The sequence below is a fragment of the Acipenser ruthenus genome, chromosome 2, assembly GCF_902713425.1.
Source record: "Acipenser ruthenus chromosome 2, fAciRut3.2 maternal haplotype, whole genome shotgun sequence".
NCBI lineage: Eukaryota > Metazoa > Chordata > Actinopteri > Acipenseriformes > Acipenseridae > Acipenser > Acipenser ruthenus.
The window spans coordinates 69,423,055-69,487,933 of NC_081190.1; the positions used below are offsets into that span (position 1 = coordinate 69,423,055).

At 39.7% G+C, this 64,879-nt stretch overlaps 1 protein-coding gene across 5 annotated transcripts; it reads left to right on the forward strand.

Moving 5' to 3' along the window:
• The first annotated feature begins 2,315 nt into the window (after positions 1-2,315).
• On the forward strand, positions 2,316-56,749 carry LOC117409498 (FH2 domain-containing protein 1-like). Of its 5 annotated transcripts, none has more exons than XM_034015650.3 (14): positions 2,316-2,754; positions 30,925-31,056; positions 31,276-31,480; positions 34,186-34,832; positions 41,414-41,475; positions 45,362-45,464; positions 46,246-46,331; positions 46,418-46,518; positions 46,951-47,021; positions 47,108-47,215; positions 48,944-49,014; positions 49,604-49,721; positions 50,320-50,484; positions 52,764-56,749. In XM_034015650.3, exons 4-14 carry the CDS (start codon positions 34,365-34,367, stop codon positions 54,921-54,923), a joined length of 3,513 nt encoding a protein of 1,170 aa, XP_033871541.3. In that variant the 5' UTR covers positions 2,316-2,754; positions 30,925-31,056; positions 31,276-31,480; positions 34,186-34,364; the 3' UTR covers positions 54,924-56,749. The 5 variants fall into 5 exon arrangements, with proteins under 5 accessions (XP_033871541.3, XP_033871544.3, XP_033871543.3 ...); XM_058999827.1 differs by lacking the exon at positions 2,316-2,754 and adding an exon at positions 28,801-30,093; XM_034015653.3 differs by lacking the exon at positions 31,276-31,480.
• Positions 56,750-64,879: the final 8,130 nt, after the last annotated feature.

Below are 64,879 nucleotides of genomic sequence, written 5' to 3' on the forward strand. Positions count from 1 at the left end.
ATAAATTAGCAATTTATACACCGAAGAAATTAAAGGGGTTAGAATGTGTATTGCGCAGGTTCATTTTAAAGTATTGGAATTTTATACCTGTTATGTCACAATTCAATTTCATTCCTTTCTGCAGTTCATCCTTTCTGCAGTACTTGACAACTGTAAATTGAGATTAATATTATTATTATTATTGTCTGGGACGAATTGTTGTGCACCCATTGCTTACCTGAACATTAGGTAAATCCTAGAATTCTTTGCTGCCAATTTTGACAGCTCTTCCTTCTTTCTTTTTAAACGTTTTGATAATGACACTGCCAGTGAATACGTGTGATTGAAAATTCCTGGGAGCCCGGTCATATTGAGCTCAGTCTAACATAACTCCCTCTGTTTGCCTGTCATTAACCAATGATACAGTACGTCTTTATCGTGGCTTAGTGCCGGGAGGGGAACAGTAAAAACAATGGCAACAATAATACATTATGATAATGACTCATTTTCTCGCAGGATGAGATTAGACAGAATTAAATTAAATTGGGACAGAACGGGCCAGCTGACGCTGAGCAAGTTTGAGATGGGATGTAGATCACGATGTGCTGGTGCTGAGGGACACTGGGAGCAATGACGGGTGGGCTTACAGGCAACTTTTGCCATAAGTTTTTTAAAATTTGGGAGGCATTGCGGCAAGCAGCTTGGGCACTTTGGCAATTGCTGCCGGTGCTGTCGGTTATTTCGCGCCCTGTTAATTGTAATCATATCAGTCCGCTTTTATGAATCAGTCGCTTATATGAATCAAATCATCCGGGACGGATATGATTCTTATAAACAGAGTAAATTGTATTTGATTAAGACATTTCAATTGTATCTTTCTACTGCTATTTCAAGTATGTGAATGTTATTTTGTTGTAATACCTTATCATTTTCAAATTATTAGCTTAGTTTACAATGTAGAATCTTTTTCCATTTAAAATGTAATATTTAGTAAATGGGAACTGATGTACAGCTGTTGTACTTGACATTGCATTCTATTCAGTGTTTTATGATTGTCTGTTGAATAAAGTTTTAAAGCTAGTTTTCAGTGCTTTTTTAAGTTAGTAAAGGGGGCTAGTGATGGTGTGGGATTTAAGTATCTGCCATTGAGCCAATTAAAATAGGACTCATCAATACACTGGCATAAAATGTGACTCATTTATTTAATCTTTGATACATGCATATTTACATTCAAATGACTTTTTAGGCTGAGAAAGATAAAGAAAATATGGATCAAAATCCAGCTAGCTTGAAATAACATGCTTTTGTTATAAGCAGAAATGCAATCAGCAAAACACACCCTGGAGTATGTTTTTAATATATATATCCGTGCCCAAATTACTTTGAGGATTTTAAAGCTAACTTTCTCCAGATCAAGATTAGCCCTATTGTACTGTGCCACTGTGGTACAGTTTTTGTAAAAATTGGTTTAAACAATAAACCTATGAATGGAAAACATGAAAATGGTCATCCTGTTCTCACCAAAATTGGTATGGTGTTGTTGTTGGAACATGATCATTTTAATTTGATACAATTAATTATTAAAGGCCTTACTCGTGAAAATATTCACCCTTTTTACCCCAAAAAGAGGTAATTTTGACTATAAAATTTACAATATGTGGCAATTGTTAGTCTTGTATTGAAGACTGTTGAAATGCTTAATTCAATGTATAAAACTAAATACAGTCTTTCTGATCATATGAAAGACAAGCTGGGCATATCAGAGTCTCCAGTTAACAGCAGTGTGTCCTTTAATGATTTATGTCATTTTTCCATTTTGCTCCCCAACACTCCGCCCTTCCAGAAGTATGTTCCACTGTACTTAATGCTGCATATTTCAAAAACACAAACACTCTGAAAGTATGAACAACAAAAATTATCTTCAAAGTTAAAGCTTTCTAACCCTGTGTTTTATATGATCATGTTATGCTTTTCACAGAAACTTAAATTAAAACAATAAAATATGAAAAAAATATGTTATACATATTACCAAACCACAGAAAGTTTGATTAATCTTGAATAGAGTGTTTGTTCGACACAGTTTGTGAAAGAAAATGTATTGGTTCAAACATGGGGACCTTTTTTGAAGCACAGTACAACAGGGCTAACCTTGATCTGGAGAAAAGTTAGCTTTAGAATGATATATGTTGTAGACGTGTGACCAATGGGTCCATTTAGTCACTTTAAAATGTGCCCCATCTGCTCAGCTATTTATTCCAAGCTGAATGCAGAGTACTCCAATCTGTGTGGGTGGGTGCGTGGCTAGAGACAGGGCGGGTTGTTCATTGCTTACACTGGTGCCGAGTGATCGGAATATCTTGCATGTAAAACAAGAACAACAACATAAAAACTGGAAAGGACTGTAAATACATTTATGTGATTCCACTCAATGGCAGCTGAGTGGTGCTTGTTGAAAATGTTGTCTGTTTCTCTTTAACTGTACTTTCCGTCTGACGCTGAAAATGTGACCGTGCCCGCAGCAGGGTGGAGTCGGAGACAGCACTGTTACCTGTCAGTCCGTCCTGGTGTCTGCGCAGGCGCGGTTGCAACAGCTTGCTGCTGCTGCTTTTCCATCCCTGCAGGTCTAAGGAGCGCCGCAGCATTGGAGAACCTATCAGCCGGGAGACGGGGGAATAAGGAATATACACTTCTCATTAAAACCGATGTTCATTACTTCGATCTGCATTGAGAAAATCAAGGATACTTTCATGTTTCCACACACGAGCCTCTGGACTGGTATGATTGCCCTTGATATATAGATAGACAGATATGTGTTATTTTGTTATTTTTTCTTTAATTTGAAAATTAACTAAGATACGTCTGTAAAAGACATTGATATGACATGATTTGGGTCAGCGATTGTAGTGTGTTCCATTTAAGCTGTAAAGTTGCATGCATGAAAAATGCGTTTTTCTGGATTAATGCTGTTCAAATTGATGCCTGCCTGTTTTGTGGGATGATGGAAATCATAATTGCGGTGTGTGTTTGTCAGAAAGCGACAGATATATACTACCGTTGGTAGCTTCAAACAAAAGTTTTTGATTTATTAAAAGTAATGTATTGTGTTTGGTTTGTAGTTAGCATAAATTAAATGCCTGTAATTATAACAGATTGAAATCATAGGACCTTGGAAATTCCAATATCGTATGGGTAAATGTTTCGATTAAAAAAATAAATAAATAAATACCCTAAAGATATATTATAATGAATGAAAGTTGTCATTTGTTTAATTAATGCTTTTAAACCGTATTTTATAATCCTGAATACTAATGCCATTCCATGTATTTTACTACCCTTTTTGGTATTTCTGTTTCACCATAACGAACTGCTGTACAAGGGTGCAGCAAATGCATATTACTAGTTAAAAAAAGCAAGAATGAAAGAAAGAAAAAGTATAGCCTACCTTTGACTGAAATTACCACACCCGTATGGATATAGATTTTAAACGTGTAGGTGTCTGTTATCGTAATATTGTCTAACAAAAAAAAAAAAAAAAAAATGAGTTGGCGCTTATTGATTGAAACCCATTATTTAGTCATCTGTTCCAGTACTTCTATTGATCACATTTTATTGTCGTGATTGATAGCATCGTGTTGCTTCCTTTTTTACACCATCGGCTGCCGCGTTGTGAAGTTAAATATATTTAAATGATATAGAGGCTATTCTTCGGTCAAGAAAGAAACTCGGCACAGTAGGGTGATTGTATTGTGGTGTTAAATTGGGGACAAAAAACTGCTGTGAAGTGGCCTCAGACCAGTAATTAGAAGCCGTCTCAGTCAAGATGGATCAAATAGAATCTGCCTTTGTGAAACCAGCATCGCAACCTGTGGCGTCTCCGGATCTCGCTTCAGGCATTGGCATAGAAACGGCTACCAGGCGCTAAAGCGTCGCTTCTCCGTTGTTTGCCAAAATAAATTAGGGATTAAACTTGATAAAGCGATGTAATCAATTACAGGAGAATAGTGGACAGACTAAGCTTTTTATCTGTGGAAAAGCTCTAATATTGGAAGTGTGTGGGGTGTCAATAAGCATGTATACTGCCACTGCTCAGTTACTCATTGAGTCTCACTTGTTACTGCCTCGGGATAAGTACAAAGCAATGTTATTTATTTATTTTAAATATGCTGTACTGTGATTGTATGCTTGCATGTGATCTGTACATTTACTGTACCTACCAAATTGACACAATGTTCATTTAAAAAAAACATAATATGGCATGAGAACATGGTTGTGTTCCAAAGTTATGCAACACCAAAGTGTTTTGCCCCCAATGCCACCTGTCATACAATACTGAAATCCAGACGTAGTTGAAAAGGAACTGAAGTAAAATATGCTACACTGTGCTCTCTAGCTCTGTTTGTGCCATTTGATACATCTTCATTTAATTGAGTGTGTTTTAACATTTTGGAAGAAGTAGTTACGTTTCAGGAGGGAAAGACATTTTCCCCTTTACCTTGTGACTAATACACATTTGGGCCTGTGGCCAAAAATCTGCCCTTTAACATGTAGAATACGTTTCCAGCTAGTAGTTGATGTTTATCCAGTAGCAGTAACTCTAAAAGTCAATTAAAAGGAATATTATATGATTATTAACTCCACTGTTGGCAATTACACCAATATATCACCACAAATATACACCGTCTCCTTACCCATGTGATGGTTAGAGTGGTTCGGGGTGGTTTTGTGTCAGATTCTCAATGCATTTTACATTCTGTTGTCTGCTGTGTCTGAGTTTTCATGGCTACCAAGAGCCCTGATCCTGAATGCACTTCTTTGCTTTCTTTGTGGCTCAGCCTGCCCTGCTTTTGTTTTAGTCCATGGATGCACGCTTTCCCCTTTGGGGGGCTGTTTTATTTCTCACATGCTATACATTAGAAGCAGTGCACCACATTCAGGATTCCAGAACAAAGCTGAATCAGAAGTAGTTCCCACAGATGAGGTCAGGGGAGGTCTTTTTCCATCCCCATCAGACACACAGTTTCTGCCTGCATCTTTAACAAACTAAAGCAGCTGATGGATGGGGAACGAGGAAGAGGCATAATGCAAAGCAATGCAAAACTACACAGACCAAATGTTACTATGGAAAAAAAGGTAAATGAAGAGATGTGTGTATTGGCGTTTGGTTGCTAAGATAGATCTATATGCATATTATACACAGTACATGGGTGACTGGGCGAAATCCCACAATGACACCCTGTTGTGCCGTATTTATTAATTTTATATCTAATAACCTCAAGGGCATATAGGTGGGCTGTTAATTGGCAGGAATCTCAGACACCAAAGGGCATCCGTTATCAGTATAAAGAACACACTGCTTTATTGTTACCGGTGGTATAAAGTAACTTTACAAAAACATGGTGATTTTTAATTCTAATTCTCTGGTAAAGTGGTGCTGTTTCTGAAACATCCGTACAGGAGGCCACTGTAATTGAATCCAGAGCAAGTGGGCCAGCATGTGACTGAAAGGTGACTCGGAAAGCTTCATTTTCATATGTCAACTCAGATTTCTCTGCAGCCTGCTGTGACTGATGTTCACTGTTTAGACATGACTGAGCACCAGTTACCAACAATGGGGAATACTTATGTGTCTGTATTTTTGGGCTGCTGTGTTATAATTTTGAAGAATATAAGATGTATGCTAGTAACAGAATCATTTCCTGCCAATAAAGTCTTAATAGAAAGAGGTGGGAGCATGCATACAGTATGAATTTTACTGGAGCAGGCAACAGTGTAAACGTTGTGTATCTTAAGGGACTGGAAGGTTGCTTGTTGCTTACTGTATGATTGCACTGCAAGGACAAGTGCATGGTTTTGTGTATACACAGCAGGCCCTATCAGATTGTGGGGCCTGCCCATGTAATAGAAAGGGGCCAGATGCTGTGTGTGTAGTTCAGAAGAGCTGTGAAATCATGCACATCCTTGTATCTGACTCCACAGCCCCATCCATAATATATGTACTGAATGCCAACCTGCTTCTTTTGTTGTGTCCTTAATCAATGCCTGTGATGTACCTTTGGATATGTACATAAAATGTCATCCATCTCCCCTCTGTCATGCATTCACTACCCTTTTACTTTGCTATGCCTTTACCAGAGTATACTGCTTTTAACATACTGCAGAGGTTGATTGGTTAACTGATAGTATCTTCACAGTTGGATTAAGGTGAAGCGATTCAGTTGGGAGAGATCTGTGACCCAGTTTTGGCTTGCTCAGCAGTGTGAATCCCTGAAATTGGGTTAATTGCCAGTGTAGACACTTCCCAATTGGTGCAACTGTCTGAGAAAGGAGACCATTTTGAATCATTTGTATTCAGCACAACACCTGTGACATGGTGTGTTATATAGATTACTGAACCCTTCATTTAGAGCTTCATATTTAATTGTCTTAATTGTCTTAAATAAATGCCATCCTGTAATCCATTATAAATAACGTCTCCCTGCTGATGTATTTTGGAAAAGGAAGATAATACTTTTCATTCATCATTAGCTGTTTGAGAATGATTAAACTCTCAACATCATTTTTTAAGGTTTATCAGACACAGATATCGATTCAGGTGATCTACCCTTATAAGAGTCTACCAATGTATTTTTTGCAGTTCTCCTGTGCTTTTTCCATGGTTTTACTGTGCATTTAACATAGTTTACCTTGATATTCCATGTTTATTAATATGCTTTACCATACCTCACTGGTCTTTGCAGTGCATACCAATGCTTTACCATGCTTTCACAATGCTTTAGATTTTGCTATGCCTTTAGTATGGTAGCATTTTATAAAGGTAATCCAAATACTTCCATTACTATTTAAATCATTATACTAGGGCCCTTCTTGGTGTTTCAGATACCCTTTAGAGAGAAAGGCACACTAAAGAGACTTGTATGAACTGGTGGTGTTTTCATAGAGATGGCTTTGTGATCCTCAGCTGTTTAGGTCAATTGAATTGACCTCAAGGACAGTCATTCTTCAGGGTATAGAAGGAAAATGTTGACCAGAGGGGAAAAGAAAGTGACCAACAATTAACTCGCCATCTGTCACCCTCGGGCTGCAATTTCTCACTGTGCTGTAGTACTCGTTATCAGGACTCATAGTAATTTGAACATTCAGGAAAATAGGACATTTTATTTCTATGTGTGTAATAGCCTTTTATTGTCCAACAAGTTCAGGCAAGTTGATGTGATCAATGAGAATGAAGACAGATATCATCTCTTGTCAATGAAGATATTTGAAAAGCAATATGATTTAGATATTCTTGCTAACACTGCGGACTCACCATGCAGCCACCCAAGAGCTACAGCATCGGAGGACAACACAGCTTTCGGGCAGCTTACAGGCAAGCCCGCAGGTGCCCGGCCAGACTACAGGTGTTACTGGTGCGCGGTGAGCCGAGGACACCCTGGCTGACCTAACCCTCCCTCCCCCCAGGGCGATGCTCGGCCAATTGTGCGCCGCCCCCAGGGAGCTCCCGTCCACGGTCGGCTGTGAAATAGCCTGGATTCGAACTTGCGACGTCCAGACTATAGAGCGCATCCTGCACTCCAAGTGGAATGCCTTTACTGTTTGCGCCACTCGGGAGCCCACTATTACAAAAATTTCTAACTCTTAATGGTATATTCTAGAAGTTTCAGTCTGGTTTTCGCGCTGCACATAGCACCAAGATGGCCCTTGTCAGAGTTGTGAACAATCTGCTGATAAACCCTGACTCTGGCTTTCCATCAGTATTAATTCTTCTAGATCTAAGTGCTGCCTTTGATATTGTAGACAATTCCATCCTACTGAATCATCTTGAAAGCACAGTAGGACTATCTGGCCTTGTCCTATCCTGGTTCAAATCTTATCTTTAAGAGTTTGTCTCTATTGGGAGGTAAAATCGGCATTATCAGAAGTTGTCTGTGGTGTTCCACAGGGCTCCATTCTAGGTCTCTTGCAGTTTTCATTATATATGCTACCGTTAGGTGACATTATCCGCAGACACAGCGTGAACTTCCATTGCTATGCTGATGATACCCAGCTATATTTGTCCCTAAAGCCATGGATTTCTTCTGCCTGGGTGTTATTAGCTACTTGCCTTACAGACATCAAATATTGGATGTTAGAATTTTCTAATGTTGAATTCAGATAAAACAGAGATTATGCTAGTGCAGGGCATAAAGTTAAGGTCATGAAGGGCAAGGCAATGTTGCCTTCGTTGGGCGTGAAAATTCAGGGGCATCAAGGCAGTTGTAGGGGGAAGAAAAGGCAAAATATAAATCCAATCCAAGGGCACCAAGGCAATCTCATACTCATTCATAAAACAACAAAAAATAAATACAGAGAGCCTATTATGTTGATGAAATGTTAATTCAAACAAACACAAAGCAATGTTTTCCCGGTGATTCACATACTAATTGTTACAAAAATAAAATATAGGTCACTTTTCCATTGTAAAAATAAAATGGTATAAAAATATCCAATTTAAAAACAAACTTTCATAATGAAAAAGTACAAAGGATAATTTGGCAACAAATTAATATTCAGGGTATTTTGTCCTGTAATTAAAGCTTTTTTAAAACTCTCTGTACCATGTGTTTCATAATTTAGGGTACGCAAGTTCAACTGGATTTCATATAACATGTTGTCCGCTGGTGAAGTGAATGTTTAATCAATGCATTTTTAAATGTTAAAAAGTACTCTTTCAGAAATCGAGATTTTCACAGGGAATTGGATATTATTATTATTACACGGCACTAGTTCTAATTCATAGAAATTGTGAAATTCATGCACACCGTGAAAAAATACAGGCTTAGTGATACAACAGCAACAGTTAAAGATAGATTTTCAGGCAAACTGGCTGAAGATTTACCCATGGCTGGAGTGTAATAACGATCGTGGTCAAATGAGGTGTTCGGTCTACAGTGTCTGTACCCATGCAAACAACGCGGCTTTGAAAAGAAGAAAAAAAAAACTTTATATAGTTTCACAGCTCTTGAAATGTACAGTTGCAAAGGATTTGCGGTTTTGTTATGGTGCATTGCTGGACACTTGATTCAGGAAAAAAAAAAGATATGCTGTTTTAAAGCATACACTTTCGTGAAAGCACACATTTTACTAGTTAAAAAGCAGAACTACGTAAGGTAGTGAGAATGTACTACACAAAAATAAATGAAAACAAAAATCCACTTCTGTGTTTCGTACACTATGTTATCTCTCTTACTCGTTTCATAACGCAGGCAGCTGCTACTTGAACCATGTCATACATAGCTACTCGTTTTTTTTTTTGCTGTTTGGTTTTTTTAGTGTAAGTATTTGAGCAAAACTAATAATTATCTACCTATTTGTGTGCATTTTTAGCGTTGATGTTTTGGGGGGAATAACACAGAATTACAAAACAGCAACGGTCATTGAAATGTCTGTATAAATTAGCAATATATATAAATACACTGAAGACATGAAAGGAGAATATACTGCACCGTTGCATTTTAAAGTATTGCAATTTTAAGCATAGAATCATAGAATCTCCTTATACCATATATGATCAAAGAATATGTGATTATGTGTAATGTGGTATACGTTATACATGTGTTTTTTTTTAATTTTTTTTTATCTAAGCTGTAAATTAAAAAAGGAAATTTAAATATAGGTCTACATTATTTGAAGCCTATTCACGTGTATGTGAAATAGCGGACAGCAAAGCATCGAAAACATTTTTTTTTAAAATCTGCTAAAGAAATGGCCTGAAAACCCTCTGCTGTTTGATTTTTTTAAATGATCCAAACACAGTGGAATGCAAACTGTACAAGTGGCTCTTAACGTATGAAGGCACAACCAATTTCTGCAGTACTTGGTGTAAGTTCACATTAATATTATTTTTATTATTGTCGGGGACAAATTGTTGTGCACCCATTTCTTACATGAACATTAGGTAAATCCTAGAACACTTAGCTGCCGCTTTAGACAGCTCTTCTTCCTCCTTTCTTTTTAAATGTTTTTAAGGCGCTTCGCGTGGAGTGCAGGATTCGCCCTATAGCCTGGACGTCGCGGCTATTCCATTGCCGACCGTGGACGGGATCTCCCAGGGGGCGGTGCACAATTGGCCAAGTGCCGCCCCTGGGAGGGAGGGCTTAGGTCGGCCAGGGTGTCCTCGGCTCACCGCGCACCAGCGACCCGCTGTGGTCTGGCAGGGCACCTGCAGGCTTATCTGTAAACTGCCCAGAGCTGCGTTGTCCTCCGACGCTGTAGCTCTGAGGTGGCTGCACGGTGAGTCTGCAGTGTGTAAAAAAGTGGGCGGCTGACGGCACACTCTTCGGAGGACAGTGTGTGTTCGTCTTCGCCCCTCCCGAGTCAGCGGTGAGCTGAGCCTAAAAATAATTGGACAGTCTAAATTGGGAGAAAATAATAAAATAATTGGTGACTACTAAATTTATAAAAAATGAAAAAAATAAATTAAACGTTTTTGAGTTAGCATGGAGCTCAGAGACTGAAAACACACTGCCAGTGAACACGTGTGATTGAAAATTCCTGGCGGCGGGGTCATATTGAGTTCAGTCTAACAGCATCCCTCCCTCTATTTGCCTGTCATTAACCAATAATACAGTACGTTATTTCTCGTGGCTTAGTGCTGGGAGGTGCACAGTAAAAAGAATGGCAACAATAATACATTATGATAATGAGTCATTTTCTCGCAGGACGAGATTAGACATAATTCAATTGAATTGTGACAGAACGGGCCAGCTGACACTGAGCAAGTTTGTGAATGGGTTGTAGATCAGATGTGCTGGTGTTGACAGAGACTGGCGGCAATGACGGGCGGGCATATAGGCAACTTTTGCCATAAGTTTTTTTTAAATTTCAGAGGCATTGCAGTAAGTGGCTTGGGCACTGCTGCAATTGCACTGGTGCCGTCAGTTATTTTGCACCCTCCTAGTGGGATCACAGAACCAACTAAAAGGAAATGTGAGATTACATGAGCTCGACCCTTGCAGTCTCTCATCAAAACTTAAACAAGAAATTAAGAGTTTTCGGGTCATCTTTGATCCTGATCTATCATTTGAGACTCACATTAGGGAAGTTACTAAAGTATCTTTTTACTATTTGAGAAATATAGACGAACTATGACCAATTATTTCTGTATCTGATGACGAGAGACTAATGCATGCCTTTGTTTCATCTAGAATTGATTATTGTAATGCACTTTTTTCTGGTGTCGCAAAACGTGTGGTATCCTGCTTGCAGCTTGTTCAGAATACCGCCGCTAGAATTCTGACTAAAAAGAGGAAAAGTGAACATACTGTATTACCCCTGTTTTGGCCTCTTTACATTGGCTCCCTGTGCACTATAGAATTGATTTTAAGATTTTGCTGTTAACTTACAAGGCCCTGAATGGATTAGCACCTAGTTATTTGCAGGAGTTGATGACCCCGCATCTTCCATACCGCACTCTGAGATCACAGGATGTGGGGCTGCTGGTTATTCCTAGGGTCAACAAAAGCAACACGGGAGGTAGCGTTTTTTCTTGTAGAGCTCCTAAATTATGGGAGGTAGTGTTTTTTCTTGTAGAGCTCCTAAATTATGGAATGCTCTGCCTTCATTTGTCAGGGAAGATGGGAACGTTACAGTTTTCAAGACTAGTCAAGACTAAAAATGCACTTTTATTATTATTATTATTATTATTATTATTATTATTTATTTCTTAGCAGACGCCCTTATCCAGGGCGACTTACAATTGTTACAAGATATCACATTATACATTATTTCACATTATACAGATATCACATTATTTTACATACAATTACCCATTTATACAGTTGGGTTTTTACTGGCGCAATCTAGGTAAAGTACCTTGCTCAAGGGTACAACAGCAGTGTCCCCCACTAGGGATTGAACCCACAACCCTCCGGTCAAGAGTCCAGAGCCCTAACCACTACTCCACACTGCTGTTATAAAATGTTTTTCTTATCTTAGTGGGTTTTTGTAACTTTAAAATTGCAGCTTTTGTATTATTATGTTTATACTGTTATTTAAATGGTCTGACTGGCAGTTATATGTGTGACATGCTATATAAATGTATTGCAGTTTGTTCTTTTTTTCTGCTATGTAATGTATAGTGCTTTGTAATACTGTGTCTAAAAAGAGCTATATAAATGGTTTAAATATATATATATATATATATATATATATATATATATATATATATATATATATATACAGACCGACGAGGACATCACGAGCAACTGGGACGGACGGACGACCAGAACCCGGTTGGGCATCGAGGACGAGTGCAGCCGTTTCTACACGGACCTGTTCACCAGCAAGACGCCAGTCGACCCGCCCAACATGCAGCACGACGCCCTACTGGCCATCCCGTCAGTGCTGACCTGCGAGGTCAGGCACGCGATCCAGAATACCCAGAAAGACCGGGCGCCAGGACTGGACGGAATTGAGGCCGAGCTGCTCAAGGAGGGCGGACCGACGCTGTGGGCAGCATTGGCCAGCCGTTTCAGCCGCTACATGGCGCAGAGACGAACACCGGATCAATGGAAGACGGCCAAGACAGTGCTGCTCTACAAGAAGGGTGACCGCGAACAGCTGAGCAATTATCGGCCCATCTGGCTCCTGCCGACCGGGTACAAGGTCTTCACCAAGATGCTGCACAACCGACTAGCCAGGCAGTTGGACGAACAACAGCGACCCGAACAGGCCGGCTTCCGGTCTGGTTACAGCACGATGGACCACATCCACGTGCTGAACCAACTGCTCGAGCGCTGCCGGGAGTACAAGACGCCCTTGGTGCTGGCCTTCGTAGACTACGAGAAGGCCTTCGACAGCGTGGAGACCAACGCCGTACTGCTCGCCCTCCAACAACAGGGCATTGCCGACGAGTACGTGGCCCTTCTGCAGGAGCTGAACAGCGGCTGCGCCACTAACATCACCCTGTTCGACCAGCCACTGCGCATCCCCGTCGCCAGAGGCGTCAAGCAGGGTAACACCATCTCGCCCAAGCTGTTCACGGCGTGTCTGGAGTACGTCTTTCGACAACTCGACTGGGACAAGAAGGGCATCAGCGTCAACGGCCAGTGGCTTAGCCATCTGCGCTTCGCCGACGACATTGTCCTAATCGGCAAGTCAGTGGCCGACATACAGCTGCGACTCAACCAGCTCGACAAGGCCGGCGCAGCGGTCGGCCTGAAGATGAACCTGGCCAAGACCAAGTGGATGCGCAACCTTCAGGCAGCCAACAACAACATCCACATCGGCCAGAAGGAGATCGAGCAGGTCGACAGCTACATCTACCTTGGCCAGGAGCTGACTGCTGGGCACAAGAACAGCCGCGAACTGGGTCAGCTATGCGTCCATAGCAGAGGTTGTCACCAACACGGCCGACGCGACCCTGCGCGCCCACATGTTTAACAGCACCGTCCTGCCAGCCATGCTCTACGGGGCCGAGACCTGGTCGCTGACCGCGGCCAACAGGCAGAAGCTGGCAGTGACCGAACGCGCCCTCGAGCGGCGGATGGTCGGCGTCAAGAAGACGGACCACGTCAGCAATGAGCTACTGAGGAAGACGAGCAAGGTCAAGGACGCTGTCAACCAGGCCGACCAGGCCAAGAAGCGCTGGGCCGGACACGTGGCCAGGAGGTCGGACGGGCGATGGACGCGGGCCGTGACCGAATGGCTGCCTCTCGACATTAAAAGACCGCTCGGCCGCCCCGCAACCCGATGGCAGGACTCGCTCAGACAAGACATCGGCAGAGACTGGATGACTCTGGCCAGGGACCAAAAAGCCTGGCGAAGTTGTTGTGGCCTGCGTCGAAAGACCGAAATACAGGCCGATTAAACGATTAAACGATATATATATATACACAGTACTGTGCAAAAGTTTTAGGCAGGTGTGAAAAAATGCTGTAAAGTAAGAATGCTTTCAAAAAAAGACATGTTAATAGTTTATATTTATCAATTAACAAAATGCAAAGTGAGTGAACAGAAGAAAAATCTACATCAAATCAATATTTGGTGTGACCACCCTTTGCCTTGAAAACAGCATCAATTCTTCTAGGTACACTTGCACACAGTTTTTGAAGGAACTCGGCAGGTAGGTTGGCCCAAACATTTTGGAGAACTAACCACAGTTCTTCTGTGGATTTAGGCAGCCTCAGTTGCTTCTCTCTCTTCATGTAATCCCAGACAGACTCGATGATGTTGAGATCAGGGCTCTGTGAGGGCCATACCATCACTGGTAGAAGATAGTTCTTAATGACTTTCGCTGTATGTTTGGGGTCGTTGTCATGCTGCAGAATAAATTTGGGGCCAATCAGATGCCTCCCTGATGGTATTGCATGATGGATAAGTATCTGCCTGTACTTCTCAGCATTGAGGAGACCATTAATTCTGACCAAATCCCCAACTCCATTTGCAGAAATGCAGCCCCAAACTTGCAAGGAACCTCCACCATGCTTCACTGTTGCCTGCAGACACTCATTTGTGTACCGCTCTCCAGCCCTTCGGCGAACAAACTGCCTTCTGCTACAGCCAAATATTTCACATTTTGACTCATCAGTCCAGAGCACCTGCTGCCATTTTTCTGCACCCCAGTTCCTGTGTTTTCGTGCATAGTTGAGTCGCTTGGCCTTGTTTCCACGTCGGAGGTATGGCTTTTTGGCCGCAAGTTTTCCATGAAGGCCACTTCTGCCCAGACTTCTCCGGACAGTAGATGGGTGTACCAGGGTCAAACTGTTTTCTGCCAATTCTGAGCTGATGGCACTGCTGGACATCTTCCGATTGCGAAGGGAAGTAAGCATGATGTGTCTTTCATCTGCTGCAGTAAGTTTCCTTGGCCGACCACTGCGTCTACGGTCCTCAACGTTGCCCGTTTCTTTGTGCTTCTTCAAAAGAGCTTTGACAGCACATCTGGAAACCCCTGTCTGCCTTGAAATTTCTGCCTGGGAGAGACCTTGCTGATGCAGTATAACTACCTCGTGTCTTGTTGCTGTGCTCAGTCTTGCCATGGTGTATGACTTTTGACAGTAAACTGCCTTCAGCAACCTCACCTTGTTAGCTGAGTTTGGCTGTTCCTCACCCAGTTTTATTCCTCCTACACAGCTGTTTCTGTTTCAGTTAATGATTGTGTTTCAACTTACATATTGAATTGATGATCATTAGCACCTGTTTGGTATAATTGTTTAATCATACACCTGACTATATGCCTACAAAATCCCTGACTTTGTGCAAGTGTACCTAGAAGAATTGATGCTGTTTTGAAGGCAAAGGGTGGTCACACCAAATATGGATTTGATTTAGATTTTTCTTTAGTTCACTCACTTTGCATTTAGTTAATTGATAAATATAATCTATTAACATGTCTATTTTTGAAAGCATTCTTACTTTACAGCATTTTTTCACACATGCCTAAAACTTTTGCACAGTACTGTGTGTATATATATATATATATATATATATATATATATATATATATATATATATATATATATATATTATTGCCAAGCGTAAAACAGCCTTAAATTGATGATCCCCCCAGGGCAGGCTAGAGGAAGGACAATTTGGAGACACTCACATTGCTTTAGCTTGTGATATCCACAATCCAGCATGAACACCAAGAAAAGAAAAATGAATTCAGAATGGAAAACTCATCATAGCCTGAAGGCTCAACCAGCTCAAAGGGTTCAAAGCAGTGTGGGAGGGCAAGGGGTGCATTATTGATGACTTCAAGGCAAGGGCTGGTTACATAATACAGATTTGCACAGAGTGGCGCTCACATTATAAGTGTGAGAATGAGTGGAACGGTCCTTTGGTTTTCCTTGTTTGGAAGCATACCCACTACCAACTGTTTGAAAAGCATTTAGCCTTTGGGACAACTTTCCTTTTCTTTTTTTATTTTTTGCTGTTTATCTTATTTAAATAAGCCGGAACCAAAGCTGCTGTAGCCATACTGTGTGATAATGTGACTGCTTGGCTAATGGTAAATGACTTATTTGTGCACACTACAAAACCACCACTATCCTGCATTCAGGCATTAGGATAGACTATTGTTGTAAGTGAGGAGTGCATTTGCATATAGTAATGCAACTGGCAATGACCCCATTTATTTTTTTAATTTGTTATGGTCTTACTGACTGAGTTTCAACAGGATGACATGTTGGTTCTTGCAGTCGGCCTCTTTCTTTAATAACACAACCAAGCCGCCAATGTAAAAGCAATTGAATCTTTCTAATTCTTCTTAGTCCAGTTGACATTTTTTTACAGGTAAAACTGGACTAATATGCTTCTGTAGTTTTTTTCAGTGTTTATATCACCTTAATGCTACAATTCGTATTGTGAGTCACAGAATCTTATTTCTCTGTTTAACCCTGCCTGAAAGAATGAATGATGTCAGGTGCTGACGGTGTCCTTATTAAAGCTGGCAATAATGACTGCTTGCAAAGTCCATGTAGCAGCACCACCCTTTCACCCTTTTTTATGATCTTAACCTCTTTTATTCATGTTTTTCACCAGATCTTAAATTTCACTTTCATTTGGGTTAAGACTGAAACTAAAATACAAGATGGTTCTGTTTGTTTATTCACCATGGAAATGAAATGAAATGACATTTAAATGATTTCCCTAAGGTTATTGTATTTTGTACACTGTTCATAAATAACTCCATTGTAATGTACAGTTCATGCAAAGTTGTATAATCTCTCTCTGTAGCAGCTGTGCATCTGCTGAACAGGTGCGGTATTGTGTTTGCTTTATTGACTTAACAGTATAAAGTACAAAAATGAGAACTGAAGTGTTAGGTTTATACAAGAGGTTTTAAGAAAACATTCTAAGTGTAAAAGTGAAAGGAATAAAAACGTAACCCTTTGTCAAAAGGATTTCTGAATCCCAGCTTAAACTATTTATAAGCAAATGGTTAAGAAGAACAAAGAGTAGCATAATCTCACAACTATTAGTGAGTTACTGAGGTATATTAAAAACGTTCTGCAGTCGACAAAGTGAAATATGTTGCAAGTTATTGTGCCACTATGTTGTGCTGCTCAGGTCAAACATAAAACACCTTGTTGAGATGATAATTCCGAAGATGCATACAGTGTTTTTTTTTTTTTTTTTTTTTTAAATTTAGTCGTCGACAATCTTTTTACCCCGTTTTTTTTCTCCCCAATTTAGCATGCCCAATTATTATCTGTATCCTCGGCTCACCGCTCGCAACCCCCCCGCCGACTCGGGGAACGGAGGCTGGAACACGCGTCCTCCGAAACGTGCTCCTGCCAAGCCGTCATTTTTCCCACTGCAGATCCACAGCTGTGCCACCAGACCTATAGTGCCGGAGGACAACACAGATGGCATAGGTCAGCCAGGGTGCCCTCGGCTCACCACATACCAGCGACCCCTGTAGTCTGGCCGGGCGCCTGTGGGCTTGCCTGTAAGCTGCCCAGAGCTGTGTTGTCCTGCGACACTGTAGCTCTGATGTGGCTGCATGGTGAGTCTGCAGTGTGAAAAAAAAAACAGTTGGCTGACGGCACACGCTTCGGAGGACAGTGTGTGTTCGTCTTCGCTGCTCCCGAGTCAGCGCGGGGGTGTTAGCAGTGAGCTGAGCCTAAAAATAATTGAATATGCCAAAATTGGGAGAAAATAATAAAATAATTGGCGATTTACTAAATTTATGGAAAAAAAAGAAAAAAATATATATATATTTTTTAATTGTTTTAACAATGGATGATCTTTTCCCTTGGAATTCCCAGAAATACTCTTATTAGTCATGTTTCTGTTCAAGCAGTAATGCATAAAGGAGATGTTCACACTTTAGTTCCTGTTCTGGTGAGGATGGTGAAAAAAAATCCTGCCACACCCCATATCTGTCTGGAACTAACCTGCATTTTGAATACGAGGCCTTCAATATTAAAATCGCATCTAATCCTGATAGCAATTTCTTGTCAAGAATGGATTTGGATCCCAGTTTTATAGAACCACATGCTTACTTCCAAGCACCCTCTTCCTCTTTGCAAATTGCTTATTTTCTTGCTACTCTACCTGGTCATCTGCAGTAGTGTGTTGTGCTCACTTTGCTGCTTTGACATTGAATTTGAATGTTATCTGTGGGACTGTGTTCTGACTAAACTATGGTCAGACACACAAACATAATTTGAATATAGTCCCTGAGGATCGCGGATCCGATCATTGAGTGCAGGATGCCATCATTGTTTTCTAGTAATACAGAACCCAGGCTTCCAGAAACCCCTTGATGATTCATCCCGTCAAGCAAAAACATTCTCTTCTCTAGAAAATAACCGGTTTAAATCTGTCTTGTATTCACATGAGCATGCCTTCTTTAGGATATATATTTGAGCAGAGTCAGATTTTACTCAGAATTTCAGAAAAGTGTTCCTATCTAGAGGATTTTTTTGCCCGTGCTGACCAGTGGTGTAGTCCTAAATTTTAAAGTACCAGAACGCCAATTAAAATAGTGATTTTTCTCAAACAAATTTTGTGAATTCACTTTTTATTTGTACATTGAACTTGAGGTAACATTTAATAGGTAATGCATGTGTTTTGCATGCGACTTTTAGGCTACCCCCTTGATCAGTGCTGCCAGATTTGGCTTGTTTTGAAAGCATCTAGCAGGTAAATGTTGTCTTTGGTGGTTTGGTTATGTTTTGGCTATTTTTATCATGCATGTTTTTTTTTTTCTATTCCTTTCAATTATGAAATTAGGAATCACACAAACACTCAGAGGGGCCTCACAGTGTCAGGGTCCTAGTTTTGAATCCGGCCTAGGGTACTGTCTGTGTGGAGTTTGCATGTTCTCCCCATGTTCGTGTGGGTTTTCTCTGGGTACTCCGGTTTCCTCCCACAGTCCAAAGACATGCTGTCCAGGTTGATTGGTCACTCTAAATTGCCCTCTGTGTGTGTGGTGCCCTGCGATGGACTGGCGTCCCGTCCAGGGTGTAGTCTCGCCTTGTGCCCTGTGTATGCCGGGTTAGGAGTAAGTGGATAATGGATGGATGGATGGACAAACGCTCAGTTATTTTTTATTCGTCACCAATTTAAGAACTGTATCAGTACAATTAGAATTGTTTTTAAATGTACTAGACTATCTGCTGGATAATTTAAAAACAAGCAAAGAAGATAAATAAATAAATAGTATATAACATTACTTGTTTTTTTATTTTAAATAAATGTGTAGCACTTATTTTTGGCTGGTTTAAAAAACACAATATGGCTACTTTTTGGCTGATTGCTTCCAAAATTTGGTGGGGCATTACAAAAAAAAATCTGGCACAGGAAAAACATGGACACACATTCCAGCCCACCGGCACCTCATTCCTCCCCTACCAAATCATAGCTTAACATACACTTTTTCCCTGTAAATGTACAATGTTACCCCCAGGGTACAAAGTGCCATACTAAGCCAGGTGCAAGGGCAGTCGTTCATTCCAATACCCGGGTCTCTGCACTGACCGGCAGCTTTAAACCCGTGTTTATCTCCACAGTAATAGGATGCACTTTTGCTGTCTTCTTCGTCAGCATTTTTACTAAAATAATTGTTAGACTTCTTAAAGTAGACTCTTGACTACAAACATTTTAAATATTAGTATTTATTTTTTAGCAGACACCCTTATCCAGGGCGACTTACAATTGTTACAAGATATCACATTATTTTTACATACAATTACATTATTTTTTTGACACATTATTTTTACATACAATTACCCACTTATACAGTTGTTTTTTTACTGGAGCAATCTAGGTAAAGTACCTTGCTCAAGGGTACAGCAGCAGTGTCCCCCACTAGGGATTGAACCCACAACAGTCCAGGTCAAGAGTCCAGAGCCCTAACCACTACTACACACTGCTGCCCTCACGGAAAAGCTAATTACTATTGTGTTTAATGATTGTTTATATTACCTCCATAGACTACTGTAGCTATGACATTGCATATTTTCTGACATTTTCTCAAAAGCTTAGATCAGTTCCTGAGCCCTAACCACTACTCCACACTGCTGCCTGGTTATTGCGCCGGTTATCAGCGACTCCAATTCGGAGTGTACCATCACAACTCGTATTTAGGGAATCGGGGACTGATTTTTTTGTTCCTAGTGCCTATTCAATGGCAAATCACAGAAATACTAATTTGATTTCCCCACGGAAAACAGATCGCTTCATTGTTGCCCAGGTACCGGAATTAGACCGGTCGAGCGCCATAAAAGCATTTTCATAACAAATCAGTAATGATTCTTAAGTTAATTCTTAAGTCAAGGTTTTGACTATAGAAAAAAGTACCGGAACAATGTTCTGGCACTTTCTGGCTCGACTACACCTGTGAACCTGACCAGAATAGGAACTAAAGTGTGAAAATCTCCTTTACGCATTACTGCTTGAGCAGGAAACAATGAATAATACAAGTATTTTGGGTGGATTCCCAGGGAAAACATATAAACGAGTTACTGCAATCCTGAAACATCTATTTAATCTATTCATGTTATTGTCCTATAGTGGCTTGTTCACATCTGTTGAGACTGTGGAGCAGAAAGCATTATGTAGTTTTGTGCTTGGAATTACCATGGTGGTAACTTCTAGCACTGATTCACACATACAAGCTTGGGCACTGACATTATACTTCAATCGGTTTGCACATCTGATGATTTTACTGTATTTTACGATTAAGTATGCTTAGAATCACCCACCTTCTCTAGTCAAAGGGTGGGATACACCTGTATAATATAAATAATTACTCTCTTACTTAAGGTTAGTATCCTGGATCTCATATGCATGTCTGTTAAGGTTTCTATGTTTACAATTGGTATGGTAATACAAATCTTTTGCTGTTTAGTTTGAGTAAGAGCAGCTAAATATTGCTTACCTTTGCAAGCATGATTTTGTTATTCTGCTGTCATTGCACTCCCCTAGGCAATAACACATGAGTGTCTCATCTTTGTGAGAGGCAAGATATGATCAGCTTCATGACATGATTTTTTTTAAAGATTTTTTTTCCACAAAAAATGCTAGAGGTTCTGACGCATAGAGAAAGCAGTTGAGAAAAGCTGCAGATCTTACTTTTGGCAGAGCTTAATTAGTTTTTAACCATAATACACTGAGGAAAAACAATAGCAGATGGGGCCGCCTTCTGTTTTCCAGCAAAGCACCCAATTTAGCTCTGTTGGGATTTCAATGGCAGATGAGGCCTCTGAATGAAGGAGCCCAGTTTATAATTTCTTCTGGTAATTAGCGCCTGTAAAGCAGAATTTTGTATTACCAGCACTAATAGTGGGAAAGGGCATTTTGTGGTGGTATACTTTTTGTACAGCAACACAGTAACAAAAACAAATGTATGATTTCGGCAAATGAAATATCCTTGGTGTTGTGTACCAAATGTTTTCTCTGATTGTTTATCAAGGCATTGCAGAGTAATTAAATCAGTAAATTATTAATCGTATAGATGTAATGCACTGAATTATATTGTACCTAATGTTGCTTAAATATAAGGAGACAGTGAGATTGAAAAAAGACTGGAGAAAAGGGGCCTTACTGATGTAACAGACAAGAAAAGCATTTTATGAAGCCTGTTAAATACTTTGTCTTGGAGACAGTGATACTAGGGATGCAGTGCAAGGAGAAAACTCAACTGGAGAAATATATCAAGACTTTTAATGCTGCAGTCTAGGGAGATTGATGTAGTAGAGGTTTATAAACAGAAGAATTGCATTGCAGACTGTGCAATAATAGTGAGGAAAACAGTTGAGGATTTGATACTGTATTGCCCAAGGTAGTTATTAGTCTATATAATGAAACTTTAGGGACTTGGTGTTTGCTACCAATTGAGGAATGGTGGAATGAAAAAATAAATATGTAAAAATGATTTGCACATAAAGAGAGCTTGAGTAGGAATCTCATGCTGTGCTTCCTGTAATTTATTATTAGGAATTAATTATGAAACAAATTTCTGAATGGGTAATCCATTAACAAATCATTGTCAATCATTGCTATCCAAAACCCGTTTGGACATCGCTTTGAAAATGCAGCCTGCTGCTGCACAGTAAGTGATTAAAGTGAAGCTCTCAGGTATAGTAAAGCAGACATAGCAGTTGAAGCAGGATCTCTACTGGTTTCTGGCTTTAGACACTCATTGCATCCTCCATTAATTTACCAATGAAAGGTGTAACTAGAAAATGTGTTTTGTGAACAAAAACACTTCTGTTGAGCTTCCTGTTTCCACAGATCCCAGAAAATAATCTGATCAGAACAGTTCTCCATTTTGTTAAGTGGGGGTGGGGGGAGGGGGTTAGAGGGCGTCACTCAGTTATTATGAAACATCTGAAAAAAATTAAATAAATACAAGTGTGAAATTCAGTGAGATCTCTGGGACTCGCCAGGAAAGTAATGTAACTTTCACATTATTTGAAAGAACAGCAGACCACATCTCTTGTTGCAGCATTGCAGTACCACAGAGCTACATGCTATTCTGAAGGGAATTTACGTTGCTTCCATATTTATAAAATTGATGATGAATTGCGTACCATTACAACCCTGCCATGACTTTTCACCCTGGGACTATTGCCCCACAAAATCAATAGGGGTCTGGTGCACCAAGCCCTCCATAAGCAAGCACATGGTTCAAAAGTTTGTATTATGGTATGAATAGCATTAATACATTTTATGTGATGTTTTTAAAGACAAAATGTAATCTTTGTGTAGGTTATGCAAGAACTGTTCTGATCAGATATATTTGTCAGCTCTTTATTGAAATCCAAATAAAGGCCCCCAGTCTTCAAGTCACTGAGCTCCACTAACATGAAGCTTTACGGTTTTTGAAAGGAATTATTTTGCATGAAATGTTTTCTGAATTGAATACTCCTCTTTTCATGTGCTGGGATCATTTATTTCTTATTTGCATCTAAATGTCTGCAAGGCAGCCAGGATTCACACAAACGTACTTTGGAGTGCTGCCTCCTCTTTGAAATCTGATGCCCTGCTTTGACCACAGAGACACATTTGAAGCGGCAGCAGAGGATCAAAAGTCTTTGTGTTAACATTTTTATTTTGTCATGTGTTGTTGGAACAATAGGACAGTCTTACTATTAACCAGAGATCTCCTGTAGAGACGGCAAATGCTTGCCTTACTGGGTGGGGCTTCATCAGCTAGATGTTGCACTTTGTGTTTTTCCATCGGGCACTGGGGATTAATCATCAGCATTACCAGGAAGTGCCAGTTCCTGTTCTGATCTAATTAGAGAAGAAGCGTTTCACTGAGTGTTTTCCTTTTTCCAAATCACATTGTTAAATCTTTTGTTTTTTCAGATTTAAAAAAAGCTGTATGCTGTGAAAATGTTCCTTACGTATACCGGTTTATCTGCCCATGCTGACATGACAGGTTGGCACTGCTATCGACCTACGTTTGTTCAGGGGATTAGATCAGACGCGTCAGGGTCTGTATGTGCTAAAGCTGTTTCAGAGATACAAATATCTGCTAATTTTAACATGGATCCGTGTAGGGAAACAGAGGCCCCAGACAGAACTATTTTAGCAAAGATGGTCTTTCACAAATGATTATAATCTTACATATTATAAACTCTAAAAAAGTTTAAAGTTATTATGTGTGGGGCTCTCGAGTGGCGCATTCAGTAAAGGTGCTCCGCGTGGAGTGCAGAATGCGCCCTATAGCCTGGAGATCGCAGGTTCGAATCCAGGCTATGTCATTGCCGACTGTGACCGGGGGTTCCAAGGGGGCGGCACACATTTGGCCTAGCGTCGCCCGGGTAGGGTGGGCTTAGGTCGGCAGTGCAATCCACGGTCCGAGTGGTGAACCAGGATAAAAATAACAATTGGGCATTCCAAATTGGGGAGAAAACTGGGGTAAAAACCATTGGCGACGACTAAATTAAAAAAAAAAAAAAAAAAAAAAAAAGTTATGTTGCATTCTGAGCTGTGTTGTCCAATGATCTGAATTTACTGAGCAAAATGCATATGGATATTGGAGTGACAGATTCAGGTTGTGGAAGGATACAGTATTGTTGTTCAGGGGTCAGTCCAACCAAAGGTGAATGATGGGTCGTTTGGGGTCATTACTCTATCAACCACCTTCACACGCCCAAAAATAAATGAGGTATTTTACAGTCAGGGTCTGTGGGAGGCTGTGGGTGATTCACTGAACACACGGGAGTCAGAACGGGTCTTTGAGACGCCGCGCAGGCGCACAGGATTAATTCATACCCGGGCACCAGGGATATACTCAGGGTTGCTACCAGCAATGGTATCCCCCTGAGTGCTTGATACACATTTATTTACGGACATTATATTCCATAATAAAAAAGGAGAAATAAAAAGAGAAAACAAACACTGTAAACAAAACTACAAAGAAAATGCTGCTTTAAGCAGGGTCTCGCTACCTCCGCTATTCTGTGAGGTGTAATTGTTAAGGATGCTCTGTTATACCAGGGCTCGCAAAACTTTGGTAACGCTACTTGCCCTTCGGGCAGACCATTGTGGACATTTGGTTGTCCAAAAAAAATTCAAGTTTCCCATAATTGACCATATGGACTGTGATTTGTACAAAGTCATTGACATTGTGAAACAAAGACTTAAACCAAATGTTTTTTTTGTTTGTTTGTTTGTTTCAGAGATCTGCACAAAGCTTCTAAAAACGGTCTGAAAAAGATTGTTTGCTGTCATCAACACAATAACCACTATAGTGATCACAGCTTTGTACTGTGAGCTTGTAATCAAGCCATGCTGTCATTCTATGAGATATCTTAACTAGCTACATAATGAGCTGATGACATTCATCACATCCTGATGTTGATGGTTGAGCCTCATCCACAGATTCATCCTCACTCTGGCTGTCAACCCTAGTTTTGTGACTCCGAACTGGAGTTTTATGGGTCAGGTGCCTGTTCCCTTTGCCTGAGAAGAAGCTATATTTAACAGCTTTGTCTGGGGAGAAGCTGTTAACATCACAACCGTTTGTGGACAACAACATCAGGTCATCTAATGTCTCAGCTTTCAGAGATGGCTGTTGAAGGGCTGAGTGTAAGGAGTAAATTCTAGAACCACAATATGAGACAGGTGACTAGGGTTGTTCTGCAACAAATATGTGTACAAGTGATGAAGCTTCTGTCCTCTATGAGCAGCCAATCAGATTTTGTGATCAGTCCACTCTTGTGGGATTAGGTCAAACTCTTCCTTTGTCAAGACTTTTTCAAAGTGCTTTACTAATTCAACTATCTCGTCATAGCCATAGGTAGCCAGCTTCTCTCAGTCATGTGGCAGAAGAGATGTGTCAAACACGCTGAAGCTAGACAGGGGCCTTTGGGAGAAGCCTCGAAATCTCTCATCCATGTACTTCACTGTGTTATCAATTATTTGAGTGAAGTCTGACTTCCGTGGTGCACAATCTGCATTACTGTCAGGAGCATTCTCAGAGACTCGTCTGTGCAGTCATTCATCATTGGTCAGCTGGACACCTTTGTATGTCACCTCACCCTGATCACCTAAAACACAAATTACTGTAAATTTTAATGAAATTAAAAATGACATTTGAAAAAATAAAAAATAAAATGCAGTAAAATCAAATTAAATATCATAGGCTAAATAAGTAAGCCAAAACAAGTTACCATATGTTGCAAAACAATCCAAATAAATAAAACTCCAGAATACAAATTGAATTTTCTCCTGCTTTTGTAAAGAAATTACACAAGCTGCTTCTGTGCTTGTATGCCATGTTTAGAAACAACTAGAACAGAAGCGGGATAAGGCCACTAGATGTTGCAAACACGCAAACACTTCTGCAGCATGAAGCGCATTTAACATTAATACCTATGTAAACCGAAATGTATTATTATTATTATTATTATTATTATTATTATTATTATTATTATTATTATTATTAAAGTACTAAAAAGGCCACATATCTGAAGGGACTAAATGTGTATTTACTATACTATTTAAATATGCACCATGCACTTAAAACTTTAATATGCATTTTTTTTTTTCATTATCAGTTCCAGATTTGCTACTAGTATTTAATAACAGTGAATATATATATATATATATATATATATATATATATATATATATATATATATATATATATATATATATACCTTCTGTAAGATTGCCAGCGAGGGATTTCTGATAATCTCCAGGTGCCGTCTTCAGCCGAAGCAGGTCTGACGTGCTCTTTACCAAATGATTAGCCCTTGTGATGTTAATGTCGTCACACTGGAAATTTGTGCCACATTTTGCTAGAATGCTGCTGTAGTCAAGCTTGCAGAAAGTGAACAAACTTCTCTGTCTTCATCTCTAGCATTATTCCTTTTACTTTGGATGCATCTTCTGGTTTGGTGTCTTGGCTGCGGCTACTGGCAAGATTTTCCATATGAGTAACAGTGACTGTAGTTTGTCTCGCTTGCCTTCAGACTCCTCAGTCTGCTTGGTAGCCACCTGGTGCTTTTAAGTACACTGAAATGAGCAAGCTTCTCATCAAGACGTTCCCCTATTTCCATCAGTTCTTTTTTGTAGAGTAGTAATACATTTTGAACACAGATTTCATTTTCTCTTCAAATGTATGTAAATAAGGTACATTTTTGACCACATCACGCACAGCCATTTCCAGTCTGTGAGCTATGCAATGTATTACGACTGTGTGTGGTACCCGCTCTTTCAAACATGCAGCCACCCCTGTTTTCTGTCATAACGGCAGCTCCATCAAAGTTTCTTCTGCCACACTTCCTGATCAGCTCCTACACTATCAAGAGCTCTATCTAGTGCTCTTAAAACACCAGGTGCATCTGCTTGTTTAACTGTGTTACATTTGACCATTTTGGTTATAACTGCTCTGTTATCCTGTACAAACCTAAGATAGACTATTTCCTGCTCAATAATGCTGGAGTCAGTGCTTCTATCAGCTAAAACCGACACAAACCTGCTCTGTTGAATTAAATCTGCTGTCTGATTTCTCTCTGTCTACACAATTGCCCCAATGAAGTCGTGACAGGCCTGGTCATTGATGTACATGTCCTTAAGTTCAACGCCATTTTCTGACTGTAATTTATACAAACCGGCAAATTTACTCAAAGCCAGTACTTCCTTGGCAACATAGGCAGTGCGAAAAAGCAATGTCATTATGTCAAAATGTGACATGCCCAATTTTAGCGACTTTTATTTTGCCATTGGCGTCTGCCCTGGGTTTTCTCTGGCTTCTTTGGCATTTACACATTTCTTGTGATGTGCAGAAGAGTCATGGGTTTTTATGGGATCTTTACGGAACGTATGTGTACCCCTGGCGAAAGGACTTCCACTGTCTGCGATCTGACTGAATTTCCGGCAAACCTGGCAGAACATTTTGTTCTTCTCCTTGTAATATGTGAGCCGAAAATATTCTTTCGTCCGCGATGGCACAAAAGAGCGCTTTCTTTTTTTTCATATTGATTTTTTTTTCTGCCTCCATTGCAAGAAAATACTTCCTCAGATCAGCCATATTTTAAAAGAAAACGTGGGTGATGTGTTGCTGGGGGACACATGGAAATAGCATATGCGCGTTAAGTCAAAGGTGAATCAGTGACGTTTGTGTACGTCACACCGGAAATCACTCAAACATTACCAATGAAAAACATTGATCCCTCTGAACGTGTTTTATAGGGATGATCTGTGAGCAGAATCTCGATTGAGAAACTGCTGTTTGATTAAAGCACAGAACGTTATCTAGTTATAGAGGGGTGATATCAAAAATCGGATTGCCCGTCAGGCCAGCAGCCAAAAAAAACACATTGTCCGACAGATCTTTTGGTTGTCACGTAACGTCTGGCTAGCGATTTTATGAACCCTGGTTATACCCTCAGTACACTGTAACGGGGTTGCCCAATTTCCCCCTAAACTAAATGGATAATGTCCCAGGGACTGTATTTGTTCAGTACGGGTATGTGGAACAGTCGACTGTCTTCTACAGCTGTGCTTGCATGCCCTCTTTCTCACTGCCATTTGCTGCAGTATCAGGAAACCGGCCACCGTGTCTTTTACTCTCTCCAGACACTGACATTCTTTATTTACTCCAGTTCTTCGACCAGAGCTCCCGCTGTGTTTTATCCTGGAAAGGCGAAGGAATAACAGAGCGTCATTTTTATTGATCGACCGCCCCCCCAAGACCCGCCTCTTGACCACTCAGAGAGAGCCACACGACACACCCTCACCCAACCTCTCTGTGTCATCGCCATGATTGGCAGGCAGGTCCTACAGGACTTGCGATCCCCAACCCCTGCAGGATCACAAATGCGCCCAGTAGCCAGCACAGATCTCCCCTGTTGCAGGGTCTTTTTTATTGAACAAATTTGGTATTGGGCATTGTAACAGGGTGATGTGTTACATGTGTGGGTCATCACTGGATAATGATGAGGCAGACACAGAACATTAGGTGTTGACACGCTGCACAGACGTGCGGATTTAATTCAACACAAGTGCTGCTACTAGGGTACCAGCAATGATAGCCAGGGTGTCAGATTTAATAAAGAAAACAAAACAAAACAAATCTAAAAATAAAAGTTTGCCACACAAATGGCGAGTGCTAATCTCACTAAAAGAAAAGTCTTGCTCCAGGAACCTACTACTCTATGAAAACCCTCTTTATACACTGTTTGGGGTCAACCTCCCCTAAACTAACCTACTTCTGCTCGACCGCCCCCCCCCCCCCCCCCCCCCCCCCCCCCCCCCCAAGGCTCAGCTGGGCAATTCCTTCCCGAGCACAGTCTTGCAGTTGAAGGGTTCCGTAGTAGTTATCTCCTCCTCAATGTAAACAAGCGCAAGCTTTCGCTCAGTGCCCGCATGTGTAGCAATGGCCATGCAGCAGCATCGAACTGTGGCACAGATGCTATTTGAGCTCCGCGCAGCCTCCCCGGGCAGGCTCCCCAGCCAATCTGGACCTCCCGATCGGCTCAGCACTAGGCCAGCCTAACTGCGCAATTGGTTGCCTAGCAACGTGTCTCAGCTGCACACACTTGCGCTGGAACCAGCGACAGGGCTCTCCCTGCCCCAGGCATCAATAGTTTTTTTCAACATGAACAAACATGAATGAGTAATGCATCCTTTATACACAGCTTGATAAAAAGATTCAATAGAGTTTGAATGGCAACAGCCACATTAGGGTGTCATAAAGGTCCAGTTGGGACTCAAAGAACCAACAGATGTGTCTTCAAGACATAACCTGTAGCCCCTTACTTGACAATTTAGCTCATATAAATGCTTTAAATCACTGTCTACATGTATTCCCAGATACTTAAATCCCGTCGGGGACCAAACAAAAGGATTATTCCTTTTACAGTCATTGTAATCAAACTGTGAAAGAGGGAGAATTTCACTTTTATCATAATTAACTTTGTATCCAGAAAATGTACTGTAGGAATCAAGAAGTTTTAGCAGGTTGGAAAATGATTCTTTGGGATGTGTTAACTAAAAGAATGGGCTTGCTACTTTTCGATATTAATCTGTAAAGCTCGTTAAATGACGAATTCCCCCAAAATATTGTTTGACTGAAATAAATTTATATAGGATAAATGTCAGTAAAACCACTCGCTATTTTTTATTTTCTTAACAAATATAATAATTTAGGAATCATCTCTAGTTTGTGTAGTTTTTATACTTACTGTCTGTCCCGTCTCCGTTACGCTCTGAATGGCTGGGGGTCACTGTCAGTCATCTCAATGGTTCGTTAGTACTGTAGTTTCACTGTCACTGTCATTTCACCCTGTTCTGACAGATCTTGTTGACTGAAGCAGCGCTAGAGTGCTCTCATTCGTTTAAATGACTGTCAATCGTCAAGATCTGCACAGACTGTGAACTTTCATTTGCCAGCTACGGCGCCTGTCATTCAAAGCACCTACATTGAAATTAGTGGGTTAAGGTTTAGGTAAGCTTTTGCTTTAGGTATACAGTGACAGTTACTAGTTTGATTTGAAAATGGGGCGCAAGAGGAAAACACTTAATGAGTATTGTGCACAATACCCTGATCGACGGCTGAAGACTCTATTACAGGACGAAGTGGGCCCGTCTACCTTGCCTTCCAGTGAGTCCAGCTGTACTGAAGCAGGAGAGGGGCAGAGCTCAAACTCTGAATAATAAGTGCAAGTTAGTTCTGTTCAACTACCTAATGTTTTCTTCTGTGCATATTATTTTTACTCGTAAATTTATGCTATAAAAGTCTGTGTAATATAGTTTTATATACTGCGTTTTCTACTGTTTATTTGACACATTTTTTAAATTTACAAGGTATAGCTCCACTGTGACCAAACGTTATTTCAATTAGAATGTTGTTAACCATGGTTTTGTCGCATGTTAAATATGATAAAGGGGTTTCGCTAAATGAGATGTTTCTCAATGGCGTAAAAAGTATATATATATATATATATATATATATATATATATATATTTTTTTTTTTTTTTTTTTAAAGCATAAAGTTCGATTTCACCCATTCTCTGCATGAATTGAAAAATAAAGATTGGTAAAAACGGTAAATTCTTTCTAAAATAAATGTTGATATTAATCGTTGATTTGGCAAAAAAATAAAAATCAAATAGTAGCAAGCCTATTTATTTCCCATCTCTAAATATAGACATGCAGGAATACATTTTACAGTTTGATGAAGAAAGCAAAAATGAAAAAGAAAGCAGGTATTAATCATTTGAGCTGCCTGCAACAGTGAATGTCCTTTCTTTCCTTAACCCTCATAGTTTTGTTAGCATTTGATTGATTAATTTATTTTAACATACAATATCTAGGAACATTTTTACAACTAGAAATATAATAAACCCGATCCAATGCTGCATTACTTCTTTTAAAAACATTTTTTGGTTCTGTGGGAGATGTTGTTTTAATTTCTTGGCGCAAACCAATGAGGTTTGCTAGTTTGTGATATTATGAACTGTTTGTGTTCACATTTGTGTTATATATTTATACAGGGATATTCAGAAATCACACAAACAGGACCAAGAGTTGTTCAGCTGTTCAATGCATTCACCAGCTCCATGTAAACATCCTGTAATCTGCTGATTCCAATTGTCCCGAACATGAAGCTGAGCGTCTGTGTTAATGTGAGTGCTCTGCGGTTCATTTCTCTGCACTTCTCAATAACTCTGAGTAATAGTGATTGATAGATATAGTCCAAACAAATCATATCTCTAGAAAAACTGGAACAGGCTTTATTTTCCCCCAAAAAAACAAACTAAAAGAATATCTTGGGGTTGACAAGCACTAAAAACACAGCAGGAAACTTAGCGAGGCACTTCATGCGGGTTACAATTCTTCTGCAGGACTTATCCTTGAAGAGGAACCAGCGTGAGAGAGAGTCGGGGCATTAATTACACACAGAGGGAGAACTTAGTCTGGGCTTCACGGGAGAGAGATCAAAAAAAGCACACATCCGAATCTACGCTCACAAAACCTTCCCAAGTAACACCGACTGGAAAAGAAAAGGGCTCTGGAATAGAAACAGAATAAGTTACTAGGGGAGGCTATGTAAGTAGTTTATGTTGATTCAATGTGTTTCTGGAACAAGGGGGGTGATTTCTTGCATTCTTATAAAAGCGTTAAAATGTGACTCGTGCAAGAAAGTAAAAAATGTTTATTGTTTACATCTACAGTAAAAATATGCATTAAAATCCGGACTAGCAATATGAATTTCATTACAGCAAGGCATGTGCCCTGTCTGTAGTACAAACTATATTTAAAAAAATAACAAATAAAAAAGAGGCTAGGTCAGGCAAGGCTGTATACCCACTTCGTTCTCTACCTAAATACAACATTGCGACAGACAGGTCCCTGCTTAAACAGAATAATACATGAATCTGTCAAACAGCTCTACTGCAAAGGCCTAATTATCACTTAGAATGTTTAAAATTAAAAAAAGGTAACTGCAGTAAGGTTCTGATAGTCCACTCATAGTAACAGATGCAGTGCACTAGAGGTAAGTAAACTGATGGTGCTATCTTGTAACCCCCTGACTGCCCAAAGAACTGATGTGATTGTCATGACAGCCTGTATGTTGGCTGTTTGATATAAGGTGTGCCAGTGGCTTGTCGTGTTATTTAATCCTTTGTTTGGTCAACAGAGCACTAGCATCTCATCGGTTTTGTTTTGTGACCTTGACACTTAAAGAATTTGGGGTAGGTGTACTAAGATGGGCCAGTCGCAGCGTAAAAACACTGCAGTTTGCATTTTCGTTGCGACACTTAGCAAAGTATACATTTTGTTGTATGTACTAAGAGAAAATATGTTAATGAAGAGAGCCGCAATATACTCATTTAAATATTTTTGCGGCTTCTTAGCGAGACCTCTAGCATTATACATTGCGTACATCTCATTGTAATATTGCGTACATCTCATTGTAATACAGTCGTACATCTCATTGTAATATTGCGTACATCTCATTGTAATACAGTGGTACATCTCATTGTAATATTGCGTACATCTCATTGTAATACATTCGTACATCTCATTGTAATATTGCGTACATCTCATTGTAATACATTCGTATCTCATTGTAATATTGCGTACATCTCATTGTAATACATTCGTACATCTCATTGTAATATTGCGTACATCTCATTGTAATACATTCGTATCTCATTGTAATATTGCGTACATCTCATTGTAATACATTCGTACATCCTCATTGTAATATTGCGTACATCTCATTGTAATACATTCGTACATCTCATTGTAATATTTGAGAACCCTCATTTGCACTCTCCGCCCCCTTTTTTGTGAATTTATGCAGTAACGCCCATAATTACATATTCATCTAAACTTGAACCGCAAAGAAAAACTCCTGCCGCAAAGCATTCCCTAAAAAGTCGCAAATAGCATTGCGCTTGTTTAGTACATTTCACCCAAGACTTCCGACTCATTTGCATGTGGTTTGCAGCCTATTGCAACAGGTGCAACACTTTAGTACATCTACCCCTTTGTCTTCTAGCATGTTTGGTCTTGACATTCAAAGAAATGTTTGTATAAATGCACACATTTATATTATGATTGTTGACCATGTGAGATATTTGGGCCTTTTGTTATTTATTTGTTATTTGGAATTGATTTTTGTTAACCCTTTCAGGACCAAGCATTTTTCAGTGGGATGCTCCCCCAGGACCAGGCGTTTTTTAGCTGTAGTTGTCTCTCTTCCTATAACAAATCACAAAAAATCTATTTTTTACAGTAGCATCTTGGAAATGGTGTCCTTTTTTCAGAACACTCTGGGGAACATTATAAAGTACTTCAGAAACCAAAAAAAAATTCGCTTTTTTTTCAACACATTTTATTTTTTTTAAGTTAAGTATTTTGTATTATGTATTCTGCTTAGAGATACATGGATAAAAATGTGTTATTCTATGACCCGAGGGCCCTTACAATACTTCCTGAAAGTTTTGTTGAAAAATATTGATGTTTGGGCAAATTACAAGACATTGTTTCACCTGAGTGATTGCAATGACATAATACACGTTTATTCTCAGGGTCTTTATAAGCAATAATGGACACTACTCTCAATTTATTTTCTCAAAATTATTTATAAATAACATAATAGTTATTTATTTCATTATTATCAGTAATAAGGGGGAAAAAACGTACCTGATACATTTAGTTCATGAAATAGTGTTTGCTTATATCCACTCGTTTCTTGATATTTATAAATGTTGTAAAAACATATATTAAAACACATGAGACAGAATACATGTTCTAATATAATTATAAATCAAATGCATCAGATTTACAGTGTTTCCCCCTTTTTTTATTTGCTTTAAACAAGTTCCTGTGATGTTTTGTTTCTGCTTTTGTCTCTGCCGGGCTGCTGTAAACGGTCTCCGCCCTTTATACACTAAATGCCCCCCTCAGTGAGATCACACGAAAAAAACTATCAGGAAGTGAACGTCAGTCCCCCCCCATCCATTGATATGTGTTTCAAGCCTGTACTGCAAAGTATGGTGGCTCTGTAAATTATCAAAACAAAGTCCTTTTTTACACGATCGCGGTCCTAGAAGCCCACTTCAGTATGATCGTGTTAACATGATCCCGGTCCTGAATAGTCATGCGTTGAAGGGCACTACTTGCATTTTAAAATTTCCATTTGTTTCGTCAGTTTCTCAAACACATACACATTGAGCATATTGGACAACATGTATCACTGTGGCATCCTCCCTTGTAAACATTTTTATTTGTCTTTGCTGCAGCTCACTGAGATGTTCCAGGACCAGGCGCATGGGAAGTTGAATAGGAGCCCCTCACAAGCACAGCTGCTGGAGTGACTGCCAGGACTGCATGTTGAAGGGAGTTCTCTGCACCTGTAAACCCCCTCTCTCTCCCAGCCCCCTCCCCCCCTTCAACTGGCCCTTTTTTGGTGGGCAATACAATGCATGTTATGAATTGCCTGTCTTTGGTCAATGATAAAGAACACCAGGAAGGAGAATCTGCTGCAACTGGTTTGATGCCTGGCCACCCGCCTGCATCCACCCCTGTCTCTGAGAGTTCCCCAATAGCCCCACCTCCTCCTGCTCTTGTACCTCCCCCTCCACCGCCCCCGCCTCCCCCAGGGGTCCCCCCTCCGCCTCCGCCCCCTCCCCCAGGTCAGGGGAACCACACTCAGGGCAATCGCAAAAAGAAGCGTGTCCGGAGCTTCTTCTGGAAAACCATCCCCGAGGAGCAGGTCCGCGGCAAACCCAACATCTGGACACTGGCAGCTCGGCGGCACACCTACCAGATCGACTCCAAGACCATCGAGGAGCTCTTCGGCCAGCAGGATGAGGCCAGATCCACAGCTGCCGCCGACGGACAGAATGCCAGAGGTTCTCGGGCTTCATTTAAGGAAACGAAGGAAGAGGTGAGGGGAATCAGGGTGTTGTCATTGAAAAATGCAAAGTTGTGAATTTATGGAATAGGCAGCAACATCTAAAAACTAGAAACATAAAAAAAATGTGATGGTGTGCTAGAGTAGGATACTAGTTACTAGGGGCAGCAGTGTGGAGTAGTGGTTAGGGCTTTGGACTCTTGACCGGAAGGTTGTGGGTTCAATCCCAGGTGGAGGACACTGCTGCTGTACCCTTGAGCAAGGTACTTTACCTAGATTGCTCCAGTAAAAACCCAACTGTATAAATGGGTAATTGTATGTAAAAATAATGTAAAGTAACAATTGTAAGTCGCCCTGGATAAGAGCGTCTGCTAATAAATAAATAATAATAATAGTTCACAAAATGTTGATGTTCTCATGTTTAGATGTTGAGAATGGGGAATGTATTTATTTTTCTCCTCAATGTATTATCAGAGGATGAATGTAGATATCCCCAGACCGCCTTCTATCAACCATGTAAACGAAACCTTGTAATTATCTCTAGTACGTTCGTTCGAGGTGATGTTTTTCCAACCTTTAGCATTAGTTAAATGTTTCCCATGTTTCTGTTGCTCTTGAGAGATGTACTTTTTTTTATTTTTTCCCTTGATATAATGCCAGAGGGGACGTAAGTAATTCAGAAATTATTTATATTTGTGAAAATGGGGCACTAGTATTAATCCTTTCATGAATGTGGAAGGGAGATTTCCTGTTTCCTGTAACATTTCTGAAGACAAATGGAAAGCTTAGACTTCATAATAAAAATGCAAGGGGAGGAGGGGGATAAGGTGTCTTAGCTGAGATATTCTGGTGTGCGTCCTCTTGTGGGTCTTTCCATTGTTAACATTCAGAAGTGCCTGACTTTACTAACTACTGTGAAAACTGGCTCTGCCCTGGCAGCACAACAGCAGTCTGTACCCTCTTGGACTCATTAAGTCCATCATTCCCAGAAAAGAAACACAAAATAAAACTGCATAAATGCAGGCAGATTTAATCTCCTCAGGTCCCCACTTTTGAAAGTAGAAAGAAACACAACAGTATCCATGGTTTATGGGTGATGAGCCATATATATATATATATATATATATATATATATATATATATATATATATACAGTGCCTTGCGAAAGTATTCGGCCCCCTTGAACTTTGCGACCTTTTGCCACATTTCAGGCTTCAAACATAAAGATATGAAACTGTAATTTTTTGTGAAGAATCAACAACAAGTGGGACACAATCATGAAGTGGAACTAAATTTATTGGATATTTCAAACTTTTTTAACAAATAAAAAACTGAAAAATTGGGCGTGCAAAATTATTCAGCCCCCTTAAGTTAATACTTTGTAGCGCCACCTTTTGCTGCGATTACAGCTGTAAGTCGCTTGGGGTATGTCTCTATCAGTTTTGCACATCGAGAGACTGAAATTTTTGCCCATTCCTCCTTGCAAAACAGCTCGAGCTCAGTGAGGTTGGATGGAGAGCATTTGTGAACAGCAGTTTTCAGTTCTTTCCACAGATTCTCGATTGGATTCAGGTCTGGACTTTGACTTGGCCATTCTAACACCTGGATATGTTTATTTGTGAACCATTCCATTGTAGATTTTGCTTTAAGTTTTGGATCATTGTCTTGTTGGAAGACAAATCTCCGTCCCAGTCTCAGGTCTTTTGCAGACTCCATCAGGTTTTCTTCCAGAATGGTCCTGTATTTGGCTCCATCCATCTTCCCATCAATTTTAACCATCTTCCCTGTCCCTGCTGAAGAAAAGAAGGCCCAAACCATGATGCTGCCACCACCATGTTTGACAGTGGGGATGGTGTGTTCAGGGTGATGAGCTGTGTTGCTTTTACGCCAAACATAACGTTTTGCATTGTTGCCAAAAAGTTCGATTTTGGTTTCATCTGACCAGAGCACCTTCTTCCACATGTTTGGTGTGTCTCCCAGGTGGCTTGTGGCAAACTGTAAACGACACTTTTTATGGATATCTTTAAGAAATGGCTTTCTTCTTGCCACTCTTCCATAAAGGCCAGATTTGTGCAGTATACGACTGATTGTTGTCCTATGGACAGAGTCTCCCACCTCAGCTGTAGATCTCTGCAGTTCATCCAGAGTGATCATGGGCCTCTTGGCTGCATCTCTGATCAGTCTTCTCCTTGTATGAGCTGAAAGTTTAGAGGGACGGCCAGGTCTTGGTAGATTTGCAGTGGTCTGATACTCCTTCCATTTCAATATTATCGCTTGCACAGTGCTCCTTGGGATGTTTAAAGCTTGGGAAATCTTTTTGTATCCAAATCCGGCTTTAAACTTCTCCACAACAGTATCTCGGACCTGCCTGGTGTGTTCCTTGTTCTTCATGATGCTCTCTGCGCTTTAAACGGACCTCTGAGACTATCACAGTGCAGGTGCATTTATACGGAGACTTGATTACACACAGGTGGATTCTATTTATCATCATTAGTCATTTAGGTCAACATTGGATCATTCAGAGATCCTCACTGAACTTCTGGAGAGAGTTTGCTGCACTGAAAGTAAAGGGGCTGAATAATTTTGCACGCCCAATTTTTCAGTTTTTTATTTGTTAAAAAAGTTTGAAATATCCAATAAATTTCGTTCCACTTCATGATTGTGTCCCACTTGTTGTTGATTCTTCACAAAAAATTACAGTTTCATATCTTTATGTTTGAAGCCTGAAATGTGGCAAAAGGTCACAAAGTTCAAGGGGGCCGAATACTTTCGCAAGGCACTGTATATAAACTCTGGATGTCCTACATTGCAAATACAGTGGTGTGCAAATGCCAGCTAAATCAGATCTGTGAATGGTGTACCTGCACATAGATTAATGTGAGGTCATGGTTCTAAACACTGGATTGGATGGCAGTTAGTTGTAAGTAATTTGACGGATCTTAATGCAGCTTTCTTTTTACTTCTGATTTTTTTGTGTGTGTGTGTAAAAAGCAGATCCTTTTTAAAAATGTTAGAAGCGTTGTTACAGGTTGTGCTTTATATGCTAGGTGTGCACCATGTTTTTTTTGCCCCCCTCATAAACATAACTTAAAACAAATACTTTGGAAAGAGGTCCTTTTAGCTTTCAAGATTACTGCAGCTTCATTTATTACAGGGGTATGCCTGAGCACATTATGGAACAAGTCAAGGCAAACTCCTGAGTCCCTGCAAGTAACAAACTGAAGAAACCATTATGGGTTTAGCAACACCCCAGCTACAGCTGCAGGTGTAAAATCAGTATTGTGTTGGTATTATTTATGTTGTGGACTGACCCTTAGAAATGTTTACCACAGTATTTTTGCTGTTTTATTATGCTTTACCCATGGTTATACTATGCATTTATTATAACACCGTGTAACAATTTTTTTTATTTTTTTTGGTTCCTGGGTAGTAAGTGTTATTTCCTAATTGCTTATGCCTCAAAAGTATAGAAAATGGCTGTTATTCCCCACAAACTTTGCTTTTGTGACCAGGACAGTTATATTTTGAAATTTACCTATTTTCCAGAACATTCCAGATAGATTCAGTGCTGAGTAAACTTGGAGTAACTTCTAGAACTTTCTAGAACTTTCCAGTAATATAAATAGTAGTATAAATACAGGGGCCTTAAGCCCACCAGTTCAGTTTAGTTCCAGCTGCCTAAGTGGATACATATCTGCATTTTTCTGAGATGGCATCAAGGTCATAGGAGACTTCAAAATGGTGGCATTCCTGATGGGTCTCCAAGGCGGTTTTACCAAGTTTCCCTGCTATCTTTGCCTTTGGGACAGCAGGGACACCAAGGCGCACTACCACAGGCGGGATTGGCCACAGCGGACCGAGTTCTCTGTGGGGAGGAACAACGTCAAGTGGGAGCCACTGGTGGACCCCCGGAAGGTGCTGATGCCACCACTGCACATCAAATTGGGCCTTATGAAACAATTTGTCAGAGCTCTAGATAAGGAGTCGGCAGCCTTCAAGTACCTTCAAGACTTCTTCCCTAAGCTGTCTGAGGCAAAGGTCAAAGCCGGTGTCTTCGTCAGACCACAGATAAAGAAGATCCTGGAGTGCAATGAATTCCCCAAGAAGCTCACTAGTAAGGAGAAAGCGGCTTGGAACAGCTTTGTCGCAGTGGTTCGGGGCTTCCTGGGCAATCACAAGGCCGAAAACTATGTGGAGCTGGTTGAGACTCTGGTGAAGAACTACGGCACAATGGGCTGTAGGATGTCCCTCAAAGTCCATATCCTTGATGCTCATCTTGATAAATTCAAGGAGAACATGGGAGCGTACTCGGAGGAGCAAGGCGAGCGCTTCCACCAGGATATACTGGACTTTGAACGCCGCTACCAAGGACAGTATAACGAGAACATGATGGGAGACTACATTTTGGGGGCTGATTCGTGAAAGTGATTTACAGTATAATCGCAAATCTCGAAAAACTACTCACTTCTAAATCTTTTGTAGTCATTTTTGTATTACTTTAGTATAAATACATGTTAATTTGGATTCATATGTTGTTTTTTTCTGACTTTATGTGAACGAAAAGACACAAATTCGCCCGTTTTCTCATTGGTAAATTTCAAAATATCACTGTCCTGGTCACAAAAGCAAAGTTTGTGGGGAATAATAGCCATTTTCTATACTTTTGAGGCATAAGCAATTAGGAAATAACACTTACTACCCAGGAACAAAAATTGTGTTACATAGTGATTACCCTGGTTTGCCATGTTTATTAATATGCTTTATCATCCCTAGCTACTCTTTAAAATGCTTTTCTATGCTTTACCTTACTTTCACTGTGCCTTATTACACTTTGCTTTGCTTTTATTATGGTAAACTGTTTTAAGGTAATTTCCTCTCAAAAACAGATTGGAACCACCCAATTTACCACAATGTAGTCTTTATAAAGAACTGGTGCACCAGATAAGAACATGAAGCCAGTGACATCATGTATTTATTCTCAGGCCTGCTAACTGAACCAGGTGGCAGCCAGTTTCCTTTACAAGGACATTTCCAGTCCTTGTAAAGGAATATGCAGCAGCATATTTAAATTGCATTTAGCCTCGTTCCCATCGTGAATCATAGAATACATAGAGAGATGTCCTGATATTGTAATGAGCAAAGAAACAGTGGGAGGGATTAAATCCGCTATAGCCATATTTAGCCCCTTCTCATATTCCCTCAATCTCTTTACAGAATGGCCTGAAAAAACAAACAGCACCAGCATTTGTATAATATTTACATAGGTTGAGAAAATGAGGTTGAAAGTTGTGCTGTCTTATTCAGCCTGCCGTCCCTGCAATGAGGGCCTGTTTTCAGCTTTGGTGTCTGTAAGATTGTTGTCTTGTTTGTACAACTTAAAAATCTTGTGTGATTTCTAAATACAGTTAAATGTAATGAATTACACCAACTTAGAAATATTTTACTAATGACCAGAATTCATTTCCAGTCCCTCTAGTTCATATTGGCTTGGTTCAGATGAAATTTACGACGACTGCTAATACACTTGATTGCTATTATAGACCCAATATAAATGCAGAGCAATGTTAACATATCAAGATTACTTAAATACAGTTTTAAAAAGTCTTAAGCCAAGCCACCTTTGGTCGACCTATTTGAGTTGTTATCTTTGTGCTTGAGAAAACAGGTTTTGGTAAACAAAGCTTATCACATACTAGTATTTAACTGGATTATATCGAATAAAATGAAGTAAAATGTCCTCTAATTCGTTCTGATACCAAAATAATTGGGTCACTTGAATTCTGTAATTGCTGAGAATTGAGCATAGGTATACAGCAACTGTGTAGCTCTATAATATACAGTAACAGTAAACGCAGGTTATGGAATTTCTTTGTCGTGAGCAGCACAATAGATCTGTGTATCACCTCTCCTCCTGTGATCTAATGCAGCATTAATAATGCAGGGCTCATGTCACAATACCTCCTCTCCCAAAAAAGACAGCTGCAAGAAGAACAGCCTCATTGGACAGCCTCATTGAGCTTGAGCAATATTTATTTAAAGGGTCACTTTATCTACAGTATATACAGTGGTTTAAATGTCTCATACCTACCGGTAATTGTTTCAGTATATATAAAAAAAGAAAAATAAATGTTACATGTTTACTAAATCAAAAAAACATAAACATACTAGAACTTAGTGCAAACAGCAATCTTTGCATGTTTTTAAAGTGCAATGCTGCCAGTTATGAGCCTTTGTAGCCTGCAAAACCCAAATTAAACATCTAATATGTAAGAAAAAAGAATAGAAATACATATGGCACAGTTAATACGTTTGATTCCATTTTGATTGCTGCATTCTCAGTACTCCTTGTATTGTGGCATTACTATGTCCTAATTTTGCTCTTATTAGGACTGAAGTCATTGTATTTTGTATCTTGCTCTTAATTGTGCTGTAATTCTTGATATGTATTTTTTGTGTACAACTGTAAGTCGCCCTGGGTAAGGGCGTCTGCTAAGAAATAAATAATAATAATAATAATAATAATAATAATAATAATAATAATAATAATAATAATAATAATAATAATATTGCTCTGGTTTCAGTACATCTCATTTCTGCTTGCCTTTTATTTACAGGTCAGTATTCTGGACTCCAAGAGAAGTATGAATGTGGGCATATTTCTCAAACAATTCAAAAAGTAAGTATATTAAAATGAGTCTCATATTTGAATGAGACGATATGAATAATAAAGACCCAACTGAGTCAGTTCAACTTTGTTGAAACTTTATTAAACAGATTTGCCTATTGAGTAGGCTGAATAGAGGTTATAAGTGGTAATTTTGAAATTGGTGAATGTAAAATGTATCAATTTGATCAAGTTAAGTAAATATGGACCATTATTTTACATGTCCAACACAGCCCATGCTTTCAGCATTAAAACAGTCAATCTCAATTGTTCAGTATTTGGCCAGCCCATGTTTTTCTTGTACAGTAGTAAGTGCTTTTCTATTTCATAACAACTGTATGCTCATGCTGATAGAGCTGGGTGTGAAACAGCAGCTGACCTGAGAGCCCAATCCAGTAATCATCAGCTCTGAGTTCGATCACTTATTAGATTAGATCTCTCTAATAGAGTACTGTGGTGACCTGGGATCAGGCTGACATACTGCAGGATGTCACCGGCTAAATAATTTACCCTTGAACAGCTAAACAAAAATCTGCTAGTACAAATCTCCATCCCATTTATATTTTAGATGCGTTCCTCAAATTGATTAGTTCAAATACATAAAACTGTGGTTGAATCTGTCTTTTTAATACAGTGAGCTCCAGGGTGATTCTGTTAGAAAGGTATTCAGGAAACCTGGGGTTTAAGCCAAATGAACAGAGCATGATTTATCACCAAGTTGTCACTGCTTTTGATTGATTACACTTATGCAATGTGTTGTAATGATTTCCAGAACAAACTTTGGTGTTCTTTTAAATAGACTTGTCCTTTTTAATTCATATTTGACTAAGGGGTTGATTTGATCAACCTGTATCCTGCTTGGATGAGCCACAAGTGGATTTTTAGGGCATTTTACAGGACCCGGGATTCCCCCTGAATTGAACCTTTTACATATGATTGGTTGAGAATTGAACCTCTTACATGTGATTGGTTGATGAAATGCAGATGGGTTATCTGTACTCCAAAAATGCTCTCAAAAATCCAGCTGTGGTTTATCCCAACAGGATATAGGTTGAGCAAATCAACCCTTAGGGACATTGCATGTGCAGCAAGTGAGGGATTGGGCCTGATGTGTTGGGGAGTTCATTTCTTTGGTCAGGGGCCCTACATGAAATAAGCTTCTGGTGGTCTAGTAGGTCCAACTTCCTAGTGGCCCACATCACAAAGTCCACCATCACAATTGACACTAATGGGATTCTTTTGTAGGAGAGACATGATGTTACAGGTTATACACTGGCAATCTCTTTATTGGCTTATAAATAAGTGTCTATTGTTGATGTGGTGGATCAGTCCTTAAAATATTGATCAGCAGGAAATAGGAGGGGGAGGGGTGGTATCCTTGTCTCACCCACCATGGCTTTGAACTGTACTGCCAGACAGGATTGGACAATGGAACAGAGCAGGATCAGTTTCCTCATCAGGTCAACATATGATGTTCTCCTATCACCACAGAACCTAAACCTCATGTCCTTTGTGTTCATCACCTGCAACATTAAGGCACATTTTGACAGGATGTAAGGTGGGTCTTAGCCAAGGATGGTTTACTTGGCGCCATGACCAGGTGCTGCGATATTTGGCCTTAGCATTGGAAGACAAGCATAACATGACCAATAAGTTGCCACCAGTTCCATCAAAGCATTACACACAAAAGACAATATTCCTCCATCCAGGAGAGCAACCACCAAGAAAAGGTGTTAAAACCAATCCTCGCCCAGGACAACTGGAAGCTGCTAGAGACTGGAAAATGCTGGCAGATGTTGGTCAATGGCTTATGTTTCCATCTGAGATTGCCACCACTAACCACTTCAACCAGACATTGTCTTGTGGTCTGGATCAGCATGCCTTATTCATCTGGTAGAGTTAACAGTGCTGTGAATGAGAGGAAGAAACTTTGGTATGCTCAACTAGCTGCTGAAATGGAACAGCAAGGATGGAGAGTCCGGGTTTACCCAGTGGGGGTGGGTTGTCGAGGATTTGTGGCGCACTCTACAACCCGGTTTCTCAGAGATGTCGGGTTCAGTGGTCGCGAGTTGCGTCGCACAGTGAAGAACTTATCTGAAGCAGCAGAAAGGAGCAGCAACTGGCTGTGGTTGAGACGGAAAGATTCTGGCTGGGAATCTCAAGCACAATAGAATGAAAGCAACGCTGACGTATGGGTAAGTAAGCTGGGCTGAGTTGAGTGGGGGACGGAGGGGGGTGATGCTGGGACGCCAGAATCACTGTCGACCCCTTTTGAGGTGTGGTGGGCTAGTCAACAAAACACCGAGGACGGAAGGTGCCCACTTGAAGACCCCAGAGATGTACCCTACTTAGCTCAATCCAGACGGTTGTCATGCTGATGCGCTGGGGAGACCGCACTGTGGTTGATCCCCGGAGCCAGCATCGCAGCCGTCGTGTGTGCTGATGCGCTGGGGAGGCAAAATAAGCTGATCCCTGGAGCCAGCATTACACTTCAGCCATCAACACCAGGCAGAAGGATGATCATCATCAGATGGAAAGAAACGCAAATGGATGGAGATGCAGATGGATCACATTAGTTTACTGTAAAGCTACATCTTAGTTGGTGCTTATCTTGGCTAGACCCGAGTTCAAATCAGCATGAAGTTTTAACATCTACTCTCATGTAATGGAAATCATTGATAGCTTGAGTATTATTTCAGGACAGAAATAAGACTTGTATTGCATAGCAGTTTCACCCATTCCACATGTTACTATGAGTAAATTTGAATTAGCATTTCTGGAGTTTTGCAAAAAAATTGCTGAAATAAATAATTGTAGACATCTATTTCTTGTACCTTTTTTTTCCCTCATCCTCATCCACAAAAGCAAAACATTTGCTACAAAAAGATTTTTTTCTAAAATTTTAGAGTCAACATTCCTATATTAACAGCAATTAATTATTTTGTTGGTCATGCATTTAAGTTTAGCAAATGAAATCTATAATATAGGATGTGCTTGATTTTTTTTCTGCCTTTCTCCTGCCATAACAACTTTGTTTAGAAAATATTTATGCAAAGTATGTTAGTGACGTGGTCTTGAAATCTAAATGGTATATCAATGTTGTATACAGTGCATTTTTAAATATACACTGGCCATGTGTAACAGTTAAGTTTATTAGAATAAAATATGATGGGCTACTGTTTTCTTTTCTTTTCTTTGTTGGCTAGTGGAGAAATGCATTTAACAGCCAAATTGGGGTACACCTGTTTAAACTGCGCTTGTAGATCTATTGCTCTACCCCTACTACTATGCACTGGACTTCCCAGACCTCAGCACCACGTTACTGGACCCTCAGCTAATACACTACTCTTGCACTATTGCACACTATTATGTCATTGTAGATATAACTTGTTGTAATCCTAACTTGTTGCAGCCAATTTCATATTGTATTTTAGTAGTATTATTTGCACATACTGTAAACTATACTGTATTTAAATATTAATTTTGTATTTTAACCCTGTACTGCCATGTAAGTCACCTTGGATAAAGGTGTCTGCCAAATAAATAATAATAATAATAATAATAATAATAATAATAATAATAATAATAATAATATAAAAAGTGTTGTCAGTCTGAATACAATAATAATGTTCTACTACTGTTAACGCTAACTCTAGCCCTCTGCCTTTTTTCTGCCTCCCCATTTTTTTGTGCCTCCAGCCACCACTGATATTAAGTATTGTGAAAAGAGATTTTTTTTGCTGTATTATTTAAGGCAGTTGTAAAGTTAGTGTTTGTATATAATAGTTAACCTAATAAACAGTACCAACTCTTCAAATCAATCATAACTCATTAAGTATGTGTCTGTTGGTGTGCATTCGAGGTACTTCCTTTTTCAAATTAAATCCTGCTGTTCTAGGACAAATGAGGCCATTATTGAAGACATTCTCCTGGGAAAAAGCGAGAAGTATGGATCAGAGACCTTGAAAGAGATGGCAAAATTGTTACCTGAGTCAGACGAGGTGAGTAAACGTAACAGGCCCACTATCCCTTGTTTGCATCATTGCAAAATGTGCACCCATTTTTGGTCTGCATGTTAATGCCTTTTTTGTGAGGGGGCAGGAGGTGTCATCCTGTATATTATGTCATTGTTATAAAGAAATGAAATAAAAAAGAAATACATAAATCATTTGTAGGTTGGGAGCAATCAAATGGACATTTGGCTTTCATCTGCAGCCATGTGGATTAATTATACTAGAAAGATACTATTGCTGCTCTGTCAGTCACACTTTATATCTAACGAATTAGGTAATGGAGGCCATAGTCACACAGCTAAACTAAGTGTCATGTGGGAAACCTTGGACCAATCCTGTTCAAAGTCGTCGAGTCCAGTCATTTTATTCACAATAGGAGGAGAACTGGTGATCGAATGTGAATAATAGTTTGTATGTTTAGGTAACAACATGGTTTCTTTTGCATTTGAACTGAATGCATTTTAATGACCACCTTGAAAAAAGCCTCTCTCAAAGTAGAAGTGGCAGTCCGATTTGGATGAAAGTAAAAATTTTGCCAAAGAGCTCCAGCAATGCAAACATGCTAAGATTCATCAAGGGCTCCTGTTTCTTGGCTCTGGCAGACAGGCACGGTGTCATTTACTACATGTTTTGGCCCCTGAATTGAAGATTGTTTCCTGATACATAAATGTGTACCTGACACTGTCCTGTCTGTTGGAAACAGCCCAGAGTGCATAAACTACAGCTAACAGATGGGACAGAGATTTGATAATTGGTTTGTGTTCCACAGCTGAAGAAACTAAAAGCATTTAAGGGAGATGCAAGCAAACTGCCACAGGTGGATTCCTTCATGTACCTTTTAATACAAGTGCCAAGGTAAGGAACGTTCTTGGTTGTTGTTAAAAGCGACTGGTTTAAAAGCTTTGCTCTTCAACTGTGATTTATGTACCTTTCTTTACCAGCTTCGCTCTCCGAATTGAATCCATGGTACTGAAGGAAGAATTCTTTCCTTGCTGCTCTTCTTTGAACAATGAGATTGACATAATTCGCGTTGCTACAAAGGGTACTTGAAGCGTGTTTTCACTGTTCTTTTTGGAAATATCTTGCAGTCTGATTGGATAATGAATGTTCAAAGTTGAACAGTAGGGATATAATTGACTTTTTTGATTATATAGTATTTGTCTTTTATTTAGTCGTTTTAATAACACAATTTTTGTTGTCAGGAAGTCCTTAAATAATTACAAAAATAATAGATAATAATATTGTGTAATTTAACTTATATAGGAAGTGGAAATGTAGTATATGTTTTATGTTGCCATTACCCCTTTACCTGGGAAATAAAACATTTAATTTGAGAACTTAATGGGAGTGACTGTTATTTAGCTGTCTGCACAAGAGAGGGTTGACCCCTGAAGACCATTAAAGCGTCCAGTTCCTGTCACATTCAGTTTTTAAATAAATGTGGTTTCATTATTTTAATTGCTTTCATTTGCAGAACTGATGTCATGTGAGGAGCTACACGCCGTTTTACATTTGGTCCTCCAGGCAGGAAACCTCATGAATGCAGTAAGTGCTCATTAACCTTCTTTATAAAAGTCTTTGTGCTTCTGTTATTGCATGCCACTTATAATTTACCTTTCAATCCTTTTCAGGGAGGCTATGCCGGCAACGCTGTGGGCTTCAAGCTCTCGTCCTTACTGAAGCTCGCGGATACGAAAGCGAACAAGCCTGGGATGAATCTGCTGCACTTCGTTGCTCTGGTATGTTGGCTTTTTTGTGGGGACACACAGTGGTGTGACCATGCAATAGAGCAGAGCTGGTGACTAAACACTGGGGTAGTTTGTACTGTACAGCTGTGGCCAAAGGTTTTGCATCACCCTATAGAATTAACTAATATTGCTTCATAAAGTCGAATGAAATCTGCTGAATAATGTTACATTAACATAGTGAATTACATACCACTTTGTAATTTTCTATATACATAAAGAAAAACTGACAAAAATATATGACATTTCAAAATCTAACATACTATTATGTATTATGGCATCCAGTAGACTTTTGCAATATAATTTTGTTATTTCTTTGATTAATTGATTTTAAATTAAAAGATCTCAAATATGTTCATATAGTTTTGGGTTTTTTTTTGTATTAATATGTCTTAATTCTAACAATCCTGGCGCAAAACCTTTGGCCGTAGCTGTAGGTATACCCCTCCTGCCCGCCCAGTCCTGAGAAAATAATTTGGTCCTTAATTTGGTCACTTGGTGGCATTCTCAAGTTTAGTATTACTTTGAAACTGAATGTTGTTTTTATATACAATATACAGTACATATTCTAAAATCTAACCTTGTTTATATCAAAACTTACAGTACTGTAGTCAGCTGTCTCATTTTTCTACTTAATTTTATGTTACACATTTTAGTTCTTTCATTTCTTGTACAGCATGTGAAACGTAGTGGTTTGCAGTGCACAGGTGTAGATGTGATGCAGTGCTTAAACAGGTGACAGACAACAAAGTTCACTGTCCAAACAACCCTTTATTTTTATAATCCGGTTAGTTTGGCGACCATAAATAATAATCCTGGGCAATACACAGCAATGTGTATTGCACAGTGAAAAACTCGGGGTTCAGTCCCGAAATAATAAACACAGTATAAACACAGACAGAACACAAACACGATCACAAATCCAGAGTGAGTGCTAACATGCAAATGGTGAAATACAGTTTATTAGTGAACAGTAGTGCAGTGCTGTCCGGGTTGGTGCTGGCCTTTAGTGACAGCTCCCGGTATGTGTTAGCCGTCCAACAAGAACAAACGTTTACAATTAGAACGACAAAACAAACAAACACTAAACACTCACGGTTATATCACAGTCCTTCAACGGTTCTCTCGTAACCATAACAAAGGAGCAGTTAGCTCGGCCACGCTTTTGTACCTTCAGCCACGCCCCCTTGGTTAGCGAGTGCAATCGCTTTTCCTCCAATCCGTGATTGCCACATCGCCTCCCGTCTGGGCAATGACTTGGTGTACTGTCGCTCCGCCCCCTTCCTGGATGGCTGACTCCTGACTGACCCAGGAATGAACTGCCAAACCATTCAGACCAGGGCACACTGTTCCCTTTACACAGCGCCCTCACAGGTCGGGAGGGAGATTTATAACCAAGATTAATTCTTTCTCTGTCACAAGGCTCTAGACTAAATGATAGCAAATTCAAGATGCTGTGAAAGATGGATTAGGATGCCATGGATAGAATTTCAAGCTTGACTGTGTTTTTATATTTCTATCTATCAATGCCCAGTTTTATCTGCAAAGTGTCTAATGTTCTATAAACAGATGCATATTTCTGGAGTCAACCCAGCCGCCCCCTCGCACAGGCACATAAAATAATGAAATAAATGAAATAATGAACAACATCAGCACTTCCATCTTCATTCATTCATTTATATACATAACTGTGTTTTTTTTTTTTTTTTTTCGGTTCAACAGGAGGCCCAGAAGAAGGATGAGACTCTTTTGAAGTTTTCTGAAAAGTTGCAACATGTGCAGAGTGCAGCCAGGTAAAGCTTCTCATGTTCTTAAACAGCACACTGTGGCACTGCATACCAAATCTAAATCAGACAGGCTGGACCTGAGAATGACCTTTTTGTCTTTGCAACACACCCTGTAACAACCCAGCTGATTTGCCTACACGGAGTATTTATCTTAACATCTCTGTAAGGGCCAGTTTTACAGAAACCTGCAATATGTAAAGCATTATTTTGTATAAAAAGTCTGAAGGCTGTCTTTCCAATGCGTTTAGTGCATAAAAGCTGCAGCTTCCTGTTGTATATCAGTCCCAATGGACAAGGCAGTAGGTCTGATAGGCTTTGATAGAAAGCATATAAAGTAGGCGCTCAGCCTACACAAATATAATGAAGTTTCAAAAGGAATTGTGTTGGGCGTCTAATTGCCTGTGGTAATTAGAGGCTGTTATTATTTTCGAACAATCCTAGATCCCCCTCAGATTAATTTAAATGGCAGATGTTTATTATTTGACCAAGCTTTGTAATAGCTAATAGTTTCAATATAGTCTATCAATTGTGAAGTGAACTTTATCAATGCAATTGGGTGTCTTGTTTTAGTGAAGGTCATTTTTTATCCTTTCAGATTATCGGTGGACAATATTGAAGCTGAGCTCCATTCCCTGTCTGTTAGAACAAGATCCATAGAGACACAGATACAGCAAGACACGGAGCTCTTGCAGCAGCTGGAACAATTCATACAGGTCAGTACAGCCTGGTTTTTACCATCCACATCACCACTGTGTTGGTACTGTGTCTTACAGCATGTGCGTATGCTTATTGTTTTTGTTCATTAAAGTTGCAGAACCTATGTTCTTACTATAGGTTATTTATTGCATTTTATAAATCAGATAATAGGACTGTGTTTTTTTTCATGTAATAGGGAATACTTTTATTATTTTAAACATGGACAAATAGTGCAACACATAAATAAAAACAAATTGTCACCTTGAAATAAAAAAAGCTTAGAGCCAATGACGTTGCTCGCTGTAAGTTTCAAGATCACATTAATTGTACTGTTTTTCTGACTATAATCCCTTAATCTTACAGAAGCCCATACTATGCTTCTGTCTCAGAGGTTCCTATTGAACAACCAGTCCTTCACCATTATTTTGTTAGCTCCTGTTGCATGGCTTGTTGTAAACAAAACAGAATTTGCCCGGTCAGAGAGTTAGTTTTGCTAAGAGATGCGCAACTTCAGTTTTTCATGTTGAAGTAACCTGTTCCTCTGTGCTTTGTAATCTTCTTCTCCTCATGTTCGCTAAAGGTGTTGTTGTTGTTGTGTGTTTCCTTCGCCTGCAGAGCGCTGTGAGAGCCCTGGAAGACAAGGAGAAGCAGAGAGTGGAGCTGCGTAAGGAGGGAAATGTTCTGATTGATTTCTTCTGTGAAGATAAAGAGACCATGAAATTGGATGAGTGCTTCAGGATATTCCAGGACTTCTGCCTCAAATTCAATAAAGCTGTTAAGGTATTTGTTAAGCTGTTGGTATAAATACATGTGATACCATACAGTATCTCATTAAAGTTTTAAAGATGGTCATTTCATATGATTATCCAACATACAAAGGATCAGAGCCATGGTTTGTACATTCTATCCTTATTGTACCGTTACCTGTGTATCACTATATGTATAGTTACACGTAGTTGAAATACAAGTGAAAAATTAGCAGTATGTTGAACAAGACACTTTTTACACAATTAAGCAAACATATACTTCCTGTGTCACATAATTTAGCAATATATTAATAATAGGGCTGTCAATCGATTAACATTTTTGATTGGTTAATTTATGTGCATTAGTTGATTAATCTGTAGATTAATCTGTGCACATTTTTAATAAAGGTAACAATATATAGCGGCTGTCCGATATAGTAATACTAAAAAATCAATAGAATCTAAAAAAAAGAAAGCCCAGTGGAAATTTGGTCTTTTTAAAAGCATTTTTATTATAATTTTTATTTTAGTAAATGGAATACATTTTCACAGAACAGCCATTCTTTCAGGAAACTGTCAGTCACATACTTGAAAACACAAGACAGCTGAGCTGTGTTTCCAACATCGGTTGTTTAATCTACCATTACAGCTTCGTACTTGTCATCCTTCCTATACTCCTGCATCAAGCAGAAATTGAGGCACAGAAGAGATTAAGCCATTTGGAATCTTGTTAGAGGTACCCGAGAATACTGTGGCTATTGACAAGCGATTGCTTAACATGCTGTTGTAGTCAGAATCAAAGAAAGTAATTCCACATAATTACCTCTATTTGAGGAATTGGTGCCTTCATCGTGCCCTCTGAATGCCAGTTCTTGCTTGCCAAGGTAAACAACAGAATCCATCAAGCATTTAAGAACCTCACGATGATTTTTTTTGTACTTGCTCATTGGGATGTATTGTATCCCTACGCTTCTGCTCATCCAGTTTAACATCTATCCAGGTTTGTCCAACAGTTTTAAGTGTTACAGTGGCTTGCAAGAGACTTTGGGAATGCTCATGTTTTTGTGCTGACTTTGTTAGACATCCTAGATTGCTGTAGCCAGTGCTGTTCCATATCACCTTTTCTGTAATGAACAAAATACAGTTCTAGCAGTATATATTTTTTTAAATTGACAGCTACCAGTAAGCCGTGAATATCTTTCATAATTTGAATGTTGGAAGTGGCGAGTATATCCCTTCCCTTCCTGTGTCAGTTCAGGTATTTGTGGGGTATACCTCCATTTTTTCTGAGAACGTTCTTCTTGAAAATCGATTCGTAACTAAATCGACTACAATGTCTCCGTTGTCTGATGACATTTTTTTTTTAACTTGTAAAAGCAATATGAAATATGAAAAGTTCTCAATATAATTCTCAATAACAGTCTCTATAATAAGCAATATCGTGCGAAATTCAGCTTTTCTTACACTCTTACCCTAGCATATTTATGTCCCGCTCTAATGATTGGACAGCTGTAAAACCAGGGCAGATCTTTGACTTTCCCATTGGTTAAACTCCCAATTATGGCCCGCCTCTGCTCACTCGTGATTGGACACCTGCATAACAAGGGGCAGATCTTTGACTCTCCCATTGGTTTAAACCTACTAAAATCCTTCAACTGTTTATGTCACACTTACTTATGATTGGATTGCCGCCAAGAAAATGCAGATCTTCTATTGGTTGATTTTATTTTATATACAAAAATAAAATTCTGCAATCAACTCTTTAGTTGATTAATTGGTCAGATTAATCTGTTAATCAGAGCAGCACTAATTAATATTAACATTAACCCTGAAAAGATAAGTTATGGTAAGTTGCTGCCTTACTTTTACATGTGTTGATGTGGAAACCATTGTTAGGTTACAACCCTGCCGTACATGTTATGTGAAAAATGTCTGCATTCGGTTTCTTCTGTACCAGTACTTGTAATCCCTTACAAAAGTTTACCATGATATTTTTGCACAGTATTTTTGCAGTTTTCCAAAGCTTTTCCTATCATTATACAGTACTACGCATTTACCATAGTTTAACCTGGTTTGTTGTGTTTATTAATATGCTTTACCATACCTTTATTACACTTTTCAATGCTTTTACTATAGTAAACTTTTATAGGGGACAGGAGCCTTGCATGTTTGTTTCAAGGTTAATGCAAAAAATTAACTTGTAATGTTATTTTTTATGTCACAGATTACATATTTCGTCTAGTTTTGCAAAATGTGATCCAATAATCTAAAAAGATAGGGGTGTATTTCTGATGGGAGTTTTTCCCTCTGCAGGATAACTGGGATCGTGAGTTTAAGGAGCTGGCTCAGCAGAAGCGCCTGCGGGAGCTGGAGGAAAAGCGGCACTCGTGGGCAGCAGGGGATCGTGGCAGTAACTTCGGTCGGAGCAGCAGCGAGAGCGACGTGGAGATGCTGACCAAGGACGGCCTCCTCGACTTCCTGCAGCAGCCCCAGAGCCCACTCTCCCGCTTGTCCAGCGGCAGGCGCTCCCGGCACTCCCTGGTCGTGATGGCAGACAGGGAGCTCCGGAACATCTTGGAAGGCCCTGGAGGGGAGGACCCCAGCAAATTCAACAGCCTCCCCCGGGTGAACGGGGATCAGCCGAGGAAGAGCACTGCATGGATGGACTTTCAAAATGAGAACAGGGAATTTGACTTAAAAAAAAACATGCACTTAAATGGGGACCAAGCAGCCACGCTGTACAAAAACAAGGATGCTGGCCTTCAAACTTCTGCGCTCGCATCTAACGTGGATTCAAACTTTAACGTGGATGCCCATGTAAATAATAATCGCTCTGAAACCAGCGCATTGAACAGCAGCAACCAGGATAAAAATGCCTACCAAAAGTCACAGCTCACCAGTTATGGCCAAATTAATGTTACCGTGGAAAGGCACGCATTGATCACGGGACTCCAGACATTTGATTTTACCTCTCCATCAAATAATAATAATAATAATGTGTGCTTGGTGAACAAGGGAGATCTTGTTGTTACAGATTTAGAGATGGCAAATAATACATCGAAGACTCCCACTGTTTCAGATACAAGCGTTCCTCTGTCAAGTCTGAGCTCGCAAAGCACAACCAAATCTGATTCCAAAACGCAATCTTCCCAGTTTACAGCCTCTGCTTCTCCACCTCAAAAAGAGGAAGAGGAGGAGGACAACAGCACTGATGTTTCCTCAACAACATGCGATACCCCTTTGCCTTTAGATAGTTCTGCATCTAACAACAAGAAGACACTATTCTACATTGGGGATTGCACAGAGGCAGACTGTTCTGTAACATTTGACTACTCAGAAAGTTGTGATGCTCACACGACTTCAAATGAATCTGGCAATGTAGAAACCCAAACTCTGGATTCCCTCCAAGACAACAATAAAGAGCAGAGTGCAGATTCTTCAATCTTAGAATCAGGATCTATCAATGATGCACCAGTTTCTGTCCCTCACTCGGCCACCACAGAGGAGGGGGCATTGGATGGTGGTAAAACGGGAGAGACTACAAAACAAAAGAAACAAGAGAAAGGTAAGTCGGAAAGCAACAAGAAAACCACTTCTGTCAAAGAGAGTCCAGCTCCAAAAGGACCTAGTGCTCGCGTCAGTAGTTCTGGCAGAGCCGTAAGGACACTAATGTCTTCAGAAAACCAGAATATGCGTAAAGTGGTGCCAATTTCCAGACTGAGCAGGTCAGCCAGCATGGCAAAGAAGACAGAGAGAGACCCAGTGAGGGACAGCAGCAGTGCTGAAATGAAGCGCCCCCAGCGGGAACACAGCACTGTGGGGAACAAAAATGACCAGACCGCCAGGACTCCTCGGCACTCCAGCCTTCCTGCAGAGGAACCCAAGTTGCACAGAGGTACTCCGGGCCAGGCCAGTTCCCGTTGGGCCAGAGATCCAATGACACGCAAAAACTCTGTCAGAAAACCTGGTGCCAAACCAGTACGGAACATACCCAAACCAGAAGAAAAGATGTGCCGGTCCACCATGAGGGAATTGGCCCAGGCCCAGACTGCATCAGAGGCAGGAAAACCTCAGACTCCGACTTCTACCAGCAAGGCCTCTGGGGCCGCTCCCAGCTTCGCAAGAAACACCGTGGCCTCTTCCTCCAGAAAGATGAAAAAGGACATGGCATCAAGCTCGAACCCTTCCACACCTTCCAGAAGCGCCACACTCACCAGAAATGGGCCTCAGAGACAGTCCCTACACAAAACTACGCCAATACGTAGCCCACAAACTCCAAAGGACGATGAAAATTCACCGAGAAGGGTGGCGAGCATGAGAGTAACCAACAGGACACAGCAGCGTAGCGAGACACCGCCTCCCAAAAGGGAGCCCTCACGCAAAGGAAGCAGCGTTTCTGATAAGTCACTGGTTCAAATAAAAGACTCGAGCAGAGTGCCCACAGGCAAGATACTGAGCCCCACCTGGAAGTAAAATGTGTAAAATTAAACTTGGTGTTAAAATATATACATATACATGTAGAGATGGTTTTTTGTGTTATTATTATTTAATTTACAGCTTCATGTCATAATATTGTACAGTTGTTGTTTTTTTTAACCATGGCCTTAAAAAGAGGTGGCATTAACACGCTTCTTGTGATGTCTGATGACCACATGATCTGTATAGCTTTTTGTAAATACACTGTAATGATCGTTAATCCATGGTAAATTGTGTTGAATGTTGTGAGTCCAGCTGTGGTTCAGCTGCATGAACTACTAAAGCTCAAGAATGTGGATTATAACCACTCTGCTATTAAGTAACTTTTTTCAGATGTGAATGTGGAGTTGTGCATTATATCTGACATATTTTAACTATTTTTGCTGATTGCCCATTTTACCCAAATGTTTGCAAGTGGACATGAAATATGCCTTTTCAATCTGCTTAATTGTTTTTTTTCTGTTCTCATTGAAGTGTAAATGTTACTGGAAATATAACAATAATGCTGCTGATTTGCTCTGTACCAACTTATTTCATGAATGCATGCAAGATAGGAGTTGTTTTAAACCTTAATTGATGCTGCTGTGTTGCCGGTACTGTGTGTTCAAGTGACTTTTTTCTGTTCTGAAGTGCCCCCTGGTTTCAGCTGTAATAATGAATACCTTACAAAGCCATTTTGACCTTCAATGGCATGACACTCTTTCAGAAATTTTAGAGGTAACTTCCAAAACCATCTCCACAATACACAAATGTCAGTAAATCAAAATGTTTTTGAAATGTATGTAAAATGTAATAAGTTTATGAAAGAACTGCAAACATTAAATGCCAGTCTGAATGAAATATATTAAGGTTTTTCTTGGCGTACTTGGTCAAACACATGACAATTTGTCCCTGTGGAGTTCACACAAACTGTTTTAAAAAGAATTCAAAAATCATGACCAAAGGAGATGTATACTATATATGTGCAGTTTTTTGGGGGTCAGTTTAGCTTTACTACTAGAGGCATTTGCATTAATTCAGAGCAGATGGCTGGCAGTTTAAAAGAGTTGTTGATACTCACCTACTAACTGACCCATTCTCCAGTTATGTCCCGTATACTTAAAGTTCATTAACTTTCACTTTGATGCCCACTAATGACTAATGCTCTTCATGAAACTTGTAAAAGCGAGTGAAAGGCAAGGTCGATTTGAAAGAAATGCGGATTGTACTGGCTGTGGAGTATTAAGGTTAAGATTCACAAGGCTAACATGATAATAAAACATAGTTCCCGGCAAGTACCTTTTTGTGTGAAGTGTTAAGGAAATCTAAGTTAGCATTGCTGAACATTTGCTCTGTTTCCCAGGGGAAAAATTTAATGGAGTCCCTAATTCTTATACCTACATAATGAGTTACTACATGCAGACTAACATATTTTAAATTTTGTAACGTCTTCATTTGTCCAATGTTAAAGAGTAAGTAGCGAGGTTCCGAAAAATATAGCGTTACACATCCCCAAGTGGTGCTACAACTGTTTTAAATAACGTAGCTGTGATTTTTCTTTTCATTGTTAACATCCTGATAATGTTTTACACACAACTTTAAAGTCTGTTTTAAAGCTGTATTCAAAATGTCTGCTCTAGTGCACTGGGGTTTGAGATCTATCCTCTAACTCACTGCAAGCGATTAAAAAACAAGTAACAAGTTCTCTGGCTTTTCTGTTCTGCACCACATTATGGATCGTTATTGCTCTGTTACCTGTTTGACAATGTGAGCAATAATCCTTACACTATCAGTGCACTAGAGCGGACATTTTGAAAAGAGCTTTGAAACAGACTTTAAAGTTATAAAAAGTTGTCTTGATGTTAACAATGAAAAGAAAAATTACAGGTACGTTATTTAAACAGATGTAGCAACATGTGGGGACGTGTAACACTATATTTTTTCGGAACCCCACTACTTACTCTTTAATCTTTCATATAAATTGAAATATTGACAGACCAGAAACTGCTTAAAAATGTCCAATACTATGGAAGACTATTGTTTAATCTACTCTTTACAGCACAACAGTGCCATATATTTTTTTTTTTATATGAATCCAGTATTGTATTTTATGGCAGGCCAAATTATCATTTAGACATATCTCAAATTAAATATTTTGAGACATCTGGAAACCATTTAGAGCTATCTGAAAATTATTTCCAGATATCTTTAAATTGAGTTTTAAATGAGATATGTAAAATGCATTTCCAGATAACTAAATCGGAATAAGATATCTGGTGCTCCACCGAACCACAGTCAGAGCCATATTGTCCAAATGGAGAAAGTTTGGGACAGTAGTGAATCTTCCCAGGAGTGGCTGTCCTGCCAAAATCTCTCCAAGAGCAAGGTGTAAAATCGTCCAGAAAGTCACAAAGAACCCTAGAACAACATCCAGGGATCTGCAGGCATCTCTCGCCTCGGTTAAGGTCAGTGATCATGACTCCACCATCAGAAAGATACTGGGCAAAAATGGGATTCATGGCAGAGTAGCAAGGCGGAAACCATTGCTCACTAAGAAGAACATGATTGCTCATCTCAAGTTTTCCAAAAAGCACCTGGATGATCCTCAAGAGTTCTGGAACAATGTTCTAAGGACAGATGAGTCAAAAGTGGAACTTTTTGGCCGACATGGGCCCCATTATGTCTGGCGAAAACCAAACACTGCATTCCACAGTAAGAACCTCATACCAACGGGCAAGCATGGTGGTGGTAGTGTCATGGTTTGGGGATGCTTTGCTGCATCAGGACCTGGACGCCTTGCCATCATTGAAGGAACCATGAATTCTGCTCTGTATCAGAGAATTCTACAGGAGAATGTCAGGCCATCCGTCCGTGAGCTGAAGCTGAATCGCAGCTGGGTCATGCAGCAAGACAATGATCTGAAACACACAAGCAAGTCTACATCAGAATGGTTGAAGAACAAGAAATTTAAAGTTTTGGAATGGCCTAGTCAAAGTCCAGACCTAAACCCCATTGAGATGTTGTGGCAGGACCTGAAACGAGTAGTTCATGCTCGAAAACCCACAAATGTGACTGAGTTGAAGCAGTTCTGCATGGAGGAGTGGGCCAAAATTCCTCCATGGCGCTGTGAGAGACTAATCAATAACTACAGGAAGCGTTTGGTTGCAGTTATTGCTGCCAAAGGTGGCGTAACCAGTTATTGAGTCTAAGGGGGCGATTACTTTTTCACACGGGGGCATTGGGTGTTGCATAACTTTCTTTAATTAATAAATAAATGAAATATGTATCAATTGTTTGTGTTATTTGTTCACTCAGGGTCCCTTTTATCTAATATTAGGTTTTGGTTGAAGATCTGATAACATTCAGTGTCAAAAATATGCAAAAATGCAGAAAATCAGACGGGGCAAATACTTTTTCAAGGCACTGTAGATGAGCCGTACATTTTCCCTCTAGTCTAGACTATAACGTACAATAGTACTGTATCAAATTAGTGGGTTAAAATATATACAGGTTACTTCATAAATAACTCATCATTATAAAAACATTATTACAGAACATAGCTTTATCATACCTATTTGGATAATAAGTGGCCTCCCCGTTCTTTGGACTTGACATCCTAGCATTACGCCAGAAACTACAGGAATTGCATGATAAAATACATGCTTGAAATTGTGCTAGCTAACTGAATACAAAAATACACAGTGCCAGGCCAATGGCAGAGTTGTTTATATATATATAAGATGTTTTTTATGAATAACCCTGTAGTGGAATCTAGAAAAAATAAATAAAGAGGATAGCTTTCCTTTACAACACATGAAACATTATTGACAGTTGGGTTATTTATTAAATGTTGTGCATTGACTTTTCACTGTCTTTATGTAGTTGCATGTAGAATATTAATACACAGAATATGTGCTCAGTTCTTTTTTAGTCTTTAAAATGGGATATCAGTTAAAGCAGGCAAGATGTGGAAAACCAGCAAACATATACACCCTTCAACAAGTCTAAATATTCCAGTAGAAGGAAGATGAATCATTCTACGAGGAAGAGACAGTCTAATCTACTCAACCTGTTGAAATTAAAAGATTACAAGTTTACATATCCCACTGGCATCCATTTTATATCCTCTGTGTTTTAGATTTCTACAATGTATCCTTTGTCTGAGAAACTATTAGGCAAATATACAACAATACCAAATGATTTCTAGACGAGTATCTTGTTTTTTTGATAAGTGAGAAACAGTACCTTTCAACACCTTCTTAAAATAAGAGCAATGAGAAAAACTGCATAACTTAAATGTCACTGTGTTTTATGCCTTTACATTAAAGCCTGCCGATAATTCATTGTTTCATTGTTTTGATTAAAGTGGTTAATTAAGAACAGGCTTAATTACATACAGAAACACATAAATGATATATCCAATAGAATTTTCAATAATAGGGTGTGTTGTGAATTTTGATTTATAATTAAGGTGACCAGATTTTTAAATCCTTAAACTGGAACAGTATGGAAATATTGTGAATAACTTCCAACTTCCAAGCTAGGGGGAAGATCTCGGGTTTTTATTTTCACTTTGGCAATGTTTGATCTAATATCATATTGAAAGTGAATGCAGAGACTCATGGACTCAGAGATGTGTAATGTAATTTCTACACAACAGGTAGTCATTATATTACACAGCAGCAATTCAATAATATCAAATTCTCAGATTCTATTTTATTGCTGATTACTGCTGCAAATCTAGTCCCTTTTCTGCTGAACAACTGCTTCTCTCTTTTATTTCCACTTTCCACCTCGCTCAATCTCTATCTCTGTGCTATCTTCCAGTGTCCAGTCTGCAAACCTGGCCCTTCCTGTATGAAAACATTGCATATCTCAATATTTCTATTTATTAAACAGTTACTTCATAGAATCTATTTTTTTCAAAGTATTGAATTTCTTACCATTTAATATGACATGGTATTTGCTCTGTATATGTTTTCTATTGCAGTTTTTGATTGGATCATTGTTTTTCTTCTATTAAACTTGCTTCTATTAAGCTGTGATAAAGTAAAATACTTACAAAATACTTTATAGAGCTTTCACACCTATGCAACAGATAGCATTAATCTTAAATGAGTACTCCATTGTCTCTATTTTCTTCTTAAGATTTGGAAGATAATAAAAATACGGGGTCACCAAATTAAAAATAGATGCCTTACATATTTTTTACAGAAAGGTCAAATGAAACGAGGACGTGGTTCTTTTTTTGTATTTGTTTTAAACTATTTTAATCATATACAGGACTCAACTATCAATGCAAATATTTTTTTAAATAAATTAAATTGGCACCAGGAGACCTGAAACTATTGTATTTCATTATTGCTAAAAACAACATAACATGTATACATAAAGAAATAGAAAAATGTTCTGAAACTTGTAAAATATGAATTTCACAAATGTTAAAATAACTAGTTCATAAATTATTTTGTATTATTCACGAACAGACGTTTCTTAGAAAGTACCTGTGATGAACTGAAAGTGAATATAGACTTATTTCAATAGAAAATATGTTTCCAAATACTTTTGTCACATTGTAAAACTCCCCCTATTATTGTGATGGGCTATTTTAATGCACAAAGTGTTCAAACCACGACACGCTTCAGTGCAATGCATTGTAAACATGTCAAGGTAATGTGACACGACAGTGTTCATTTCCGCAATTGCCGCACACATGAAGCGTTTGCAAGCAGATATAGAAATATCATGGATGAAGAGAATAATTCCAACACAATACAGTTGTACCTGTATGAGTTGTTATTGTTAGACTACAGTAGTCTAACCTCTTCACACAGCCAGAGTGATGATTCAGACGAGGATAGCCACGTTAGTTTTAGCAGCAGTCAGTGGATAAACCCGCCCACAATTCTCTGTGATTGGTTGCACATGTGAACGTTGACTGCTCAGTAATTCTTCAGATTTCCATGCGCTGTACAGCCGCTTTTTTAATTGCTGAGCTCTCTATACCAGAGCTGCCGATAGGCCCCTTCCTGGGATGATGCACTCGGTCCCGCCCACCGAGGGATTAAAACCATCATCCTGAGGAAGTAATTTCTCTTTTTCCTTCTCAAGACGGTACGGTAAGACCTCTGTGTTGAGCTGAGCGTGTTGATAGAAAAGAGCTTCTCGAGTCGAATCGAGTCGATTGTATTTCCCTTGCATTCGTGCTGAAAGCTGGCTCGCCGCTTTCACGGAATCAACGACGACCACCAATGAACATTATGTATGGGATATGCCTGCCCATTGGGTAGGTATCGCTGAGCTCTCTATACCAGAGCTGCCGATTGGACCCTCCCTGGGATAACATACTTGGTCCCGCCCACCGCGGATTGGAGAAGCGGTTGCCACATCATTTCCCTTCCGGGTCAATGAGTTAGTGTTCCGAAGATCTGTCTCTTTTCTACATTCTTGCTCTTATTGTATTACTTGTATTGTAACACTTGAATGTATTTGCTTGCGATTGTAAGTCGCCCTGGATAAGGGCGTCTGCTAAGAAATAAATAATAATAATAATAATAATAATAATACATGACCGACTTCCTTTTGATCCTCAGAACTAAGTGTCAGGCCACAGCACAGGTCGGGAGGGAGATTTACCACCAAGAATCATTGTCTTTCTGTCACATGTGACCATTGGTCTAAAGCGACTTGAACATTGGCTGCCTGGTCACTGACAAACACAATATTGTTGGATAGTAGTTTTCTCATTGTGTGTGTGAGTGTTCTGTGATTGGTTGTTTATGTTCCGTTAATGTTCGCTGTTAGGCACTCTGGACCTGCAGGGCCGTGCTGATAGCCTTTATCCTAGCCCGTGAAAGGATGCTCATAGAACTGTTCCGTGAAAGGACGCTCATAGAACTGTTCATGTGAAGCACACCATTGGGTCTGTGACTTTTCATGTGAACAGCACCTCACAAGGGAAATAACTGTGTAGGGGGGAGGGGGGGCGGCTCTGGTTGGCTGAGGGTCAATAACAATGTTTCTGTTCATGTTTATCTGTTCAATCTATCTGTTCAACTCTACCAAACAGGTGTTTACCCACTTTTTTATTTACCACTACACCACTGGTCAAACAGGTAACACGGCAATAACGATCCATGATGTGGTACGGAACAGAAAAGCCAGAGCACTTGTTTTTATGTTGTTGTTTTTTTCCTGCAGTGATTTAGAGGACAGATCTGAAACCCCAGTGCACTAGAGCAGCCATTTTGAAAAGAGCTTTGAAGCTGAATTTAAAGTTCTAAGTGTAACAAATTGTCAGGATGTTAACAATTGCCTCCAGAGCCCGCTCCTTCTCCACCCTCGCCCCGCAGTGGTGGAACGACCTTCCTATGGATGTCAGGACTGCCCAGTCCCCGACCACCTTCCGACACCTCCTCAAGACACACCTCTTCAGACAACACCTGTAAAACTCAACTCTTCCCTTCTGGATAATTTAGCACTCTGCCTTTAATGCACTTTTTAAGTTATCTGCTCCCTATTTTACTGTATTTAATCCTGCACTTAACCCAATCTGTAGTATTTCCTATTCCACTTGCACTCGTATCTAACTCTGATGTAACTATCAACACTGTTATCTGCTCTTGAACTGCCCCGATATCAAATCGTACTGTGTTTTGTATTTGCTCTTATTAAGAATTAAGTCATTGTATTTTGTATCTTGCTCTTAATTGTGCTGTAATTCTTGATATGTATTTCTTGTATGCAACTGTAAGTCACCCTGGGTAAGGGTGTCTGCTAAGAAATAAATAAATAATAATAATAATAATAATAATAATAATAATAATAATAATAATAATAATTACATGTCCATTATTTAAACAGTTAGCAACACATGAGAATAACTATATTTTTCGGAACCCTGCTGCTTAATCTTTTTTTTGGATTTAAATTATTATTACTCAGGAGTCTTTCTCTGGAAATTGATTAAATATTTAATTCTTAAGAAATAATGAAAATACAAGGAAAAGCTCTGGTAGATGTCATGTCTCGTTTTGTTAAAGGGGTTTTTATGTTTAGTTTATTCACTTTGTGCTGGCAGGGGCAGCACATGAGCATCTCAATGGTGCGAGCACAAATACAAATAGAGACACAAATATTTAACGGTTCAAAACAGACTAGAAGGTCCAGCCCCTTTAGAAGTGTCGTGTTAACAGCTATTGCAGTTTGTGCAGATCACACTCACAAGTACTTTTGTTTAAATATTGTTTTTATCACCACTGGAAATTCTCGTGATGGCATATTTTTTTATATGAGGGGGAGGGGGTGTTGTTAGACATACAATGAGCTCATGTGACTTGGGTTGTGGGAAAAACATTCCTTGGACATTAAACATCAACTTCTTCAACTTGATCTCGTCTCCTTTATTCTAGTGCAGGAAACGTCCTTGAGTTCCACAGTACTTGCTGTTTTCCAGATGTTTTATTATAGCCTCTGCTGCCCTTTATAAACTGTTCTGCAGCATCGTCATGAAAATAAAGCAGCACGTTCTGTACTGACACCAGCGATTTCATAATGGTGTCGTAATTCGCCCTCCCGACCACCGGCAGCGCTGTGTAGGGTTGACCGTGATTGGGTCAGGAGGCTGAACTCTGACCATACAGGAAGTTCCGGGTCAGGCGGCCTTCTTGGACCAAGGTGGAACCATGCGCCGTCAGGTCCCATCATTGCAATCAGCTGTGCTGTTCTCGTCGATTGGCTGACGTGAGGCAGCGTGCTGATTGCAGGGCGGGACTTGGCAGTATTTAAGCAGTATGGTTTTGCCATTCGGCTCCCTGTTCTGAACTGAAAACATGCGTTGTGCTTTGTTGTTTTGTTTTTATTAAACTGCTGTAATTCACAGAAGCTGGAAACTTTGGTGGATTGCCGCAGTGAGAAAAGCCCAGGAAAAGCCAGTAATCTGTGGAAGGGAGCCAAGAGGCGGTGAGAGGAAACCCACTGCAGTAGCACGGAGAAACCCAGTGCTTCCTTTGTTGTTGTTTTGTAACGAGACGTTTTTGTTTATTCTTTTTATTTTGAAACCTGAGTTTACCATTGCTGGTATTCCAGGTGGTTTTCTTGTTTTTTTTCTGCAATGCTGGACTGTTCTATTTTTGTGTGTTAAAATAAAATCCTGCCTGTTACCATTGATGGTACAGGGCTCCAAGGACTAAACAACACTTCTGGCTCATGTGTGCTGTCATTTCTGGTCCTTCCCTAAAGCTCCACCCACTACCCTCCCACAGTGCCCTATTTTCACTTGATGAAATGTGTCTAAGAAGTTTATAACTGTAATCAATAAAATATAGAAGCTACTGTATCGTTGACAATGGGGGCTTAATTTAGGTACCTAAAGGGTACATTCATCTGTAGCTATTTATAGAAACACATGATGCTTTTCTGCAAGCAGTGTGTGCCTAGCACTGTAAAGTAGGCTGATATAAATCAATTTTATGATTTCCAATTAGTAGTGTGCCACAGCATCTGCAGTAATTACATAGGAATAAATATTATGTCTGACAGAATTTTAATTAATTCATGATACATCCCTTTCCAGAAACAAACTTTCCATTTATATGTAATCTGCCTCTAGGTTTATGATACAAACCAGTTTTGTAAACTGTTATCCAACTAGGGAAGGAGACCTAGTGGTTAAAGTTGAGGACTGGGAGGCAGGAGATTCTTGGTTCAAACTCAGCCCCTTAACTCACCAACCAACATCAATCCCTGTACCTCAGTAACAGAAGCACTCTGCAAGAGGCTCACAGTTATACTGTTAATCAGGAGAACAGAAATGTTACACAGTAAGCTTTGGTGGAATTCATATCCCAGCACTCCCAAATCGTCCTTTTTGATTCCATGACAACTCATTCAGGCAGTGCAAAACCTTCCTTGTTCTTTCAGGGATTTCCCTCATTGCAGGACCTGGTTCCCTTCCCCAGCCACAGATGATCATT

What these genes read in the sequence shown, in the direction of transcription:
- LOC117409498 (XM_034015650.3), top strand. Translation starts at nt 34,365, where the DNA reads ATGCATGTTATGAATTGCCTGTCTTTGGTCAATGATAAAGAACACCAG. An exon ending in TGTTACCTGAGTCAGACGAG is followed by an intron (nt 45,465 to 46,245) that starts GTGAGTAAACGT and finishes TGTGTTCCACAG; the next exon opens with CTGAAGAAACTAAAAGCATT. An exon ending in AGCTGGAACAATTCATACAG is followed by an intron (nt 49,722 to 50,319) that starts GTCAGTACAGCC and finishes CTTCGCCTGCAG; the next exon opens with AGCGCTGTGAGAGCCCTGGA.